The 59,894-nt window shown below is 44.8% G+C and overlaps 3 protein-coding genes and 1 pseudogene across 7 annotated transcripts in view; all 4 read right to left on the bottom strand.

Moving 5' to 3' along the window:
• Positions 1–1,992: 1,992 nt before the first annotated feature.
• Positions 1,993–35,868, bottom strand: LOC307201832 (serine protease 27-like). Of its 2 annotated transcripts, none has more exons than XM_079951304.1 (7): positions 35,748–35,868; positions 32,506–32,650; positions 7,292–7,312; positions 6,069–6,234; positions 5,382–5,656; positions 3,545–3,714; positions 1,993–2,345 (listed from the first exon to the last, which is right to left on the bottom strand). In XM_079951304.1, exons 2-7 carry the CDS (start codon positions 32,561–32,563, stop codon positions 2,100–2,102), a joined length of 936 nt encoding a protein of 311 aa, XP_079807430.1. In that variant the 5' UTR covers positions 32,564–32,650; positions 35,748–35,868; the 3' UTR covers positions 1,993–2,099. The 2 variants fall into 2 exon arrangements, with proteins under 2 accessions (XP_079807430.1, XP_079807429.1); XM_079951303.1 differs by lacking the exons at positions 32,506–32,650; positions 35,748–35,868 and adding exons at positions 8,375–8,516; positions 11,771–11,873.
• LOC307201839 (serine protease 27-like) lies at positions 23,828–29,612 on the bottom strand (annotated as a pseudogene). Its single transcript, XR_013843902.1, has 5 exons — positions 29,389–29,612; positions 28,678–28,952; positions 26,606–26,775; positions 24,100–24,253; positions 23,828–23,921 (listed from the first exon to the last, which is right to left on the bottom strand). The product of XR_013843902.1 is annotated as a serine protease 27-like (transcript).
• Positions 35,869–42,410: 6,542 nt separating the features above from the next.
• On the bottom strand, positions 42,411–50,476 carry LOC307201833 (serine protease 27-like). Its single transcript, XM_079951305.1, has 7 exons — positions 50,343–50,476; positions 48,521–48,674; positions 47,594–47,614; positions 46,255–46,420; positions 45,606–45,880; positions 44,601–44,770; positions 42,411–42,980 (listed from the first exon to the last, which is right to left on the bottom strand). The coding sequence occupies exons 2-7, from the start codon at positions 48,576–48,578 to the stop codon at positions 42,741–42,743; spliced, it is 930 nt and encodes a 309-aa protein (XP_079807431.1). The 5' UTR covers positions 48,579–48,674; positions 50,343–50,476; the 3' UTR covers positions 42,411–42,740.
• Positions 50,477–53,828: 3,352 nt separating this feature from the next.
• LOC307201830 (prostasin-like) overlaps positions 53,829–59,894 on the bottom strand; it is a 12,871-nt gene continuing 6,805 nt past the window's right edge. For all 3 annotated transcript variants that reach the window (XM_079951299.1, XM_079951298.1, XM_079951300.1), the window contains 3 exons: positions 58,728–59,002; positions 56,696–56,865; positions 53,829–55,615 (listed from right to left, as the gene is read on the bottom strand). In XM_079951299.1, the coding sequence (XP_079807425.1) occupies positions 55,337–55,615; positions 56,696–56,865; positions 58,728–59,002 (724 nt within the window). In that variant the 3' untranslated portion in view covers positions 53,829–55,336. The remainder of the gene's footprint in view (positions 55,616–56,695; positions 56,866–58,727; positions 59,003–59,894) is intronic.

The raw sequence follows: 59,894 nt of genomic DNA, 5'->3' as shown, positions 1-59,894 counted from the left end.
GCCAGCCGCACCGGGCGCAACATCTGGGGGGGGGGGCGCACTCGCCGCCTCCGGAGTTGCCGAAGAGCCTGCTCGGGCGCAGAGTTTAACTCTGAGCTGCCTGTGATGTGGAGGGCACGACTGTTCCGCGGGGGGCGCGGTGTGGATCTGTACCGTTTGCCGCTTTGATCTGGCGCCTTTTGCGGAGAGCACAAGACGGGCACGTCGCTTTGCGGGAGCCGGGGAGAGGAACCTGGTTCAGTCCCGCGGGGCGCGCTTCTCTTGCGAGCCCCCCCCCCCAGCCGCCTCCCGCTGCCCACGCTGCGCTTCTCCGCCCCCGCCCCTTCTCCTCGCTGTCAGCAGCCGTCTGGGTCTGATTTGAGAGGAGAAGGGAGGCGAGGCGAGGCGGCTGCAGCCAGCGACCCCCCTCCGCCTCCCACCCCGGGGCTACCAGAAGCCCCCCCCCGGCTTCAGCTGGGGACAGAGAGCGCGCCTGCTCGTCCCTGCGGGCCGCTGCCCCATTGGAAGGGCGGCGGAGGAGCTGCAAGCCGGGGTGCGCGCCCTGAGCCTCAGCCTTAGGGTTCAGGGGCCAGTGGTGGAAGTGCGGCGCTTTCCCCGGGTTGCTGGGCGCGGGGAGCCCTCGGGGCGCGGGAAGAGGCAGCGCTCCTGGCTGCAGGTCCGAGGCCCGGCTGCTGCCCGCAAGGAGCCAGCCACTCGCTGCCTGCGAGGCTCCTCTCTGGCCGGCCTGCCAGCTGGGCTCATCCTCCTTGCCAGCGCAGGCAGCGGGCTCTGCTCCCGGGGGAGCGCAGCAAAGGGGCACAAGCAAAGGGCACGTCCCGGCGCCGTGGTCGTGCCCTTTGCTCCGCTGCGAGCCACGCTGCCGCTCGCCTTCGCCTTTCACAACAGCCCCGCAGGGTAACCCAGGCTGCGAGGCCAACCCAGCGAGAACTCTCCGAGGCTTCTCTCGGGCCCCAGACCAGCCCTCCAGCGCCGCCACGGCCGGTCTCTTGAGTCCGTTGCCAGGCCACGGAGGGCCAGCAGCCAAGCCTGACAAGCGCAGAATATAGAGGCTTGGGGGGGGGGGGGCGCCACGGCGTGGGGCGCAAATTGCCTTGCCCCGGGTTAGGGGGCGCAAATTACTTCCCTTGCCCCGGGTTAGGGGGCGCAAATTACTTCCCTTGCCCCGGGTGCTGACAACCCACGCTACGCCGCTGGTTCCCGCCAAACCCCAGTTTAAACATATTAGCGGCTGCTTTGGAGATGGGGCCAGCCGAGTGGACCTTGAATGGGCAGGCTTCCCATTGGTCCGCTCAAGATGTATATATGGGAGGCGGAGCCAGCAGCAAGCATGCAGTTGGTTCTGGAGCTTCATTCACCCAACCCTCCCTTTGTATAATTCTTGATTGCAGGTTAACCATTTTCCTTCCTGTTCAGCGGGCATTGCTAGGGTCTTTTGATGGTTGCTGTTGAGGAGCCAGGAAGGAATTGCCTTCCCCGTAGCAATTGTCACAACTTTGGTGGCTTTTAAGCCTTGGGCAGAATCCTTTAGTCTATCTTCCCTAAATGGGGGGTGGGCGTGAAGTGGTGACTCACCCCCCTCCTGCTACGGAGATTCCAGGGTTCCCTCTTAAAGGGGTTTGTGAAAAGGGAGTAACTGGCCATACATTGAAAGATTGTCAGTGAACTCCCCTGCGTTGCACGGATATGGGGTAGGCTGCCTGTGTACACAAATGTCTTGCAGTGCACCCTCCCCTATCCCACTAACTCTGAGGAGCCCCAATTCCCCAGCTGGGCGGCTGGGAGGGATACATGCCCAATGCCTAAGCCAAGGTCTTCCTACATCTGAAAGGTTTAATAAACTTGTAGCCAATTTTAATTCCATAACATGTTGTCATGAGTTATTATTCCTTCTGATGGCCTCCCTCTTCTCCGCCTGGGCACACAATGATCAAATGGTTAGAAAGGAATTGAAATGTGACAAGGCTAATGCCTGTATTAATCAGAGAGAAGTAGGGGTGGGTTTCCCAGTAGACTGCATGTGGTGATTTAAACAGAGTCCTCCAGCAGCCTAAATATTCCAGGCAATTCTAGGTAAGATGGAAAGCTAATAGATTGGCTTTTCACAGAAGGACTAGCAGAAGAGATACCAAAGTGAATGTCACAACACGGGCGTTGTGTAGTTGGTCGCTTTTGCCGCCACTCCCATTTCTACCACTCATCTTGTCTTGGATCCAGTTGGCATAGGAAGGCACTAAGGTGTAGACACCAGGGTGGTCGCTTCCACCACAGCCAACTCCCCAACTTACAACCCCAGCCTGGGTCCAAACTCCTTCAAGTTGGCAAACTAAAGGTCCTCCAGAGTCACCCTGTGGAGAAAGAGATGGGAGGTAGCAGAGGATCTACGCTGAACATTCTGATATCAGACTCTGAATCCTGATTGGGTGAAGCAGCTGGAATCAGTGCGATAATCAGGAATGGGGGACCCTACCTCCCAAAAGTTCCAGCCCATGGAAAGGGGTGTCGGGAGTTGTAGCTGAGCAATATCTAGCCTCGTCCTCAAACTAGGCTTGTCCCACTGCTCTTGCCCAGGAAAATGTGCTGTTTACCACTGAATTGGAATGGATGTCAGTTTGTTTTTCTGCGGATTAATGTTAGCGGTAAACAGTAGGTTTTTCCGGGGAACATGGCAAGACAGAGAAAAAAACGCTTATGCCTCAAATCATGGGACAACACTTGTAATGTAACAAGAATTATGGTAAGAATGAGATTTCAAGGAAAAATAGAGAACATTACTATGACGCAGTTGAGAAAGATTAACAATGGAACCCATGGAGGGAAGTCCAAGGATTCAGGGACTACTATATGTTTATGATTACGATTTTGGTTTGAATGTAAATGTTAATTGTAAAATTGAATAAAAAATAATAATAAATCTTTAACACCTCAGGCATGAATGGATAAGATAGTTCAAGTGTTTTATGAAGATCACCCGCTCTGAGACCCCACAGCTAATTCTTCCCTGGCCTCCTCGCTGGCCCAAGTAGGACCAATTCAGCCAGCTAGCCCTGGGGATTATCTAATTGATTTTTGATTTTTATTGTTATTCGTGTTTTTATACTGTATTTTATGCTGCTTTTATAATTAAGTGTTTTAAAGTGTTTTAAATTTGTTGTTAGCCACCCTGAGCCCGGTTTTTGAACCGGGAAGGTCGGGGTATAAATAAAAAAATATTATTATTATTATTATTATTATTATTATTATTATTATTGATTCTGCCAGCCTCTGGCACCTGCAATATTTGGGGTATTGCCCAAAGAAGCAGCATCATAATATTTAAGATGAAACAAAAGCAATAACACTTTGAAAAATGGGGAATCTGAAAAATTGTCAAGAACCATCTCCCTAGCTAGAGCCAAATTAGTAAGCAATGCCCTAAGAACTATATTTACAAAATGTAAGTTCATAGATAATGACATAAGGGATTTTCAAATGCCATCATGCCAGAGCCTGCCTTTGTCTACCACCTGCAATGTCTGTATGAAAAACAGGTCATGGAACAACCCACCTGGCAGGAATCTTTCCCACCTTCTGGGTAACCAGCACAGATCATATCCTGCTTGATAGGATCCCAGCCCAGGCCTAGCACTGGGCGACTGTTATAGAGAATATTGCAGATTTCTCGAATTATGAGTGGCACCTTGACTTCCTGGAGGGTTCGTGGATCTGGCAAAGGCACTGGAAGAGAGAGAGAGAGAAATGGAAAGCAGTCATGGGAGGCAGAGGCAGAATAATTCAAGTGCATTCAGACACACACACTTTTAGCAGGGAGTGCATGGTGGGTGTGCGCTCACTACACCACAGAGCATGACATGTGCAGAAGGCGGCCATACTGGTGCTTTCTTTGACATGTGCAGTGGAACATCATATTTCACTCAGGGGTGGTATGTCCCAATTTGGCTCCGGGGAAAACTGGAATGTACCAATGCTGCTGCCATCCCCCGCCAAATCCTCTGTTACCTGGGTAACAGCAGTGATGGCAGGTTTGGGCGAGGTCTCATCAGATCTCATTGGAAGCCACTGCTTTTCTGCCAGTGGTGGAGTCTGTGGGACACTTGTAGGGGTGCTACCTCTTAGTGTTCTGCCGCCCGAGGAGGCTGCTGCAGCCTGCCTCACCGGTGAGCCGGCTGGGCTTCCACGACATCTAAGAGCAGCAGGCGAGCTTTGGAATGAAAGTCAGATAACATGGCTGTTTCACATCTCTCAGCGCTTGCCAGCTGAGGCACCTGCTTCACTCTGCCTAATGGTAGAGTTGGACCTTGGGAAATTAAAAAAATGCATTTTTTAAAAAAGAAATCCTCATGAAAATCCACTCGTACCCCAGTGCAATTTTCTCCTAATATATGCATGCATTTTCATTAACCCATGCATTTTTATACAGACTTTACCCCAGCATTTTTGTACACATTACTTGGCTGCCGAACTGCATAGCAAAATTCAGAGTGTGACAATATTTTCGTTTAAGTATGGTTTGGAGAAAGTGCAATTTAGGTAGGTTGGTCTTAAATGAAAACGGAATCAAATTTCTCTCCCATCTGTACTATTCCATGCCTCCTTCTTTCCCCATGGAAATGTTGGGATTGTCCTTGGGATAGGGAGCTGTCCCCCCCCCCCCCAATTCATACTGTAAAGCACTGTGGAAAATGATGGCATGAAAATTCTGTCACTGAATTTGCCTCCAGAGTGTCAGCATTTTGTGGGAGAGATTCAAGCACATACCAGAATGTTAGGTTTGGGGATTCCAAGTGCAGTATGATCGCATTTTGCACAGGCGTTCAGTTCCAGGTGTTCTGCGCATGCACAAAATTTGCTTATACCTAAACCCTTGGAGCTGCCCCATAACCAAATGAGACTGAATGCTCAAGAAGGACTAGAATTGGGGCCTTCTGGATATCATTTTTATTGTGCATTCCACTTTCAATACTGCTTGCATCTGCAAAAGTTTTGGGGTGGACATATTGCTTCATTTCCCATTGGTGCATGTTTTGTAACTTCCTGCTGAAATCCTTTAACTTCTGCTATCACAAATGTACGGGGGCTCTTTTTTTTTTTTTGGTCCTACTTCTGTTGCACTATAGTGTAAAAGCGCACTACCAGATAGTAAGAATGCTAGGACATTTGAGAAGCATTGCAGGAAAATGGCAAAAGGGGAATCATGTGTGGATGGCCCTGTATAAATCTACCACTAATACACTATTATAGCGCAGACAACTTGTTGCAGAACGCACCCTCAAAGAAACACCAGTCTGCAGGCGGCCGTAATATTAACCACTATTTAAGCCTTATGCAGGTGAATCTGGATGAGCCCCAGAGTCTGAATGAGCCTTTTGAAGAACACCCCTCACCTTCAGATTGAATATCTCCCCATCCGGTCACCCAGCAATATTCGTTCAAAGGGAACTGTGTAGAGGACTCTGGCAGGCAGATGGGGAGGATGTAGTTGGTGAACTTCACAGGGGACTTCAGCTTAATTAAAGCAATATCTCCACTGGATCCACTCAAGCCATTGTAGTCAGGGTGGAGGATAATCTGCTCCACGTCAGATTTCACTGCATTATCTGAGAGGTTTGAGAGCTGATAGGCACCTAGGAGGACATTGTATTGGATCAAGGGCGACATTCTGTGAATAGAAGGGCAAAACAAACAAAGAAACAAACAGATGGATCTGTCAATGCTGACTTTTGAGTTTCTGCCTCTCACCCTAACCCTGGACTCCCCAAAGAACTATAATTCCAAGAGCTCAGTTCCCTGGGAAGAGAAATGGATTTTGAAACCATTCTGAGAACTGTAGCTCTGTGTGGAGAACAGGAGTCTCTTAACAACTCTGAGCACCTGTAACATACTATGGTCCCCAGGGGTTTTTTGGGGGGGAGGCCACGACTGTTCAAAGTGACATGGTTCTGCTGTAAATGTATTGTACACCTGAGACACCAGGTAGCTGACAGACAGACAGAGGATATTAGCCTGGCCTTGAACCGTCTTTTGGGTGACACTTGATAACGGCTGCACAGCAATACCCATCAGATACTCACCTGTCGAAGAAGCAGTGAGCTGCTGAGAGCACCCATTGTTCGGCTATGAGGGAGCCTCCACAAATAGGATAAAAGTGCTGTAAAATGCTGACCTGCCAAGGCCACGACCCATTTGAGGCTGGTTGGCCACCAACAATTCGTGGAGAGTTTATTGGTTTTCCACACCCTGTGAAGGATGAGGAGGAAATGAGAGGACTTGCTGTTATGGTTTGCAGCACAGCCATGTTGGAGCTCTTTGAGCAGAACATGACGAGGACATGAGGAATCAAAATTTCTGAATTTCAATTGGTTTTCCAGTCAGTGTTCTCAATCTTCAAAACAAGATTTCCAGTTATCAGTTTTGATGGATTTAGTGAGCATTTCATCTGTTAAGTAAAACTAACTTACTGTTTCTTAACACAACATTTATTGACCAATAATTTCTCTTCAGACCATGTGACCCAATGCTGTGCATGTTTATCAAAAGTAAGTCTCATTTTCTTCAATGAGACCCAGCTACACGTGGTGTTAATTATGTGGTTTGCCATTGAGTGCAAAATCTTTCCATCCCCCCCCACGCCACAAAGGCTTTAATGAAAATTCAACTGCATTTTTGTACAATTTCCCCTAATGTAAACATTTTTGCAAAGCTATTTCCCCTACTATAATACATCTTTGTATGTCATTGCTAACATATGCATAACACTTCACACGCTAGCATATGCATTTTTCTGCATATTACCTGACTGGAGAACTGCACTGCGAATTCTGGAGAAGGGAGAATTTGGAAGGAGAGCTGTGTTTAAGTTCATGTATTGTTTCAGAAAATGTTAACCAGGTAGGTTCATCTTTAAATGTGAATTGAATCAAATTTCCTACCCAGCCACCCAAAAGTCCAGCAGTTTCTACATCCCCCCACCACATCTCTCTGTTGTCCATCAAGGCAAGGAAGAGGCACCAATACAGTTCAAGGATGCTTTCCAAGCAGACAGAACCACTCAAGGACAGCATGGAGCCTGGCTGGAGAGAGATGTGGGCTTTGGAGGGTACATGAAATGGGGAGAGCCTTGAGGACTGACTAGCTTCTCCATCCCTGTTTGTGGCTTGGCTGAATAATAATAATAATAATAATAATAATAATAATAATAATAATTTATTTATACCCTGCCCATCTGGCTGGGCCTTAAGGAAGTTGGGTGAAACTCCTGCACAGAAATGCTTACAATATATTGAATTGCTCTTACCTGCTGTTGAGTTGGCAGCACCTGAGGAAAATGAAAAAGCAGAGAAGGTACTTCAGGTAAGAAACAACAGCAACAACAGCAGCAGCAACAACAACAACATTTTGAGATCCATGTTTTCATGTGAATGTGTCTGCCCAAGATATATATCTTGTAAGGAAATGGGCTGGGGCAGAGGCACAAACATCTAAAGAGGATTGTGGGGACTTGACGTAACATTCTGGCGTCGCAAACACAATGTTGTATGGAACCAGAGAACAGAGCTGAACACCCTTTGAAAACTGAGGGGGCCCACCCCACTTAAAAATGCCCCCTGAAAGTGCCCTGGCTCTTTGGAGAAGGTGACTATGGGGTGGGGCTTGAAGGAGTTCTGGGGGGATGTGGGCAGGTCAGATCTGGTGGGTATTCAGTATTGGAAGCAGTGTGAACGGGGGTGAGTTCCCTAGGGCTACAATAGAGCAAAGGCTCTCAGAGCTTTTAGATGCTGCTACGTAGCAGCAGCAGCAGCAGTACAAGAGAAAGCTCCTAGCATAATTCTTCCCTCTAAGTTTAGTAGAGGGCAAGTTTGCCCCTCCACTCTTTTAGTTTAGAATGAGGGACACTTGATGAAGCCAGGTAGACTTGACTCTCAAAATCCTTTGCTCTTAGAAATAAGAATTCTGTGTTATGCTGAATTCTGTGTTATGCTATTCCTCCTCCCTCAGGCTGCCTCCTCAGCCACCGCTGCTGCCTATGGCTTCCCCTGGCAGCGTGGCGGAAGTCTTGCAAGAGAGGGGCTGCCTGCCTGCCCGCCGCCACCCGTCTCCTCACGACGTGCCCCTGAGGGGGAAAAGGGAGAGATGGAGATGCGGCAGCTTGTGCATGCGCTTTCTCTCGCGGCGGAGGACCCTGAGCCGCTGCTTCCCTCCCAAGCTGGGCAAGCATGAAACCCGGGAATTTTAAGGGGCATTATCAATAAGGGAAAGCAGCGGGACACAGCACTGTGATAAGGGAGTTTCCCGCCAAATAAGGGACGGTAGACAGCTATGCCCCTAAACGAAGGCTACATGGAGGGAATTTCTGCATTTCCCAAACCCTATAAGTCACCTTGTAGTATGGCCAGCTGCAGAAGCCACACAGCCAGCATGAAAGACACAGTTGCCATGGCTGTCCCTCTTCTGAAGTTTCCTCTGAGTGGTTGAGCACCAGTCAGTTCTGGATAATTGATGTTTTATTTCGGTCTGGGTGTCTTCTAGGATCAAATACAGTATCAAGGGTGAAAGGATAATGCTTCCTTCACTGAATCTGGAGATGCAGCACAGTCCCTCAATCCTCTGCATCCTAGCACCCCAAATCGCTGTTGACCTCTTGAGACCTTCTGTCTCCTTCACGCCTTGGGCTATGGTTGCCAAACTTTCTGGCAGTGCTTGAGTGATATTATGGATTTGGAATACTTAGATAAAAAGTAGTACGTAAGTGTTTTAAAATAAATCAATGAAAATAAGCAAATTACCAATTAATAACAGTGTAAAATAGTTATTGGGGTGTATGGGGTATCAGGGGAGGAGTAATACCCCTGGTGGGGGACAGACGGGTGACAACAACAACAAAATAGTTAGTGGTACTATTGGTGGTAGTTTATCTATAGCCCCATTTATATGCATGGCATTTATGAAGAACAAAAGTCCTTGCCCTGAGCTGTTTTCAGTCTAAAATTCAGCACATAGGAGATAAAAGAGGAAGGGGAGAAAAATGCAGGGCTCAATGGATGAATCATATTGATGCATGCTTCTTGCTTTCCAAGACTGTAAACGGCAGCACTCCTTTGAGTTTTTATTTCCTTTGCGGGAGAAAACTTTGGATTTTTTTTGTAATATTTAGCTTTTTTACAGATATACAAGCTGAGCATAGTACACTTCCCCCTTGCAGCAGGTCTTCCACCTCCCTTTAGGGAGATAATGGCCACACCAAGGTGCCTTCCCAGCTCTCCCTCTTGTTGCTTTTGCATCTCTCCAAAACTGCTTCTTCTCTTCATTTCTGCATGCACAAAACTGTTCCTTAGCTTGACGGAGGGAGCTGGGCATCCCACCTTCTCAGAACCTGGGCCAGGACCTTTGCTTCCTGACCAAAGCACTTCCTGCATGTGGGTGTGTATAAGTGCTTAGCTTCACACCCAAGCTGAGACACCCAGTTTCACACTGAAAAATCGTGTGCTTCTTTCAATATCAGGAACCCCCCCCCCATTCTGCCTGTGGTACAGTGTTATGACACCCCTGAACCAGTGGATGCTGGCTCTTGAGGGCCAATGGAACATTCTTCCACCAGCCTCAGCCAGCCCCCACCTGCTGCAATTCCTACTTAATAGCCAGTTCAGGGGCTGGAATTGCCTAGGTCTCAGCAGGGAGGGTGATGGGAACAAAACTAGAATTATTTGGCCCTGCCTGTCACAGGATCTTGCTCCATCTAGCGTTGGTCTTCACCCTGACTTCCACTCTACCATTACAATCAGCACCAGCTACCTCTGCTCAGAATACCCTAAGGCATGCTCTAAGGCAGGGGTAGGCAACCTAAGGCCCTGTGGCCGGATGCAGCCCAATCGCCTTCTCAATCCGGCCTGAGGACGGTCTGGGAATCAGTGTGTTTTTACATGAGTAGAATGTGTCCTTTTCTTTAAAAAGCATTTGTGGGACATAGGAATTCTTCATTCCCCCCCCCCCCCAATATAGTCCGGCCCACCACATGGCCTGAGGGACAGTGGACCGGCCTACGGCTGAAAAAGTTGCTGACCCCTGCTCTAAGGGAAGCACATAATGAAGAAACTTTGGAGAAGCTAAGCAGTTTTGGAGGGAGACCACCAGTAAACCCTGTTCATGCAGTCTCCACCTCCAAGGAAGATGGGAGGAGAAATGAACAAACAGATAACCTCAAAAACAGAGGGGCACTCCACCCCTTGCCTCTTTTAATCTACTAGAGAGAGAGAAAAATACTAGGTTAACGGAATAACACTGACTTTTGCATTTCCCAATTTTACACACAGAAGCACACCACCCAGTAGCTTTAGAAAGGACACAGTGGAACCCCGGTTTGCTGACTCAAAAGTTTTTTGTTTGAGCCATTTAATTTTATTTATGACTTCTTTGTTTAGTAAATTCTCAATTTGTGTTTGTTATATCCTAATTCCCACTTGGGCTTCCTTGTTCTTAGGATGTTTGCCAATTCTTTTTCATTCTGTCTTATTTCATTAAGAATTAGGTTGAAGTTTTGATCTCTGTTTTTCTTTTTCATAGCAGATTGTGGGATGCAGAACCCCCTCATATATGCCTTACTGGCATCCCAAATTGTCCATCCCTTGTTTGTTATTAATTTGAAAAAATTCTAATGTATCTTTGGTTTTTTAAACTATATCTTCATCATTCAGAATACTCTCATTTAGTCTCCACCTTTTCATGTACTCCTGTGTTACTTCCAGCATAGTCGGGTTACGATCTGACATTACTCTGGGCAAAATTTCTGCTTTACTTGGTCTTAATACTATTTTCTTGGAAACCTGAATATTATCTATTCTACCTCCCAATTTTTGGGATTCTGAGAAGTGTGTAATATCTTTCCCATTTGGGTGTTTAATCCTTCATATGTCGCAAAGATCAAGATTCTCTACAAATTGAAAGAAGGTAAGAGGTAACTTCCCAACGTTCATAACCCTGTCTCTTTCTTTTCTGTCCAAGTCTTCAGGTCACACCTTTAAGGTCTCCTATGAGAATTATATTTTCATTATTATGATCCCAGATTTTTCTTCTTCTAAATTCTTAGAAAATTCTGATTTCTTACTATTTGGGGCACAAATTCCTATAATAGTTAATTTCTCTTTCCCATATTTTCTTTCCACTCCAAATACTCTACCTTCCTCGTTTTTGAATAGTAACTTTGGTTCTAGGTCGGGGTTAACATACATCACAACCCCCTTTTCATCTCTGAACTTGCTGAAATAAATTCTGAACCCAGTCTTTTATTAATTAGAATTCTTTTGTTTCCTATTTTATATGGGTTTCTTGTAGGAACATAATATCCCCCTTTTTTAAAAAAAAGAAAGAAATTATGTTCTATTTTCTTTTTTTAGATTTACTATTCAGTCCATCAACATTCCATGATATACATTTGAGAAGGGATGCCTCTTTTTAAGCCCTTGTTACAAACAATTTTCCCTTACAGCCAATCTGTTTGTGGAGCATTCATCCTAATTTTTCGGCAGGCGAGATTCGCTGTCACTGTGCTGAGTGGATATTCTCTTGCATTTCCTAGTGCATTTCTCTTCACTCTCATCACAAAAATATCTAATTTTGCTAGGAAGTGGGCTTGTCACGCACAACCTGATTTTGCTGGTTATGCCATTGGATCCCCCTGCCCCGCAAAATAGTGACAGTCTAGAGCCGTCACTCTTTAAACCCGTCTCCTTTTTACACCCCTGAAAGGTGGGGAAAACTTGAGGGATTGATTCCCACTCACCAAACCATCACCTTTTAGCACAATTAGTTGCAGCAGCCGCAGTACCAGTAAGGAGGGCAAAACAATAATCTCCACTTGCTTCTGATTCTGCAGTCCTTCTCTGAAGTACTTTCCGGATGGTTTCTTTCCAGTCAACGCCAGGAAAAGCTGAACTTTGATCTTAATTAATTGTGCTATATAATGTTCCATATCAAGGGGAAAGGGTGGTGCTTCTGTGCATTTCCTCCTCTTTGGGTTCCTGAGAGTCTCTTTACGTCTGGAGTGGGGGTGCAACATATAGATCTCAGTTCTTTGAATACACACCCTCCAACATTTTTCTGATGAAAATAGGGACGTCCTTTTCCATAATAATAATTTTATTCATTATGCTCTGGGTGGCTTCTAACATATAGAAAAACAAAATGAAACCAGGGCTTTTTTCAGCTGGAACCAGGGCTTTTTTTTGGGGGGGGGGAAGCAGGGGTACCCATACCCCTAAACATTTTGTGAATCTACGTTTGGCCTCATTGAGGGGCAGTATTTCAATATGAGTAGGAAAATGTGCACAGGCCAGAACTCACCGGAACTTAGTTCTGGCATCTTTCAGGTGGGGCCCATTGTCAGAGAACAAGGGAGGTGTTCATGGTGAGTTTCAGCACTACTTTTTCTAGAAAAATAGCATTGAATAAAACAACAAACATTTAAAAAATACAGGGCTGCCTTCAGATGTCTTCTAAAGATTATATTGTTACTTATCTCCTTGACTCAGAGGTCACATGACTCCATACCCACCAACATTTATCCGATGAAAACAGAGACATCCTAAGGGAAAGTGGGACATTCTGGGATCAAATCAGAAACCAGGACAGCTTTTGTAAATCCAGGACTGTCCCTGGGAAATAGGGACACTTGGAAGGTCTGTTGAATTATCTAAGCCCCATTGCAAAACCTCAAATTCTAACTCTCTCCCAAAATCCCAGACCTCTCATCTCCCCATTCCTACTACTGGTATTGACATGTTTTCTGGCCAGGTTCCTGTGTCTTTAAGTCAGGCAGGGCCAACTCAAGGCATTTTTCCTGACTGAGGTGAACAATCAGATGCTTGAGGTGGAGGAACAGTGACAGACTGACTTTTGAATCTTATTTCAACACTGATAAAGCACAGTGCCCTCGATGGCACCTGAGTGCAGTAGGATTGTGTAAGGGGCAAAGGGCAAGCTATGTGGCATGTACAGAATCATAGAATTGTAGAGCTGGGCCTCCATGAGTCATCTAGTCCAACCCGTTGTAATGCAGTATAGTTCAGCCCTCCAACATTTCAACCCTCTTCCCTGTAGTATTTTCCACACAGGGGGAAGTGGCAGTTTCAAACAAGTTTGGAATCCAGAGCTCGGAAAGGCTTTGTTGTAGTAGCTTTTTGTGTTGTGCTCATTTCTGCTATTTGTACTTGTTAAAACTGGCTTAACAAAATAACAACCCCTCAGTGTTACTCCATCCCTGCTTTACTCAAACCTTTATTGTTGTATAAAACCACCATTTTCTTCTCAGTGTACTGCTACTTCTGCTTTACTCAAACATCTGCTGTTGTTTAAAATCACCATTTCTTGACCTAACTCTAATCTTGTTCTAGAAGGATCTTGCTGGTGCTAATCTTACATATTGCTATTTGAAAGTTTGGGAAACGTCACGTCTTAAAAAATCACCATATTAAGCGAAGGGTCTTGAGGGGTCAAATTAAAGAGATTTGTCTGTTTGGTACAATGTTATTATGTTTGTCAACAATGAGGAATATCATATTGTCTTACACTGAATCTAACCAAAAGACTTTATAATCTGAACAAAAAGAGAGAGACATTGCGGTGGCTATGTAACAAAGTGAAAAAATTTTGGGAACTAATATATAATGAACTTAAAAAAATTCTTAAATATACCTTTCCCAAAAAACCTGAAGCCTTTCTGCTAGGAATGCTGGGTAAAGAGATTAAAAAAGAAGATAAGAATATATTCCTCTACGCCACCACAGCCGCAAGAATCATGCTGGCACAAAACTGGAAAACGGAAATTATACCTAATATAAGTGACTGGCAAGTTAAAATGGTGGAATACGCCGAACTTGCTAGACTAACGGCTAGAATACGAGACCAAGATGAGCAAATATTTCATAAAAATTGGAGTAAATACTGGAAATATACTGAAAATAAATTGTAGATGACACTGGTGGGCTTCGATTAACTCTAACAGAGAATAACTAATATTTAAATTAAAGAGAAAATACGTGAATGTAGGATTATTTGATACTTACCAATAGGGTGGAGGGAAGTCCAGGACTAACTAAAGTCCAAAGGTTTTTTTTTTTCTTTTTTCTTTCTTTCTTTCTTTTTTGTATATCTACATGTATGCTTGTAAGTTGGGTGATATGATGATCTGTATAGCGTATATTTGTATAGACATGTGTACTTTCAAAACTTGAATAAAAAGTACTTAAAAAAAAAAGAGAGAGAGAGACATTGCATGTTATTTTGTATTTCATGAAAATCTTTAATAATAATTAATTTTGTTAAAACCACTGAAGAATACAATCAGTTGCTAACGAGGTCTTTTCAAAGATTTTGGTTAATATAATAATTCTTCCTATCTATGCCTCTCTCCACTGAAATGTATTCCTATGGTGAGATTAATATGAATATATTTGGATATTGAGTTCTCCCCTTTTTTCTGTAAGTACATTCATGCGGGACAGAATGGGCCCTTTGCCTGACCCAGCAGTTTCTTCTTACGTTCTTATGGAAACTTCAAGCCAAGAGGCAGTCTATCTAGATTCCTAGGTTCCTTGGGGTATTTGGTAGCCAGACTCGTCTGATGTTCTTATGAGGGCACCAGGTTGACGAAGGTTGAATTAGATACTGGAGGTGGTGAGATGCTATTCTTTGGCCCCTCTCCTAGTAGTACCTTTATCATTGCTAGTTTTGCGTGATGTGTGTGTGGGGGTGCTGCTGCGTTGTCTACTTTTAATTATTTGAAGACTCTTAGCAGACACATCCCCTCCTTTTGAGGTTATATATATATAAAAGCCTAGCAAGCAATGATTCCTTCCTCAGACATCCCCCTTGCCTTCTCCAACACCCACCTACACCCAATTCTCTTCCATGTTGTGTTACTGGGCATGCCCAATCCTGCAAAGGTGCTTCACCCAGAGCAGGGATTCCAATACAAGCGAGGAGAGCCCTGGGCTCAAGCCTGACTTCTTGGTCGATATGAGATTGGACAGCGCCCCCTAGGGAAATCCAGCATCGCTATCTGCTGTGATCAGCAAGTAGATTATTATTTTTACCACTCCTCTCAAATATCACCAGAGTGTTCCGAGTGCTTCATGCCCATAATCTCCCTCCTCACGCTAGAACTCTGTGAAGCTGAATGTTGGATGGCTCAGGACAGAGAAAAGAAAGGGGTCCTTCATAGTTAAACCATGAAACTTGCTCCTGCAGAAGACAGTGACGGCCACCAAATGGGATGGATATTGGGTGTGATCACTTTAGTCATGCTCAAAGTAGATCCCCTGCAATCAGAAAAAACAGCTAGCATGTTAATGTGCATTTTTGTAATTTTGTATGCAATTCTACTTAATATGCATGTTTGCAAGCCTCCCAGAGTGGCCGGAGAAACCCAGCAAGGTGGGCGGGGTATAAATAATAAAATTATTATTATTATTATTATTATTATTATTATTATTATTATGCATTGAAGTTCTCACCCTGGCCACCAGGGGGTATTGTGTATATAGTTTTCACTCAGGTCCATGTAAGTTAATTTAGGCGGGAAACCCTGGGCTGTTGTTGTTACAATGTTGACAGCTGGCTGCCTATAAAAGCAGGCCAGTTGAGCTGTTTGGTGTTCAATACAGTTTCAGCTTACTTATAAAGAACTACTTGGAGAAATCTTTGTGTCGTCTACTATGTCTACCCACTACTTAATACTGATGACGAGGATGGGATAGGATGGACATCAGAGCATAGCCAAATTCGGACACTCACTGAGTAGAATCACTGAGCTGAATCACTGAACAGAACGCAATTCAGAGCTGACCGTACTGGCTGGAGCACTGTGTTCCACCCATTGCCAACCACTTCGGCATTGGAAACATGGCTTCACTTGTGCCTTTACTCCCATTTGTCCCAGCCTCTGAATTATGGGACTCATACCTTGCTCAGTTCGCCTGCTACCTCCAAGCAAATGAGCTGAAGGAAGGGTCAGAGGAGCATAAGCAGGGCCTATTCCTCAGCCTCTGTGGGCCTGAGGTGTTCAAGACGGCCCGAGTTTTGGTCATGCCACTAGCAGTCCAGGCAGCGCCATGGGACGTGCTAAAAGAGAAGCTTAAAAATCACGACGCTCCAAAGCTGTCCAAAATTGCTGTCCGCCATGCGTCCTACCATCGGGACCAGGCAGAGGGGGAGTCAATCAACAGCTACATCGCTGCCCTCCGAAAGGCTGCACTGCAATGTGAGTTCCGAGACTTAGACCTGATGGATCGACTGGTCTGCGGGGTTCAGGACAACTGTCTGCAACGGCGTCTCCTCGCCAAGCCAGACCTCACACTGCAGAAGACCACTGAGGAGGCTGCAGCCTCAAAAGCTGCTGAGCTCTCCACCCAGGAGATTCGCAAGGACAGCAGCCCGCATCCTGCTAAGAAGCCAATCCCAGTGCACCACGAGGAGGCCAGCAGTAATGAGGCGTCCCCCAGCGAAGATGATGACATGCGCCAGATGAAGTGGGAGCGCGGGAAGTTCAAACAGAGGTCCAAGGACAGATCAGAATGTGCTGGGTGTGGAGGCAATCATTTCCGTAACAAATGTCAATTCAGAGACGCCATCTGTCAGCAATGCTCCAGGAGGGGCCACATAGCTAAGGTCTGTCAATCGGCAAGCCCCTTTCACTGTCTCGCAAGTCCAAGTCTTCCCCCCGGTCCGCCAACGGAAGCTGTTTTGCCCTCACCAACTGCCACTGCTCGTCTGGATTCATGATTGGACAAACCAACTCACCTACATGTCGCAAGCTACACATCACTGTGCTCATTGAAGGAGCTCTGTGTGATATGGAGATTGACATCAGGTCTGCCTTGTCCGTCGTATCCTGGAGCAAAGACTCGTGCCCAAGCTGTCCAAGAGGCAACTCAACCCACACCACATACATTTGAGAGACTACCACGGAAATGACATCCCATGGTAGGCGCTGGCTAGTTCCGGGTCGCTTTCAAGAATTTTTCAGGCCTGCTCCGACCGGTGGTGGTCGAAGGCCTACAGCCTAGCCTTCTAGGGCTAGACTGGTTTGATGCTCTCAGCCTGGAAGTCACCGGCATCAACTGCATCTCCTTTAGCCTTGATCTGCAGGTCGCCCCCATCCAGCTAAAGCCACGCTGGGTTCTCAAAGCTAAGGTAGATGAACAACTTGACAAGCTGATCGCACAAGGTGTTTTGGAGCTGATAGACCATGCCAAGTGGGAAACTCCAATCGTCATGCCTGTTAAGCCGGACGGGTCGGTGAGAATATGCACAGACTACAAGTGCACGATCAAGAAGGCGCTTCAGCAGCACGCTTATCCAGTTCCCGTCGTCCACCACCTGCTGCATTCCCTGGGTGATGGCAAGGTCTTCGTTAAACTGGACCTTGCCCAAGCCTATCAACAACTGCCTGTTGAAGACACCACCGCTGATGCTCAGACGATCGTCACCCACTGAGGGGTGTTCCGGTGCCGCTGGATGCAGTTCGGGGTAAGCGTGGCTCCTGGCATCTTTCAAAGCCTATGGAGCGTCTCCTGCAGGGGCTTCCAGGCGTGGTGCCGTATTTCAATGATGTGTTGGTATCCACAGCAGCTGTTCGAGCACATCCACACTGTGCTGACCAGGTTCTAGGAGGCTGGGCTCAAGGTGAAAAAAGAACAGTGCCAGATTGCTGTTCTGCAGGTGGAGTTTCTGGGCTACCTTATCAATGCCTCCGGTCTTCACCCGACTGCATCCAAGATCCGGGCCATTCAGCAGTAAAAGGTAAAGGTACCCCTGCCCGTACGGGCCAGTCTTGACAGACTCTGGGGTTGTGCGCCCATCTCACTTAAGAGGCCAGGGGCCAGCGCTGTCCGGAGACACTTCCGGGTCACGTGGCCCGCGTGACATCGCTGCTCTGGCGAGCCAGAGCCGCACACGGAAACGCCGTTTACCTTCCCGCTGGTAAGCGGTCCCTATTTATCTACTTGCACCTGGAGGTGCTTTCGAACTGCTAGGTTGGCAGGCGCTGGGACCGAGCAGCGGGAGCGCACCCTGCCGCAGGGATTCGAACCGCCGACCTTTTGATCGGCAAGTCCTAGGCGCTGAGGCTTTAACCCACAGCGCCACCTGCGTCCCAGCCCAGGTCCAAAAAGCAAGGTGGAGTTGCAGGTGTTCCTGGGGCTGCTGAACTTATACAACATGTTCCTGCCCCACAAAGCAACACTAGCCGAGCCTCTATACCACCTCCTCAGCATGAAGGTACCGTGGTCCTGGGGTCATTGGGAAACTACGGCCTTCAACACAGCCAAAGCCCTCCTCTCATTGGACAGTGCGCTGGTACAGTACAGTGAAGCCAGGCCGCTGGTCCTTGCCTGCGACGCCTCGCCCTTTGGCATCGGCGCCATCCTCAGTCACCGGTTTCCAGATGGTAGGGAAGCACCGCTTGCCTACTTCTCCTGGATGCTGTCTCTGGCCAAATGGAATTACAGCCAGCTTGACAAGGAGGCACTGGCACTTGTGGCTGGAGTAAAGAGGTTCCACAAATACCTCTACGGGAGAACATTTGACCTCATCACTGACCACAAGCCGCTCCTGGGCCTCCTCCCCGGTGATTGACCACTCCACTGGTCCTCTCGCCACGTATGCTGCGATGGACTGTCTTTCTGGCAGCTTACAGCTACCAGCTCGTCCATTGCCCTGGAAAATTGATGGGCCACACCAGTGCTCTCAGTCATTGCCCTCTCCCAGCATTTGTGGAAGACCCAGCTCCTGCTTCATCGCTCCTCCAAATTCCAGACCTCCCAACAGCACCAGTATCAGCAGCTGATGCAGTCTCCGCATCTGCCCAGGACTGCACCATCAACCATGTACTCAACTGGGTGTGGAGGGGGTGGCCGGAAACGTCTTTCGCACCAGAGTTCCAGCCATTTGCAACCAGACAGCACGAGCTCTCGGCTCACCGCGGCTGCCTACTGTGGGGAGACTGAGTCATGATTTCCCAAAGACTCCGTGAACGCGTCCTTGGGGCTCTGCACATCGACCACCCTTTGATCGTCAAAATGAAGGCATTGGCTTGGTGTTACATCTGGTGGCCTAACATGGAAGATGCCATCAGTTCTTGGGTTGACTCCTGTCAAGCATGCCAAGAGTTGAGACCTGCACCATTGGCAGCTAAGGGCAATACCTAGGAGATTCCCAAGGCACCCTGGTTGAGGTTGCACATCGATCTTGCTGGCCCCTTTCACAGCCAGACCTTTATGGTAGTGGTGGATGCCTATTCCAAATGGCTGGAGGTGGCCCTGATGCCCTCCACCACTACCGAAGCTGTCATCCAGGTGCTGTGGGGCCTGTTTGCAACTCATGGGTGTCCTGATGTTCTCATCTCGGACAACAGACTTCAGTTCATGTCAGGCACCTTTGAAAGGTACCTCTCGGGGCTAGGCATCCACCATGCCCTAACGGCACCATTTCACATGGCCAGCAACGGGCAGGCAGAGAGAATGGTGGGCTCAGCAAAAGAGGCACTGGTGTGCCTGGAACAGAGGGACTGGCATGAGCAGGTCCCTGAATACTTGCTTGTGCAGCATATCACCCCTCATGTAGACACAGGGTGGAGCCCGGCTGAACTGCTTATGGGCCACCGCCTCAGGTCTCTGCTTGACCGGCTGCACCTGGACTTTGGTATGGCCGAGCCCCCAGGCTGTACTAATGCACCACGGTCCTTTATTCTGGGGAATCAGGTTTTTGTCCAGAACTTTGTGGTGGACATTCCTTGGGTGCCGGCCACGGTAGTGGGAGTCATGGGGCCCCATTCGTACCAGGTGGCACCCGTGAACGGACGCTTGTGGCGCCGGCACATAGACCAGCTAAGGCGCAGGGTTGGGGAAATGGACACAACCGCTGTGCCCTCAACTGTGACCCCAGCTCCGGAGCGGATGCTAATGGAAGGCAAGGCTTCACCTTTATCTTCCTTACAACCTGCAGGCGTGGAGCCGAGCCAAGCCGTTTCAGTGGGTCTGCCTGGCTCTCCAGAAACTCGGACCACTGCCATACCTGACCGTCCACCGAGTCCGCTCGTGGTGGTTTCTTCGACAGCAGGGGAGCCAGGGAACTCGGGCTAAATGCCACATTTGGTCACACCACAGTCCCAGCCAGAATCGGGCGGCCACCCAGACTCTGGTACTGGCCCTCAGCAGTCTGGTAGGGTTTCCAAGCGCCCAGCTTATTTAAAAGACTATGTTCACCGGACAAACTGCACATGTAAAGCTGTATGGTGAATAGGGTCAATTAATATGTGGTGGTGAGTCTTACGGACAATATAGTTGATAGTGAAACAGTTATGCCTGCAAATTTGTAAAATTGGAATCGATATACGTATGTGCCTTACTGAATCAATAAGAGTATTGCTGTATGGAAGGGAACCACTATGATTGCAACTATGCCCTATCTCGGTGAGGAGGGGTGTTATGTATTGAAGATCTCACCCTGGCCACCAGGGGGTATTGTGTATATAGTTTTCACTCAGGTCCATGTAAGTTAATTTAGGTGGGAAACCCTGGGCTGTTGTTGTTACAATGTTGACAGCCGGCTGCCTGTAAAAGCAGGCAGGCTGAGCAGTTTGCTGTTCAGTTCAGTTCCAGCTTACTTATAAAGAACTACTTGGAGAATTCTCTGTGTCATCTACTATGTCCACCCACTACATAATAATAATAATAATAATAATAATAATAATAATAATAATTGTTATTATTATTATTCTTTCTTGTAATATAACATATTTTTGTATGCCATTTTCACTAATATATCCACTTTTAATCAAAACTTCCTCCTAATGTACTTGTTCTTTTGTGAATTATTTTTTTTTTGGATAACTGCAGCACAAAATTAAGAGGATTTTAAAGGATAGCTGTGTTTTCGTTTGCATGTAGTTTTGGAAGTGTGAATTACTTAGGTTTGCATTACAACATGGGGCGTTGGGTGGTCCACCATTTTGTCTACCGAACCTGTTTCTACTGTCTTGTATCCACTTGGCATAGAAAGGCACTGAAATGTAGATGCCTTCACAGCCTCTTCCCAAGCTCACAACCCCAGCCTGGGTCCAACTTGAAATGGCAAACTAAGGCTCTCCTGGAGTCACCCTGTGGAGAAAGATATGGGAGATAGATCCCACAATGACACCAGAACCAAACAAGGTAAAGGAGATGGAATAAGTGTATCAATCAGGGATGGGGAACCTGAAACCCTTCATATGTTGTTGGGCTTCACCTCCCAGCAGTTCCATCCAGCATGGTCCATGGTCAGGGATGGTAGGAGTTGCTGCCCAGCAACAATGGAGGGTCAGAGGTTACCAGTGTCTGGTTTAAATCTTTAGTATCTCCAGCATTTACTGGTGACGTAGTTCTAGTGATTCTGTTAGCCTCTGCCCCTTCCCACAACATCTGGGCCAATGGTCTAACTCAGTACAGTGGTACCTTGGTACTTGAATGGCTTGGCTCCTGAACAAATCGGCTCCTGAATGCTGCAAACTCGGAAGTGAGTGTTCCGGTTTGCGAACGTTTTTTGGAAGCCGAACGTCCAATGCGGCTTCCATAGCTTCTGATTGAGTGCAGGAAGCTCCTGCAGCCAGTTGGAAGCTGTGCTTTACTTTTTGAATGGTTTCGGGAGTCGAACGGACTCCCGGAACAGATTAAGTTCGAGAACCAAGAAACCACTATATATACATGCATGCAGGATGCAGAAAGAAGAGGAAAAAGCTGAGCAAAGCATAAAGAAATGGAGGTAGTTGAAGCAGACAGAGATCGTACATAAAAACATTCACTTTCTCTTTGTGTATACATACAAATATTAAAAGAGAAAAGAAGAATAAATAATAATCATACAAAGAATAAAGCAATAAAACTATTGCAAGTATTTTATAATAATTTATTGATAATTTTAAAACTCTGAAGCATCACAAATAAAAGATCAAGTGACTGAAGAAATTCAATTTAAAGTTTGTACGTAATTTATTATATCTTCTCCCAGGGGCTGAATTTATCTACCACTTGTTTCAACTTCATTTAAAAATGTCAATTAAAAACGTTAATTTTCTTTTAAGAATGGAACGACAGGCACCACTTAAAATAAATAAAAAGGAATTGTGGACATTAAATCATCACTTTCAGTATCACTGTAAAAGTCTGAAATGTCATAGCTTCCAACTGATGTCCATGGATGGAAAATTCTCAGCTTCTTCTCCAGGTGACAATCCTGGGGATCTTTGGGTGTAACAGTAAGGTGTCATGGTTAGAGTGCTGGACTAGGACTTAGGAGACCAGGGTTCATATTTCCAGTCAGCCTGTTGGTGACCTTGAGCCAGTCATACACTTTCAGCTGAACCTACCTCACAGGGTTGTTGTGAGGATGAAAATGGGGAGGAGGAGAGCCATGTACAGTATGACATCTCAGCTCCATGGAGGGAAGGTGGGATCAAAATTTAATAATAAATGCTTAAGCTATGATCAAATGGTTACAAAGGAATTGGAATGTGGTAAGGCTAATTGCAAACATGCGCTGGATTATGGAGAAAGCTAGAGAGTTCCAGAAAGACATCTACTTCTGCTTCATTGACTATGCAAAAGCCTTTGACTGTGTCGACCACAGCAAACTATGGCAAGTTCTTAAAGAAATGGGAGTGCCTGATCACCTCATCTGTCTCCTGAGAAATCTCTATGTGGGACAAGAAGCTACAGTTAGAACTGGATATGGAACAACTGATTGGTTCAAAATTGGGAAAGGAGTACGGCAAGGCTGTATATTGTCCCCCTGCTTATTTAACTTATATGCAGAATTCATCATGCGAAAGGCTGGGCTGGATGAATCCCAAGCCGGAATTAAGATCGCCGGAAGAAATATCAACAACCTCAGATATGCAGATGACACAACCTTGATGGCAGAAAGTGAGGAGGAATTAAAGAACCTTTTAATGAGGGTGAAAGAGGAGAGCGCAAAATATGGTCTGAAGCTCAACATCAAAAAAACGAAGATCATGGCCGCTGGTCCCATCACCTCCTGGCAAATAGAAGGGGAAGAAATGGAGGCAGTGAGAGATTTTACTTTCTTGGGCTCCATGATCACTGCAGATGGTGACGGCAGTCACAAAATTAAAAGACGCCTGCTCCTTGGGAGAAAGGCGATGGCAAACCTAGACAACATCTTAAAAAGCAGAGACATCACCTTACCAACAAAGGTCCATATAGTAAAAGCCATGGCTTTCCCAGTAGTGATGTACGTTTGGAAGTGAGAGCTGGACCATAAAGAAGGCTGATCGCCGAAGAATTGATGCTTTTGAGTTATGGTGCTGGAGGAGACTCTTGAGAGTCCCATGGACTGCAAGAAGATCAAACGTATCCATTCTTAAGGAAATCAGCCCTGAGTGCTCACTGAAAGGACAGATCGTGAAGATGAGGCTCCAATACTTTGGCCACCTCATGAGAAGAGAAGAGTCCCTGGAAAAGACCCTGATGTTGGGAAAGATGGAGGGCGGAAGGAGAAGGGGACGACAGAGGACAAGATGGTTGGATAGTGTTCTCGAAGCTACCAGCATGAGTCTGTCCAAACTGCGGGAGGCAGTGGAAGACAGGAGTGCCTGGTGTGCTCTGGTCCATGGGGTGACGAAATGACTAACAACAACAACAACAAAGGCTAATGCCTGTATTAATCAGAGAGAAGAAGGGGTAGGTTTCCCTGGATCTACTGCATGTGGTGATTTAAACAGAGTCCTCCAGCAGCCTAAATATTCCCGGCAATTATAGGTAAGATGGAAAGCCAATAGATTGGTTTTTCACAGAAGGGCTAGCAGAAGAGACACCAAAGTGAATGTCACAACAAGGGCGTTGTGTAGTTGGTCACTTTTGCCGCCACTCCCATTTCCGCCACTCCCATTTCCACCACTCTCATTTCCGCCACTCCCATTTCCACCACTCTCATTTCCGCCACTCCCATTTCCACCACTCTCATTTCCGCCACTCCCATTTCCACCACTCTCATTTCCGCCACTCCCATTTCCACCACTCTCATTTCCGCCACTCTCATTTCCGCCAGTCTCATTTCCACCATTCATCTTGTCTTGGATCCAGTTGGCATAGGAAGGCACTAGAATGTAGACGCCAGGGTAGTTGCTTTTAGCACAGCCAACTCCCCAACTTACAACCCCAGCCTGGGTCCAAACTCCTTCAAGCTGGCAAACCAAAGGTCCTCCAGAGTCACCCTGTGGAGAAAGAGATGGGAGGTAGCAGAGGATCTACACGGAACACTCTGATATCAGACTCTGAATCCTGATTGGGTGAAGCAGCTGGAATCAGTGAGATAATCAGGGATGGGGGACTCTACCTCCCAACATTTCCAGCCCATGGTAAGGGGTGTTGGGAGTTGTGGCTGAGCAATATCTAGGCTCGTCCTCAAACTAAGCTTGTCCTGCCGCTCTCGCCCAGGAAAACCTGCTGTTTACCACTGAAATGGTAAATGCTTTTAAAAACATTTTTATGCGCCCCCTCCCACATTGTCCAGAGCTTTGGGCTGGGTTTTCACCAATATGCTGATGACACCCAGCTCTATCTGCCACCCCAACTCGACCCCGAACACACTGACCAGATGCTTGGAAGCTGTGGCTGGATGGCTTCGTGGGAGCCGACTGAACTTAAATCCTTCAAAGACAGAGGTCCTCTGACTGAGTCGGGATGGCATGGGGTTGGGGGACAAACTCCCTTCTCTTGCAGGGGCTCAACTAGTGCCATTGCCTTCTGTTAAGGGTTTGGGTGTAATTCTTGACGCCTCCCTTTCCATGGAGGCGCAGGTTGCAGCAACAGCCAAGGCGACATTTTTCCATCTTCGCCGTATCAAGCAGTTGGTCCCTTACCTTTCTCGCCCCGACCTGGCCACAGTGATCCATGTGACGGTCACCTCCAGGCTTGACTACTGTAACTTGCTCTATGTGGGGCTACCCTTGAAACTGTCCCAGAAACTCCAGTGGGTGCAGATGCTGCAGTGAGGCTCCTCATAGGGTCCTTGCCATGGGAGCATATTCACCCAGTGCTCTATCAGCTGCACTGGCTCCCGGTGGAGTATAGGGTCAGGTTTAAGGTGCTGGTTTTGACCTTTAAAGCCCTATGCAGCCTAGGACTCTCGTACTTACGGGACTACCTATCCTGGTATATTCTGCAGAGGACCCTAAGCACCATGAATAATAATAGCTTAAAGGTCCAGGGCCCTAAGGAAGCCAGATTATCCTCCACCAGGGCCAGGACTTTTTCAGTGATGGTTCCGACCTGGTGGAATGCTCTGTCCTACAAGACTAGGCCCTGCAGGACTTGATCTCCTTCCACAGGGCCTGTAAGACAGAGCTATTCCACCTGGCCTTCAATCTGAGTTAGCCTGATCTTCTATTCCCTTTTCCCTTTCCTCTTTTATGAAGAAACCCTTTCTGGGACCCCACATTTAAATTCTTCCCTGGTCTCCTTGCTGGCCCTAGTAGGACCAACTTGGCCAGTTAGCCCTGGTGATCATTCAAAGTCTACTCACTGGGGTCCCCCCCAAATGACCCCTGAATTTTTGAATTTTATTGATATGCTGCATTTTATGTTGTATTTTATGCTGTTTTATGCTGTTTTTAAGTCACATTTTAATCAATGTTTTATATTTGCTGTTAGCCACCCTGAGCCTGGTTTTTAAACTGGAAAGGGCAAGGTATAAATAAAAAATTATTATTATTGGAATGGACATCCATTGGTTTTTTCTGCAGATTGATGTTAGCGGTAAACACTGGGTTTTCCCGGGGAACATGGCAGGACAGACAAAAAAACGCTCATGCCTAGAAATCATGGGACAAGCAGAAAACCTCTTGGACAAGCAGAAGTGTGAACAAGTTCCCAATGTCTGGTTTAAATCTTTATCTTTATTTGCCGAAATGGCAAAAATGACAGGGAAGAGCAGAAACCTAGAAGGCAATAAATCCAATAAAGAATGGGGGGAATTTATAAGTTACCTGGGAGAACACTGTAAAGGGAGGATTTTAACAACACTTGTAATGTAACAAGAATTATGGGAAGAATGAGATTTTAAGGAAAAATAGTGACCATTACTACGATGCAGTTGAAAAAGATTAACAATGGAACCCATGGAGGGAAGTCCAAGGATTCAGGGACTACTATATGTTTAGGATTACAATTTTGGTTTGAATGTAAATGTTACCGGTAATTGTAAAATTGAATAAAAAAACCTTTAAAATAATAATAAATCTTTACCACCTCATGCATGAATGGACAAGATAGTTCTAGTGATTCTGCCAGCCTCTGGCACCTGCATATTTGGGGTATTGCCCAAAGAAGCAGCATCACAATATTTAAGATGAAACAAAAGCAATAACACTTTGAAAAACGGGAGAATCTGAAAAATTGTCAAGAACCATCTCCCCAGCTAGAGCCAAATTAGTAAGCAATGCCTAAGTACTATATTCACACAATGTAAGTTCATAGATAATGACATAAGGGATTTTCAAATGCCATCATGCCAGAGCCTACCACCTGCAATGGCTGTATGAAGAACAGGTCATGGAACAACCTACCTGGCAGGAATCTTTCCCACCTTCTGGGTAACCAGCACAGATCATATCCTGCTTGATAGGATCCCAGCCCAGGCCTGGCACTGGGCGACTGTTATAGAGAATATTGCAGACTTTGCGGCTTATGAGTGGCACCTCGACTTCCTGGAGGGTTTGTGGGTATGGCAAAGACACTGGAAGAGAGAGAGAGAGAGAAATGGAAAACGGTCATGGAAGGCAGAGGTAGAATAATTCATTCCCCCCCCCCCCCAAATAATTTTTATTAACAGGCCAATCAAATCACATTAATTCCAAATTACACAGCCAAATTTTTAAATTTTTGTTGGGGGTTCCCATGCTTCGAGCTCAGAAAGGGATATAAACATCTCTCTTGCTGCTGCTTTAATGTACACAGTTCTGTCCAAATAGTATTCACAGTTCTGTTCAATCTTCTCTTTGTTATTTTCCTCATCTTCTTGTTGTTGTCGTCATATATTCCTTTCTTTGTGATCTCTGGTAGTCTCCACAAGTGGGTTGAAAACAAACGTTGTTATATCCTGTGTGGATTTTACACTCCTCCAAGAGCCATATCAAGATAGACAGATGCCATTTCCGCACCTCCGTACAAAACATTCCCAAAGTCTGTCCGTTAATTTCCACAGGCCTGCCAGTCTCTCCTCAATTTTCTCAGGGGGCCCTGCCAGGTCAAACTCACAGTCCGGTATAATAACATGCCATGGTCCTCCTCCCCCTCGATTATCCTGTGGCCAGGCCTGCCGTGACAAATCTCTTTTTATAACTGCTTCACAAAGAGCTTCCATTCCTTTCCCGATGTTCCCACAAACCATGTCTTTGATAAGTAATTTATTTCCACACAGTTCTTAATCATCCTGCTTGTAATCAGTGAGGCAGAATAATTCAAGTGCATTCACACACACACACTTTTAGCAGTTGAGTGCATGGTGGGTGTGCACTCACTACAGCTCAGAGCATGACATGTGCAGAAGGCGGCCATACTGGTGCTTTCTTTAACATGCGCAATGGGACATCATATTTCACTCCGGGGTGGCATGTCCCAATTTGGGTCCTGAGGGAAAACTGGAACGTGCCAATGCTGCTGCCACCCCCGCCAAATCCTCTGTTACCTGGGTAACAGCAGCGATAGCAGGTTTGGGTGAGGTCTCATCAGATCTCATTGAAAGCTGTCACTGCCACTGCCATTGCTTCTATGCCAGTAGTGGAGTCTGTGGGGCACTTGCAGGGGTGCTGCCTCACCGGTGAGCCGGCTGGGCTTCCACTACACCTAAGGGCAGCAAGCAAGCTTTGGAATGAAAGTCAGATAACATGGATGTTCCACATCTCTCAGCTCTTGCCAGCTGAGGCACCTGCTTCACTCTGCCTAATGGTAGAGTTCGACCTCGGGAAATTAAAAAAATTGCATTTTTAAAAAAGAAATCCTCATGAAAATCCAGTCGCACCCCAGTGCAATTTTCTCCTAATATATGCATAAATTTTCATTAACCCATGCATTTTTCTACAGACTTTACCCCAGCATATGTAAGCATTTTGTGCACATTACTTCGCTGCAGAACTGCATGGCAAAATTCAGAGAGTGACAATATTTTAATTTGAGTATGGTTTGGAGAAAGTGCAATTTAGGTAGGTTTGTCTTTAAATGAAAACAGAATCAAATTTCTCTCCCATTTGTACTGAATTTGCCTCTAGAGTGTCAGCATTTTGTGGAAGGGATTCAAGCACGTACCAGAATGTTTGGGGATTCCAAGTGCAGTATGATCACATCTTGCACAGGGGTTCAGTTCCAGGTGCACAAATTTTTTTGCATGCACAAAAATTGCTTATACCTAAACCCTTGGAGCTGCCACGTAACCAAATCAGATTGAATGCTCAAGAAGGACTATAACTGGGGCCTTCCAGATAGCATTTTTATTGTGCATTCCTGAGGATTTGTTCACATGAAGGTCTTGGGGCAGTTTCAATGGGTTCCACTTTCAATACTGCTCGTGTCTGCAAAAGTTTTGGAATGAATCAGGATGAGCCCCAGAGTGTGAATGAGCCTTTTGAAGAACACCCCTCACCTCCAGATTGAACATTTCCCCATCCGGTCACCCAGCAATATTCGTTCAAAGGGAACTGTGTAGAGGACTCTGGCAGGCAGATGGGGAGGATGTAGTTGGTGAAATTCACAGGGGACTTCAGCTTAATTAAAGCAATATCTCCACTGGATCCACTCAAGCCATTGTAGTCAGGGTGGAGGATAATCTGCTCCACGTCAGATATCACTGCATTATCTGAGAGGTTTGAGAGCTGATAGGCACCTAGGAGGACATTGTATTGGATCAAGGGCGACATTCTGTGAATAGAAGGGCAAACAAACAAACAAACAAACAAACAAACAAACAAACAAACAGATGAATCTGTCAATGCTGACTTTTGAGTTTCTGCTGCTCACCCTAACCTGGACTCCCCAAAGAACTATAATTCCAAGAGCTCAATTCCCTGGGAAGAGAGAGGGATTTTGAAACCATTCTGAGAACTGTAGCTCTGTGTGGGGAACAGGAGTCTCTTAACAACTCTGAGCACCTGTAACATACTATGGTCCCCAGGGGTTTGTTTTTTTGGGTGGGGAAGCCATGACTGTTTGAAGTGATATGGTTCTGCATTAAATGTATTGTACACCTGAGACACCAGGTAGCTGACAGGCAGGCAGAGGATATTAGCCTGGCCTTGAGCCGTCTTTTGGGTGATGCTTGATAATAGCTGCACAGTAATACCCATCAGATACTCACCTTTTGTAGAAGCAGTGAGCTGCTGAGAGCACCCATTGCTCGGCTATGAGGGAGCCTCCACAAATAGGATAAAGGTTCCGTGAAATGCTGACCTGCCAGGGCCACGACCCTTTTGAGGCTGGTTGGCCACCAACAATTCGTGGAGAGTTTATTGGTTGACCACACCCTGTGAAGGATGAGGAGGAAATGAGAGGACTTGCTATTATGGTTTGCAGCACAGCCATGTTGGAGCTCTTTGAGCAGAACATGACGAGGACATGAGGAATCAAAATTTCTGAATTTCAATTGGTTTTGCAGTCAGTGTTTTCAATCTTCAAAACAAGATTTCCAGTTATCAGTTTTGATGGATTTAGTGAGCATTTCATCTGTTAAGTAAAACTAACTTACTGTTTCTTAACACAACATTTATGGACCAATAATTTCTCCTCAGAACATGTGGCCCAATGCTGTGCATGTTTATCAAAAGTAAGTCTCCTTCAGTGAGACCAAGGACCCAGCTACACGTGGTGTTAATTATGTGGTTTGCCATTGAGTGCAAAATCTTTGCATCTCCCCCACCCCACAAAGGCTTTAATGAAAATTCACCAGCATTTTTGTACAATTTCCCCTAATGTAAACATTTTTGCAAAGCTATTTTCCCTACATCTTTGTATGTCATTGCTAACACATGTGTTTATTCCTATTTTACGCTAGCATATGCATTTTTCTGCATATTACCTGACTGGAAAACTGCACTGCGAATTCTGGAGAAGGGAGAATTTGGAAGGAGAGCTGTGTTTAAGTTCATGTATTGTTTCAGAAAATGCTAACCAGGTAGGTTCATCTTTAAATGTGAATTGAATCAAATTTCCCACCCAGCCACACAAAAGTCCAGTGGTTTCTACATCCCCCACCCCATCTTTTCTGGTAAGGAAGAGGCACCAATACCGTTCAAGGATGCTTTCCAAGCAGACCAAACCACTCAAGGACAGCATGGAGCCTGGCTGGAGAGAGATGTGGGCTTTGGAGGGTACATGAAATGGGGAGAGCCTTGAGGACTGACTAGCTTCTCCATCCCTGTTTGTGGCTTGGCTGGATGTCTTAAGGAAGTTGGGTGAAACTCCTGCACAGAAATGCTTCCAATATATCAAATTTATCTTACCTGCTGTTGAGTTGGCAGCACCTGAGGAAAATGAAAAAGCAGAGAAGGTACTTCAGGTAAGAAACAACAACAACAACAGCAACAACAACAACATTTTGAGATCCATGTTTTCATGTGAATGTGTCTGCCCAAGATATATATCTTGTAAGGAAATGGGCTGGGGCAGAGGCACAAACATCTAAAGAGGATTGTGGGGACTTGACGTAACATCCTGGTGTTGCAAACACAATGTTGTATGGAACCAGAGAACAGAGCTGAACACCCTTTGAACATTGAGGGGGCCCACCCCCCTTAAAAATGCCCCCTGAAAGTGCCCTGGCTCTTTGGAGAAGGTGACTATGGGGTGGGGCTTGAAGGAGTTCTGGGGGGATGTGGGCAGTTCAGGTGTGGTGGGTATTCAGTATTGGAAGCAGTGTGAACGGGGGTGAGTTCCCTAGGGCTACAATAGAACAATGGCTCTCAGAGCTTTTAGATGCTGCTACGTAGCAGCAGCAGGGGTACAAGAGAAAGCTCCTAGCATAATTCTTCCCTCTAAGTTTAGTAGGGGGCAAGTTTGCCCCTCCACTCTTTCAGTTTAGAATGAGGGACACATGATGAAGCCAGGTAGACTTGACTCTCAAAACCCTTTGCTCTTAGAAATAAGAATTTTGTGTTATGCTGAGCATGTGGTTTCCTTTCCTTATCAAAGCAACAACAATTTTTTGTGATTTTGTGTGAAGGAGAAATGCTGATTTGATAGCTTCCCACCTTTGTATTGCACGGCTTAAAGGTGCAAGATGCATCAACCTTGCTGAGGTTAAGATGTAGTTAATCCCCTACAGAAGCTGCTTTGAGCTACAAGGAAGAAATGCAGTGGCGAGCTTTTTATTTAAAATATTTTTATCGCTCCAGATTCCCTTCTTGTCCCCTTAACATAGCTGTCAACTTAACAGATTTGAAAATAAGGGACAAGCAGCCTCGAAAATAAGGGATCAGCAGCCAAAATAAGGGATTTTGCTTCGCTTATACATAAATCTGCCACTGATGGAGCCATGCTGCTTTTGCTGTGACTGACTGTGTTTTGCAGGGGGTCGGACTAGATGATCCTAAGGGTCTACAACTCCCACCAAAGAAGAGTGGCAGACAAAACTGATGAACGACGTCAAGATGGCAAAGCTTACAGGCAGAATTAGAAACCAGGAAGAGGACCTCTTTCATAAAGAATGGGAAAAGTTTATGATTTAGTTGAAAAGCTATTGTAAAGAGTTACATACATTGGTAGGGTTGACAGAAAACTTGTAGTAAAAATTTAAACTATGGATGGACAAATGATTTATAAAAATAGAGTTATGAAAGGGATGCAGAGGGGGAAATGACTACATTAAGATGCCGCACTGGTTGGAGGGTATGCTAAGCAGCACGTCGGGGCTGCTGTCGTCCTGGTGCGAGGAGTTCCATCGGCCCTTCCCCGCCCAAGAGAGGGAGGGGGGAGGGAGAGAGACTCTCACCCACGCCGCCCGCGAGCCTGGCATAAGGTGCTTACGGCGCTGCCGTGGCTGCTGAAGCGCCGCCCTTCTGCGTCCCTCCCCATCCCCTCCTATTCCTCCTCCCTCAGGCTGCCTCCTCAGCCACCGCTGCTGCCTTCGGCTTCCCCTGGCAGTGTGGCGGAAGTCTTGCAAGAGAGGGGCCGCCTGCCCGCCCGCCACCACCCGTCTGCTCACGACGTGCCCCAGAGGGGGAAAAGGGAGAGACGGAGACACGACAGCTCGTACGCGTGCTCTCTTTCGCGGCGGAGGACCCGAAGCCGCTGCTTCCCTCCCAAGTTGGGCGAGCATGAAACCCGGGAAATTTAAGGGACATCATCAATAAGGGACAGCAGTGGGATACGGTGCTGGGATAAGGGAGTTTCCCGCAAAATAAGGGATGGTTGACAGCTATGCCCCTAAACGAAGGCTACATGGAGGGAATTTCTGCATTTCCCAAACCCTATAAGTCACCTTGTAGTATGGTCAGCTGCAGAAGCCACACAGCCAGCATGAAAGACACAGTTGCCATGGCTGTCCCTCTTCTGAAGTGTCCTCTGAGTGGTTGAGCACCAGTCGGTTCTGGATAACTGACGTTTTATTTCGGTCTGGATGTCTTCTAGGATCAAATACAGTATCAAGGGTGAAAGGATAATGCTTCCTTCATTGAATTGCAGAAGCAACAAAGAACCCCCAAGTCTGTAATATTGTAATATTTAGCTTATTTACAGATATACAAGCTGAGCATAGTACACTTCCCCCTTGCAGCAGGTCTTCCACCTCCCTTTAGGGAGATAATGGCCCCACCAAGGTGCCTTCCCAGCTCTCCCTCTTGTTGCTTTTGCATCTCTCCAAAACTGCTTCTTCTCTTCATTTCTGCATGCACAAAACTGTTCCTTAGCTTGACAGAGGGAGCTGGGCATCCCACCTTCTCAGAACTTGGGCCAGGACCTTTGCTTCCTGACCAAAGCACTCCCTGCATGTGGGTGTGAATAAGTGCTTAGCTTCACACCCAAGCTGAGACACCCAGTTTCACACTGAAAAATCATGTGCTTCTTTCAATATCAGGAAAAACCCCCCATTCTGTCTGTGGTACAGTGTTATGACACCCCTGAACCAGTGGATGCTGGCTCTTGAGGGCAAATGGAACATTCTTCCACCAGCCTCAGCCAGCCCCCACCTGCTGCAATTCCTACTTAATAGCCAGTTCAGGGGCTGGAATTGCCTAGATCTCAGCAGGGAGGGTGATGGGAACAAAACTAGAATTATTTGGCCCTGCCTGTTACAGGATCTTGCTCCATCTAGCGTTGGTCTTCACCCTGACTTCCACTCTACCATTACAATCAGCACCAGCTACCTCTGCTCAGAATACCCTAAGGCATGTTCTAAAGGAAGTGCATAATGCAGAAACTTTGGAGAAGCTAAGCAGTTTTGGAGGGGGACCACCAGTAAACCCTGTTCATGCAGTCTCCACCTCCAAGGAAGATGGGAGGAGAAATGAACAAACAGATAACCTCAAAAACAGAGGGGAACTCCCCCCCCTTGCCTCTTTTAATCTCCTAGAGAGAGAGAAAAGTACTAGGTTAACAGAAAAACACTGACTTTTCCATTTCCCAGTTTCACACACAGAAGCACAGCACCCAGCTGCCAAGGTAACTTTAGAAAGGATACAGTGGAATCTCGGTTTTTGAACGTAATCTCTTCCGGAATTCCAAAACGTTCAAAAACTGAGGATCAATGTTCATCTTCCAAAACATTCAGCGGCCGAGACATCTGAAAACGTTTTTTACCAAGAGTTTTGTTTTTTCTTTATTAATTTTGAATCCTGATAGTTGTCCAAATTCCTTGGTTTTTTTCCAGTGCTGCTGCAATACTCTCTAGTGGGTTTTCTGTTGTGATTATTAGGTTGTCTGTGAAGGCTCTAACCTTCTAAGTCCTATGACCAAATTTTATTCCTTCTATCTTAGTCTTCTCTTATTGCTTTCAAATATACTTCCAAAACTATGATAAAGAGGAGAGGTGAAAGAGGACAGCCGTGTCTTGTTCCCTTAGAAATACTAAAGTGAAATAAAAGAAGGAATTGCAACTACTAAAAGTTGTCCAGATAGTATATCTATAATGTATTATAAAAAATTGGAAGAGACAATATAACCAGTGTTAGAAGAAATAAAAACAAAATTTTAGAATGAGGTCAAGTGCCAGAATAATGGCAAGAGGCCCTAATTACCTTAATACCAAAACAAGGATCCAATTTAGAGGAAATTAAAAATTATAGACCAATTTCCTTTCTAAACTCAGACTATAAATTATTTGCAAAAATTCTAGCTAACAGATTGAAAAAGATATTGGCAAGAATAATAAAGAAAGATCAGTCAGGCTTCCTACCGGGAAGACAAATTTATAATAACCTAAGATTGGTAACAGATACAATAGAATACTTAGAAATGAGACCGGACAAGAGGGCAGCACTGATCCTGGTGGACGCAGAGAAGTTTTGATCTCTGTTTTTCTTTTTCATAGCAGATTGTTGGATGCAGAACCCCTTCATATATGCCTTACTGGCACCCCAAATTATATCAATGTCCGTCCCTTGTTTGTTATTAATTTGAAAAAATTCTTCTAACATATCTTTGGCTTTTTAAACTACATCGTCGTCATTCAGGATACTCTCATTTAGTCTCCGCCTTTTCATGTACTCCTTCTTCTGTGTTACTTCCAGCATTGTTGGGTTATGGTCTGACATTACTCTGGGCAAAATTTCTGCTTTAATTGTTCTTAATATTATTTTCTTGGAAACCCAAATATTATCTATTCTACCTCCTGATTTTAGCGATTTTGAGAATTGAAAATTGGAAGAAGGTAAGAGGTAACTTCAAAAGGGACGCAGGTGGCGCTGTGGGTTAAAGCCTCAGCGCCTAGGGCTTGCCGATCGAAAGGTCGGCGGTTCGAATCCCTGCGGCGGGGTGCGCTCCCGCTGCTCGGTCCCAGCGCCTGCCAACCTAGCAGTTCGAAAGCACCTCCGGGTGCAAGTAGATAAATAGGGACCGCTTACCAGCGGGAAGGTAAACGGCGTTTCCGTGTGCGGCTGGCCACGTGACCCGGAAGTGTCTCCGGACAGCGCTGGCCCCTGGCCTCTTGAGTGAGATGGGCGCACAACCCCAGAGTCTGTCAAGACTGGCCCGTATGGGCAGGGGTACCTTTACCTTTACCTAAGAGGTAACTTCCCAACGTTCATAACCCTGTCTCTTTCTTTTCTGTCCAAGTCTTCAGGTCACACCATTAAGGTCTCCTATGAGAATTATATTTTCATTATTATGATCCCAGATTTTTTTTTTCTAAATTATTATAAAATTCTGATTTCTTACTATTTGGGGCATAATTTCCTCATTTTAAACACTTGCCACAAACAATTTTCCCTTACAGGCAACCTATTTATGGAGCATTCATCCTAATTTTTCAGCAGGGAGGTTTGCTGTTACTGTGCTGAGCAGATATTCTCCTGCAATTCCTAGTGCATTTCTCTTCACTCTTATGACAAAAATATCTAATTTTGCTAGGAAGTGGGCTTGTTACACACAACCTGATTTTGCTGGTTATATCATTGGATCCCCCTGCCCCACAAAATAGTGACAGTCTAGAGCCATCACTCTTTAAACCTGTCTCCTTTTTACACCCTTGAAAGGTGGGGAAAACTTGAGGGATTGATTCCCACTTACCAATCCATCACCTTTTAGCACAATTAGTTGCAGCAGCCGCAGTACCAGTAAGGAGGGCTAAACGACATGCTCCACTCACTTCTGATTCTGCAGTCCTTCTCTGAAGTATCTTCCTGATGGTTCTTTTGCAACGAATGCCAGTAAATGTTGAACTTTGATCTCAAATTTTACTGTGCTATATAATGTTCCAAATCAAGGGGAAAGGGTGGCGCTTCTGTGCATTTCCTCCTCTTTGGGTTCCTGAGAGTCTCTCTACGTCTGGAGTGGGGGTGCAACATATAAATCTCAGTTCTTTGAATACATATCCTCCAACATTTTTCTCATGAAAATAGGGACGTCTTTTTCCATAATAATAATTTTATTATTTATATTCTGTCCCTCTGACTGGGTTGCCTCAGCCACTCTGGGCAGCTTCCAACATATAGAAAAACATAATGAAACCAGGGCTTTTTTCAGCTGGAACCAGTGCTTTTCTTTCTGGGGTTACGCAGGGGTACCCATACCCCTAAACATTTTGTGAATCTAAGTTTGGCCTCATTGAGGGGCAGTATTTCAATATGAGTAGGAAAATGAGCACAGGCCAGAACTCACCGGAACTTAGTTCTGGCACCTTTCAGGTGGGGCCCATTGCCATTATAAGAGAACAAGGGAGATGTTCATGGTGAGTTCCAGCACTACTTTTTCTAAAAAAAGAATAAAACAATAAACATTAAAAAAATTACAGGGCTGCCTTCAGATGTCTTCTAAAGATTATATTGCTACTTATCTCCTTGACTCAGAGGTCGCATGACTCCATACCCACCAACATTTCCCGATGAAAATAGAGACATCCTAAGGGAAAGTGGGACATTCTGGGATGAAATCAGAAACCAATATAATAATTCTTCCTATCTATGCCTCTCTCCCCTGACATGTAAGGGGTATTCATATGGTGAGATTAATATGAATGTATTTGGATATTGAGTTCTCCCCTTTTTTCTGTAAGTACATTCATGCAGGACAGAATGGGCCCTTTGCCTGACCCAGCAGTTTCTTCTTACGTTCTTATGGAAACTTCAGGTCAAGAGGCAGTCTATCCAGATTCCTTGGTCCTTTGAGGTATTTGGCAGCCAGACTCGTCTGATGTTCTTATGAGGGTGCCAAGTTGACGAAGGTTGAATTAGATACTGGAGGTGGTGAGATGCTATTCTTTGGCCCCTCTCCTAGTAGTACCTTTATCATTGCTCGTTTTGCGTGATGTGTATGTAGGGGTGCTGCTGCGTTGTCTACTTTTAATTCTTTGAAGACTCTTAGCAGACACATCCCCTCCTTTTGAAGATATATATATATATATATATATATATATATATATATATGTATATGTATATGTATATGTATATATATAACTAGCAAGCCTAGCAAGCAATGATTCCTCCTTCAAACATCCCCCTCGCCTTCTCCAACACTCACCCACCTACAATTCTGTTCCATGTTGTGTTACTGGGTCTGCCCAATCCTGCAAGGGTGTTTCACCCTGAGCAGGGATTCCACCACAAGCTAGGAGAGCCCTGGGCTCAAGCTTGGCTGATATGAGATTGGACAGCGCCCCCTAGGGAAATCCAGCATCGCTATCTGCTGTGATCAAAGTAGATTATTATTTTTTATTACTCCCCTCAATTATCAGCAGAATGTTCCGAGTGCTTCATGCCCATAATCTCCCTCCTCACGCTAGAACTCTGTGAAGCTGAATGTTGGATGGTTCAGGACAGAGAAAGAGGGAGGAGAGGGCTATCAATGGTACTAGTCACATGCCCTCATGACTAATAATTTAATGGTTGTCAGGGACAAGATCTTTCAGCCATCCATGATGGGATCTTGCTATGCAACCTAAATGGTGCCTTTATGTTCGCCCTCTGCAGCTAATTGTAGCTGCAAGTGGATGGGGTTTGGATTTGGGAAATCAATGTAGGAAGAAATTCCACAGGGAGATACATAGATCAACTATGCAATATTCACTTTGGCCCCCTCAAACAACATTGCCTGTGCATTCCAAACATACAAACATCCTGTCCTAGTCTTGCCATTGCTACCTGGTTCCTTCATAGCCGGGTGGAAAAGACTCTGTATTCTAGGAATGGTGGCTAGTTTTAGAGGGAAGGAGAAATCACCCTTTATAAATATACCAGATGTGTTATTTTATCATGCAGCATTATGTAGTAGTCACTCCAAACAAACACATTAGTTTCCTGGTTTGAACAACAATAAACAAAATATTTTGATTTTTTAAAATAAAAAAACACTGTAAAGGGTGTAACTGCATGCAGCATGAGATGCAAAACAGACCATAGAGAAGGAAATGGTTAGAGCAATCCACAGAAGCCATAACTGGGCAGAATATTGGGTGTGATCACTTTAGTCATGCTCAAAGTAGATCCCCTGCAATCACAAAAAATAGTAAACATATTAATGTGCATTTTTGCAATTTTGTATGCAATTCTACTTAATATGCATGTTTGTAAGCCTCCCAGAGTGGCTGGGAAAACCCAGCAAGATGGGCGGGGTATAAATAAAATTATTATTATTATTATTATTATTATTAGTAGTAGTAGTAGTAGTAGTAATGTAACATATTTTTGCATGTCATTTTCACTAATATATCTGCTTTTAATCACACTTCCTCCTAATGTATGTGTTCTTGTGTGCATTATTTGTTTGGATAACTGCAGCACAAAATTAGGAGGATTTCAAAGGATAGTTGTGCTTTCGTTTGCACATAGTTTGGAAGCATGAATTACGTAGGTTTGCATTAAAATGCAAACTCAACCAAATTTATCCCCTAAACCTATTCTAAGGAGAGGGCACTTGTGAGGCAGTTGCATCAACTATCTGGGCTGTTTCCTCATTCCAAAGCTCTACATAGTTTTATAGAATCCAGCACCAGCTATAAAGATTTGCATGTCAGTATCGCTGCCACACCTACTGCAGTGAATACCGATAGGAGGAATTTATTTCATTTGCTTTTGTTCTTTTACTTCCATTTATTCCATTGTTATAGTATCATTCGACGGCAACTATAGACTTGCTTTTGTTGTATTCAAAGCATTACGTGTAGCCATCGATGGCCAAACAAATAAAGTTCCAGTGTGGTTGGTAACCGTACACACTCGGTCATCCATCATTGTAAGTCATGTCAGGCCTTCTATTTAACAGGTTTAAGGCTAATAATGCAATGGATGGACACAAACCACGCACACCCACTACCCACAGTGAGGTATCAGGCGCAAACATTCCCCTTCAACCAGGCCTTGGGATGATTAACATGCGATGTCCTTTTAATTATGGTTTTACTTTGGTTTTGTTCTTGTTTTTATTAAGCACTTTGTGTTTCTATTTTGTGTTTATATGCTGTGATGTGCCCTGGGATCTTTGGATGAAGGGTGGTATGCAAACTTAATAAATAATAAAATTAATAGAAGAAGAAGAAGAATCTGGTGCATTGGTTCTGCACATGCCAGTGCTGTACTGACAGCCTAAGGCAACATTACAGGAGGAGCTAACATGGTGCCTATTAGAAGCTTTCGGTCTTCAGCCCTGATGTGCCACAGCCAATAGCAAGAGAGGCTGTAGTTTAATAGCATATGGAGGGCATCTCGTTGAATCCCCCATATTACCTCCATATCGTGTATTTCCTGTTCGTCATACCCTCTTCCTTTGTGTTGAGCTTCTGGCAAGATGACAAGTCTATGGGCAGGGACTGTTTGTTTTTGGCTGTGGTACAGGACCGTACTTACCAGGCAAGCAGCATGCCACTTGCAGACTCGGATGAACGCATATGGTTCTTGAAATTGCACTTCTCAAATAGTCGCTGCTAACATAATTCAATATAGTTCAGCAGCTGAGGAAATTCTGAGACTTCCTGATCTCTGCTGGAAATTTGCAGCTCAAGGAATGGGATTCTAGTGTTTTGACAGCTGCTCTTTCAGGCAGCGGGTTCAGATAAAGATGGATTTTTGATTGATTTTCCAAAGCAGTCCCTTTTTTATACAGGGAGGAGATTGTGGTGTACAGACTGCCTGGTGGCCCATCACAATTTTGATGTTGCCCTATATGCAGTGGAGGACCTTGGGGGTCTCACATTTTAGTGGTGCCCTGTGCGATGCCAAAATGTGGCGGCCCCTGGCCTCTTGCCTTTCATTCTACATCATAGTTACAACATTCCCTGTAGCACCCCCAAGGCTCTGTGCCCAGTGTGACCTAAATTTGCCTCTGCTTTATGTAAAGGGCTCAGACTGTGGTTGAGTTCTTCCACCTTCTGTCTCTAGAAGGTTCCTGGCTGTCATCTGCAATAAAACAGGAGGGCTGATGTGACTGGACTGTAATTTCCATCCTGCCTGACTATTCATGTTGCTGCTGAAGCTGATGGAAGTTTTATTCCAACAATGTCTGGAAGGTACAGTGTTGGCTACCCTTGAAATCAGAAAATTTCTGAACGTTTTTCTTCTTCTTTTCAATATCATATTAAAACCGCCCCAGCATTTTCCAACTCAAAATGGACAGTCTTCATTTTTTAAAATCCTTATCTTTCTCAAAATTGTTTGGTGGTATTGCTGGTCTGTCATAATAAGCCATAATTATATATTTGTTACACAGATGTTTCATATATTTCTACTCTTTTATCCAGGAACTCAGTTCAATTTACAAAGGGCCTTGCTCCTTTCTCAGCGATAATACAGTGGCTTAGCTATGCCAGCACAAAAGCATTATAGTTCCAAATAGTTTCTGAAGATTGCTGTAAAGAATAATGGCTCCATCAACTATATTTTTTGTCAATGGTAAGAGATTTCATTCTATTACCATTCTGATCAAGGTTGAGGCGTTACTTTGGATCAGAGCAAGGAATAGGGAATCAAGCCTTTATCAGGAGAAACTGGCAACTCTCCCAGGCACCCGGCATGATTCCCTGTTGACCTCCCTGGCTGCATTCCCCAGCAAGATCCAGGCGAGGTCTCGATAGGCGATTCTTCTCAAACGTGAGAAGAACATACCCCCTCTTTCCTGCCCCCTGGCAGGGGAAAGAGATAGACAGAAACGTATTTACATGCCTTTATTTCTGTCTTTGAAGAATTACAAAAAACATGACTGCTCTCTTCAAACTCCAGCAGTGCAGTAACGGAAACTTCCTGCACTTCCTGGACAGGAACAAACGGAAGAGCTCATATTACACTCTGAGCTAATTCCGGTGCTTCGCACTGTGAATTGACTGTCCCTCTGTTTCCCACGGGCAGTCCCAACATTCCCATCATGCTTACTTTTCAAGCTAGCACTTTGGAGCTGCATTGCATCCATATTGTAACATAGGGAATAGGGAAGTAATCATACAAAGAATAGAAGCTGTAAAACGATTGCAAGCATTCTATAACAATTTATTGATAATTTTAAAATCATGAGTAAAATACAAAGCAATCTTATTGTATCCAGACTATTGCAAATAAAAGACTTGAGTGAGCTGAAAAAGTTCAATTCATAGTTCAGTATGTTCCAGGTGATTAATTTATTCACCACTTGTTTTCATGTCATTTAAAAATGTCAATTTAATAAAAAATAAAATAAATAAAAAGGAATTGTGAAAGCAGCGCATTCAGTATCACTGTAAAAGTCTGAAGTATCATAGCTTGCAAATGAAGAGCGTGGATGAAAAAAGTCTCTGCTTTTTCTCCAAGTGACAATTTCAGGGCACTTTGGGTGTAACAGTGAGGTGTTGTGGTTTGGGTGTTGGACTAGGACCTAGGAGACTAGAGTTCAAACTCCCACTCAGCCATGAAGCTCACTGGGTGACCTTGAGCCAGTCACACTCTCCCAGCCTAACTTGCCTCACAGAATTGTTATTGTGGGATAAACCAGTCTCATATAACCAACATGCTTAACTCTAATTCATGCATGAAGGGGTTAAGACCATAGAGTAAGCTGTCCAGCCAGATTTAGCTAGGTCACACCCCCTTACTCGGGGAGAAAGCATTAACAAAGCCTTTGCTCTCTCTCCCTCTCTTCTACCATGTAGCTGCTCAGTCCAGATGTCTGGGCTGGTTGCTGGTTGGTTAACCACTATCAGATGTTTACAAAACAGTTGAAATGTGATAAGGTAGACATGGTGAGATTAAATAGAGAGAAGTAAAGGTAAGCATCCCTGAATCCCTACTGCATGTGGTGATTTAAATGAGTCCAACCAGCAGTCTAACTCACAATATTCCATACAATGAATTGAAAAGGATGTTCAAAATAACTTTTATAAAAAAAACCCCAGAAGTTTTTTTGGGGGGAATTATAGGGACAGAACTACCTAAATTGTATAGAAACTTATTTATGTATGCTACTACAGCAGGAAGAATGCTACTTGCCCCAAAGTGTAAAGAAGCAGAAGTCCCAGCAAAGGAAGAATGGATACAAAAACTTTTGGAATTTGCAGAAATGGTGAAACTTACCAGAAGAATGAGAAATCAAGATAACAAACTTTTTATAAAAGAATGGAAATGGTTTATTGAATATTTACAGATAAATTGTAAACAGATAAAAACAATAGCAGGATTATTGTAATAACATGCAGTTATATAAGAGTACGGTATATATTTGCAGTTGATAATGAAATGAGCAAGTTAAATGAATTTGGATATGCAGAAGATATTAAAAAATAAATTTAAGGAACAGCGGAAGAAGGGGGAAGGAAGTCAAAGATTATCCTGCATACTGTTAATGATAAAACTCAAATGTATACTCTAATGTAATCATGTTTAGTTGTGAATATAGCAGCTGTGAACATATCCATTCATCTGCTCTTGATTTTGTTTGAAAATTATATATTTAGAGGAGAAAATGAGCTTAAATGGAGAATGCTAAATTGATTGTAAAACTAATAAAATGTATAAATTTGCAAAGTATAAATAAAAACTAAAACTAAAAAAAAGAGAAAAGATATTCCATACAATTGGTGGGCAGACTGGAAACCAGCAGACTGGTTTCTCACAAATGGGCCAGTACAAATGCCATCGAGGTGAATGTCACAATATTGGGTAGCCCACCAATTTCCCCACCACCACCATTTCTACCCTGTATTCTCTCTTGGATCCAGTTGGCATAGAAAGGTACTGAAATGTAGACCCCTGGGCGGGAGGGTTGGCCACAGCCCCTTCCCCAGCTCACAATCCCAGCCTGCATCCAACCTTCTTTGAGCTGGCACACTAAGGGTCCCCCGGAGTCACCCTGTGGAAAAAGAGATAGTGCAGGATCTGTGGTGAACATGGCAGTGAGCACTCTGATTAGGAATACCGATTAGATGAGGGAGCTGGAATGAGGATTATAACCAGGGATGGGGAACTGGTGGCCCTTCAGATGCCTCTGAGCTCCACCTGCCAACAGCTTCACCCAGCATGGCTCATGGTCAGGGATGGTGGGAGTTGTATTCCAGCAACATCTGGAGGACAACAAGTTCCCAGCAACCAATATAAATCTTCATTTACCTCCGGCAGGTACTGACAAGATAGTGACCCTGTCAGCCTCCGCCCTCTTCCACTGCACCTGCAACACCAGGGGTAGAAATATTGCTCTACTTTGTAGGGTTCGAAAGACTATTGAAAAAATTAATAAGGATTATTCAATTCAACAACACCAACAAAACTAATTCTAACAATGGTAGATGACTTGGGCCATCTTAAAAGAGGCATTCAGGTCTGTTTGTGAGAGAAGGGGGGGGAAGCATCATCTGTGATGATATGTGTGGTGTCCAACTTTCAAAAACAATATAAGTAGACTTTCTTCCTTTTAGAATTGATGGCTTTAATCTCAGATACAAATGTATGTGGATTTTACTGAGTTTCAACATTTGAGCCCCAAGCCATGCAGTTAAATGACCAAGGCTACAACCCTTTACCCATTGACCTGGAACTAAGTCTTGTTGAAGTGAACAGGACTCATTGGGGCAAACAAAGGTCCTTCAGAATCACCCTGTGGAGAAAGAGATGGGAGAAAACATGGAATCCATGGTGGAAAACTCTAGCAACAGATTCCAAATACTGATCAGCCGAGGGGGCTGAAATAAGGTTTATAATAAGAGATGGGGAACCTGATGTTGTTGGTCTCTACATCCTAACAATTACAGTTGGCATGACCCATGCTCAGGGACCTGAGACTAACCCCACCAAACAGAAGAGGACTTGTTTCTGAGTTGACATGTATGGGAAACTTTTTTTTTTTAAATAAAGAAAGGTGTGCTATACATATTTTAAACAGAGGAAGTATTTTTTTATTCTTTCGAATCTGTTTTATTCTTGGTTTTGGTTATATGAAGCTTTTATATTTTTAGGTTTTATTGCTAAAGCAAGCAACACAGGAATATTTTTAAACAAAACAACAAGAACTCCTGGGGAAATAGGTGAATCTGAAAAGCTGCAAGGTGCCATCTCCCAATGGTAGACCAAAATTAGGAAGAAATGGCTAAGGGCTATATTCACACAACGCAATCATTCAAAGAATCGTAGATTTATAGAATTGTGGAGTTGGAAGGGACCCCGAGGGACATCTAGTCCAACCCCCAACAATGCAGGAATCTCCGCTAAAGCATTCTTGGCAGATGGCCATCCAACCTCTGCTTAAAAACCTCTGAGGAAGGAGAGTCCATCACCTTCAAAGGGGGTCTGTTCCACTGTTGAACAGCTCTTACCATTAGGAAGTTTTTCCTGGTGTTCAGGCAGAATCTTTTTTCTTGTAAAATTCTCTTCATAAAGACATAAGGTATTTTTCTTTTTATAATGCAATCATGCCAGTACCTGCCTTTGTCTACCTTCTCTGATGGCTGTATGAAGAACAGGTCATGGAGCAACCTACCTGGCAGGAATCTTTCCCACCTTCTGGGTAACCAGCACAGATCATATCCTGCTTGACAGGATCCTTTCTTAAGCCCTTCTCTGAGACACTGTTTAAGAGAGCATTGCAGACTTCTCGGCTTATGAGTGGCACCTTCACTTGCTGGAGAGTTTGTGGGGCAGGTAAAGACACTAGAAGATTGAGAAAGGGAAAGTGTTCATGGAATGCAGAGGCATTCAGTAGGACAAAAATTTAGCACTGAGTACAGTGTAGATATGTAGTTGCCACACTTTGGGACAACTTCTCCTCCCATATTTATTTCTAGGAAAACCAAGTGCAGCCCAATACATTTTGCTGTCTGAGGCAACATACAAAATTCCCTCCCTCTCAGATTCCACGAACAATACTGGTGTTTTCTTTAACACAGGTAGTGGGACAGAATCCTCCACTGTACTTGAGGGCACCGGGCTAGTTTGAGAGCGCAGGCAGATCACATGACGCCTACAGTTCTGACTGCTCCACACCCTTCACCACCTGAGTCACCTGTACCACTCTGCCTAATGGTAGGATTGGCCTGGGGGGGGGGGAGAATGTTCATTTTGCAATTCTTTTTTTTAAAAATCCTCATGAAAATTCACCAGCATTTTAGTGCAAATGTCATTTCGATATGCATTTTTCTATGTTACTTTTGTGAGGGAAATGGATGGAGTATGCACGTGCATTCAACCACCTAACGGCATCCGCGTCGCCCAGGTGATCACAGCAACAGAGATAAGAAAAGAAGAGTTGTTCTGTTGTCTGGAGAGGTCACTTCCTGGTTTGCATGGAGAAACTGTTTTCAACAGAGCCCAGTGACGGAAGTGCACAGATATATTGAGGCAGCGTTGGATGTTGAAATGTTGTGTCCCTAACAATTTTGTGCCCAGGGCAACCACCCCTGTGGACCCCCCCCAATGCCACGCCCCGGAACTGTTCATTTGGATGAGTCACAGAGTCTGAAAAAGTGCTACGAAGAAAACCCCTCACCTCCAGTTTGAATATCTCCCCATCCAGTTACCCAGCAGTGTTCTTCTGAAGAGAAGCTTGTAGAGGACTCTGGCAGGCGGATGGGGAGGATGTAGTCAGTGAAGCTCACAGGCGACTTCAGCTTGATTAAAGCAATATCTGCTGTGTGGTCAACGCTGCCACTGTAGTCAGGATGGAGGATAATCTGTTCTGCAGCAGATGCTACAGCATTATCAGAGAGGTTTGAGAGCTGATGGGCACCTAGGAGGACATTGTATTGGAACCTGGGCCCTGTTCTGTGAATACAAGGGCAAAATATTTGGCTGACATTTGATTTCCTGTGGCTCACCCATACCGTATACTTCACAAAGAGCAACAATTCCAAGAGTTCAATTCCCTGGGAAGAAGGATGGATTTTGAAACCATTCTGAGAACTGTAGTTCTGTGTGAGGAGCAGGACTTTCTTAACAGCTCTCAGCAAACTACAGTCCCCAGGTTTCTGTGGGAGAAGCCATGGCTGTTTAAAGTGGTATGATAGTGTTTTAAGTGTATGGTGCAGCTGAGGCCTAAGACACCAGGAAGCTGACTGGTAGGCAGCTGAAATTAGTCTGGCCTTGTATAGTGAAGCTTTATAATGGCTGCAGAGCAATACATCCTGTATGATACTCACCCATAGAAGAAGCAGTGAGCTGCTGTCAGGACCCACTGCTCGGCAATGAGGGAGCCTCCATAAATAGGATAAGAAAACAGTGAAATGCTGACTTGCCAGGGCCATGACCCATCAGAGGCTGGTTGGCCCCCAACTATTTTTGGAGCATTTATCGGCTGCCCACTCTCTGCGGAAGAGGAAACAATAGGATTTGCCATTACGGTTTGCAGCACACACATAATGGAAGTAATGCAGCAGAAGAGGTGGAAAACACGAGGTAACAAAATTTCTAAATTTGAATTAGTTTACAAATAGTTTTTTTTGCAGATTTTATAATCATATTTCTTGTCATTGATTCTCCTGGGTTTAATGGGCATTTCATCTGGTAAGTGAAATTGACTTTTTTATTTCTTAGCACATTTACAGCAGTTTAATTTCTGCAGCGCAAAATTAGGAAAAGGGTGAAGTTTGACGTATGGTTGTATTTTGCTTCATATATACTGCTTACTGCTTGAGAAAGTGCAAACTAGGCCTTTAATTACCTTTAAATGTGAACCAAATTAAAATTCTCATCCATCCTTACTCATATATGTGGTAGTGGAATCCACGAGTCCTGGACTCTTAGCTCTCAGTTTTGGCATCCCTTTCTCCCACACGTCTTCCATCACCATAGCTAGAAGTAGAACCATGTAAAACCTTGGGGTTTTTGGTTTCCATGGGTCAGAGATTAAGATGGCAAGAGTCATTTTAAGATTCTTCATGTGAGATGCTTGATGGGTGGGCCTTTCTTCCACAGCTTAGTGGGCAAAGGAATTGAGACTGTTACCTTTGTAAAGTAGAGCACATTCCAGCCACGCAAAAGTCCAGAGGCTTCTGCATCTCCTCACTGACATCTCTCCATCCAGATAAGAAAAAGGTAGCAGCACAGTTGAAGGACACATTCCAAGCAGGCAGTATGAATGGCTGGCTGGTGAGGGTGGGTGACATGGGGAAAGCAGTGTGGCCTTTGGAGGGGGCATGAACTGAGGAGAATCTCGAGGACTGAATATTTCCTCCACCCTGGCATTACAGCGTGCAGCTTGGCACCATGGCTTAAGGAAGTTGGACACCTAAAACCAATTCTTACTGAAGACCATGCAATCACATCTAGAATGCGGCACCTTGTTTGCTTTACTTGTGGTGTGGCAACATCAGTTTGTGGGTTCATCTTTCTCATATCAATGTGACATATTAAGGAGTATCCTGTCTAAGGTGAGGATGTTTGATTACAAGACCTCTGGTTTTTAGGAGGCCTTTTCTTTAGTTTCCTCCACAGAGATTCCTGTGAAAAACTCCTTCCAATGTATTGAATGACTCTTACCTGCTTTTGAGCTTGTAGCACCTGAGGAAAATAAAGAAAGAAGATACCCCAGGTAAGAGTCATTGTAGAAGAAAGACACAGTGTAGGATTGTATGTATGAACAAGGGGGAAGGGAACTTGTTTACACTGGCCCAGTTCAAACATGTCTCGATTCAACAAGCCAAGGTATGCACAAATTCTTTGCTTGTGAACAGAGCCCCTCCACTCTTCTCTTTGGGCATGCCACACTCAAAGCAAGAAGCCTCTAGTTAACTCTATTATCCCATGTTCTGAGAACCAGGTTAGTATGGTTAATCACTTTTAAACAAACCGGGTTATAAAAAAGTGGGTTGATAGCGGTTTAATTGCCTGGCTAGTTCTGAATTTGGTAACCATAGTTCCCTGGTTTGGACAAAACATGAAACATGAAGATTCTTTAGAAGCTTCCTCCTTTAATCACAGCTTGTGGTGAGGGGAGGAGCAAATAGACTGTGTGGGGTGGGGGTGGGCAAAAGGCACCATGTGCATATGTCAGCTTAATAACCTGACAGATGATTGTCTGTGAATGCAGCCATTCTTTTTCCAATTGGTTGAAAAATTAACACCTTTGACAATTGTGCCACAAGTTCATTCTGAAACATGGTTCTTAGGGGATGTATTCAGAACCACATTTAAACCTGGGCTCATCAGGACTTTAGCTCTTTTAATATTATGGCTTTACCCTGGAACTATCTAAGTTGGGAAGAACAGATGTCCTAAGGAAAAGTGGGACATTCCAGGATCAAATCAGAAACCGGTATAGCTTCTGTAAATCTGGGACTGTCCCTGGAAAAATATGGGCACGGAGAAGGCATGATTTCCCAGGAGCCCTCACAACTTTAATTTTTTTAAAGAAATGAAACCTTGGAGTAACTGTTCTCCAAGCACTTCCCCAACTCCATCAATCACCTTGTAGCATGGTCAGCTGCAGAAGCCACACAGTCAGTGCGGAAGTAACAATTGGCATTGCTGTCCTTCTGAAGTATTCTCTGAGTGGTTCAGCTCCAGTCAGTTCCAGACAACAGATGTTTTATTTCAATCTGAATGTCCTCTAGGAGCCGTACTATTAAAACACAATATCAGCAATGAAAAGGTAGTGCTCCTGTCTTTGGCCTGTCTGTTGCTGAGTCTGGAGAAGCAGCACAGAAGCCCCAAGTCCCTGCAATCTCTGGATCCCAGAAGCAGCAGCATCCCAAATCTCTGCCAACATCTGAGAACGCCCACAGGTGTGCAGGTTGCGCATAGGTGGAGGCAAGGCATGTATACACTTTCCTCATTGATGTCCACATCTGAACCAGCTCCCCACTTTTTTGGAATAGGGAGAAGGGGGAGAATATGAGATTCTCCAGAAGCATCCACCCACCTTTTATCTTGCACATTAAGTCCCCAAACATGGAAATGAAGGTGGAGACCTCCTTCTTCAAACTTGCCACCAGCTATGGTCACTTACAGACCATAGGATAAATAGTCCTAATTCCTTTAGCTGGGAAGTTAGACGGCATTGTGAGAAGCAAATGTCATTCCATGCTTTCTAGTGCATTTCCTTTCATTCTCCTTATCACAAAAACATCCAACCTGGGGGGAAGTGGGTTTATTATGTACAACCTGAATTTGCTGCTTATGCAATTGAATTCAGCCTGCAAAATAACAACAGTGTAGCTGTTATCCATCTTGAGAGACAGCCCAGGACCCCTATCCACACTGCCAAGGCTTGCGCCCCAGGGAGGTCACTTTGGTGCTGCTATTGCAGTGGTTTGACTTCAGGCCTGGAGGTGCACTTCATTGTCTCTGGAGACAGACAGGTGCCAACAATCTGCTTATGTATTTATTACTGCTAGATTGTACTCTCTATAGAGATTTGAGGAGTGAGGTTATTACCCCTCTACTACTACCCAAACCAGGATGTTCAAGCACTGCTACTGTGTCTTTCTTCTGGTAGATCAAGATAACCAGGTGACAGCAAAAACTGCAAAATTTTTAGCAGGGGCAATTAGAAGAAAATATATTATTTGATTAACTTTCTAATATTCCCCAGCTTAGGGGGGGGGGAATCAAAAGAAAGCCTATTGGCTCACATGTTTTATCTGTGGGTAAAGGATCATGTATCATTTCTGTCATTTGTATTGATGTAGACCTCCAGAATGTATTTTGTATACCTAACTATTTCGTTCTATCCCCAGTATATTTTTTCTTATTGCTATGGCTAGTGGCTAATGCAAATAAAGTTTCTATCTATGCATGCTTTTATTACAGTTCTTTTTAAAGGGACCAGGGCAGCAAACACCCAAATGTAACAACAATGTTAATACAGTATAATGAAAATACAATATGATAAAAAAGTAAATATATATTAAAAAACGTTAAGAACAATGTAAAACATTTAAAAGGATCTAAAAACAATGAATAAAGGTCTAAAACATTTAAAAGACAAATGCATATCATCACAGCTCCTAATTTCATGACTGCCAGGAACAATATATTTCAGCCATCCAGTACCGGATCTTGCCATTTAACCCAAATTGTTCTCCTACGCTCACCCTCTGTAGGTAATTGCAGCTTCAAGGCACTGTGGATTTGGATTTGGGGAATCAGTTTGGGAGGAAATTATGCATGGAGAGACATGCATGGATTCATAGATCTCCTACGTAGCATCTAGTTTGGCCCTCTCACAGGACTCTGCCATTGCGTTTCAAATATACAAACATCCTTTCCTAGTATTTATCATTCTTACCTAGCTTTTTCAGAGATGGTCAGAAAAGTCTCTGTACTTCTAGCAGAAGCAGTTAGTTTTAGAGGGAAGGAGAGATCACCCTTTTTAAATGCATCAAGTGCATTCTTCATTTGAAGTAGCACTATGTTCCTTCATTCAAAACAAACATATTAGTTTCCTGGTTCCCCCTCTTTCTTTGTCACACACATGCCGTAAAGGGTGTGACTTTGTATGCAAAGTGAGAAGGTTGCAACAGTAGAGTTGATTCCAAGAGAGCAGAGACAGACCATAGAGAAGGAAATGTCTAAAGCAACCCATACAGGCCATAACTGGGCTGAATATCAGGTGAGATCGACTGTTAGTCATACTCAATGTGAATCCATTGAAATCACCAAAAGGTCTGAAAACAAGACCCTGCTTGTTCTCCTGGACTTCTTTGGTGGCTTTCAATACCATGACTGGCCCAGGACATATTGCAGCCTGAGGGAAAGGAGAAGATGGTACCTTATCCCATGGGCAGAAACCAACTGGACAGACACTTGGATCTTACTCAACAATGGCGATGGGGAAGTATACTTCACTTTTTACAAGGGCAGCAGGCTAGCTTAGGAGGTGTAGGCAGTGCTTTATTGATAAAAGTGCCATGGCTGTGTATGGGAAATGCACCTGGAAGACAAAATGTATCGAGGAGTTATTGGTCTGACATGGAGCTCTTTCTGCCTCTTTTCCACCCCCCCATGGAATGTCAATATGAATGTTTTGAGAACAATCTTAAATATTTTGGGAACACTGGGAGGAGGTGAAGCCCTCCCCAGCCCCCCACAGCTGCCTTATCAGTTGTGGAGGATAGTGCTATTGGAGGTTACCACCCACACACTTCCGCTGCACCTTCTGCTTGTGTGGTGGCACCTCAGCAAAACCTCGTCTTACTGTTTATAGCAGAGTATTTCCCTGGCGGCAGATGACAAGAACAGAAGTCAAAGTCCTCAGCCAAGAGCTTCTTTATTGCTTGACTGGTTGCACAAGCATTTCTATTACAAATATATACAAACTATTTAGTAAGGTAAAGGTACCCCTGACCATTAGGTCCATTCATGGCCGACTCTGGGGTTGCGGCGCTCATCTCGCTTTATTGGCCGAGGGAGCCGGCGTGCAGCTTCCGGGTCATGTGGTCGGCATGACTCAGCCACTTCTGGCGAACCAGAGCAGCGCATGGAAATGCCGTTTACCTTCCCACCGGAGTGGTACCTATTTATCTACTTGCACTGCATCCTTTCAAACTGCTAGGTTGGCAGGAACAAACTATTTACATGCCTTCTATATCTCTCCAGCACAGTATAAACTCAGTGTGTGTGTGTGTGCTTTCTTCGTGCCTCAAATGGCAAACTCATAGCTCCTCCTTTTAACTGCATCTTAAGCTGGCACTCCCACACATTGAAGAAACTTCTGGAACGCTTTTTAAAGTTTAAAGGAACCTTAGCTGTTTTGTTAAAGAATGTATTTCTAACAAGTGCTGGGTACCTTCTTCCATGTTTGACATGTTTTGAAAAAGTGAGGCATTGGGAGGGGGCGGCTAATGGATGGTTTGCACATCACTAGTCTTGGAAGCCACACAGGCTATCTATAAAATCAGACAGCTTGGGCAGAGTTTCTTTGAAGCTCGTGCACAGACTGCAGGGCCGTGCAAGCTGAGGCTACCTGAAAGGAGTCGCTTTGACACTGCTTGAGGGCTTCCAAGTGGCAGATTGAAGTGCTTGCTTGGTATGTATACATTGCTTGCTGTTTTAGAATAAAATCTTTAATCTTCTCACTCACTTGTGTATTTTGTATTGCTTCTGAATCTCATTTTAAAAGAACCACCTTGCATTTGGCAAGACAGGCTGCCAGCACAAAATGGCTGCCATGGGCAGCAAGGAAAGGGGATAATAATAATAATAATAATAATAATAATAATAATAATAATAATAATTGGCTGGGATGGTTCACTATACTAGTGAATAGTGTCACAAAAAAGCACTTGGTGTAGGACCAGGGCTTTTTTTGCAGCTGAAACTCACAAGAACTCAGTTCCGGCACCTCTCAGGTGTGCACCATTGCCAATAAAAGAGAGGGTAGGACAGAAAATAAAGTATGCACAGCAGTGGGGGCTGGAGACTAGTGGGATAGGAGCAGGGAGCCTGAGTTAATGACTAACAGAGCCAACTAATTCTAAAATGGTCCCCTGCTCCCTGCTGAGTTCTAGAAGAGCAAGAGGAAGCTGACAGCCAGTGGCACCCCATGGACTGGTGGGAAGTAAGATGATAGGCATATGTGGGCTTGCTGAGGGCAGATTGAGGTTTTGGGGGCAGTGGCCCATTTGGCCTAATGGACCAGCATCCACTGAGCTCTAGTCACTCCACACCCCTTGGCATCTGCCACCTGAACTGGCCATCTTACTCTGCCATGACTTATTCCCAGGTAAGTCAAAGTAGGATTGCAGTGTTATTCAACTAAGAGAAAGAATACACATGCACACAGCTTACACTCTGCAGAACTCTGCAGAACTGCAATAGCCTTTCTTTGGTGCTGACTATTAGCTGTATTTTGCATAGGTTTTTTGAGTGAGTAAATATGCATAAATAAATAATCAGCTTCAGCAACACTGGACAAAAGCTTAATTGAAACTTTTGTACTGTATACTCAGTATGGCAAACAGGAAGAAAAATAAATCTAGTCTCTGTTTGGTAGGGCAAAGAAACTGAAAGGAGGAAAATTCTGCACTCAAGGTTCACTTCAGTGCATGACTGAACCCTGCTTTTCTACGGGAGTATCCAAATCAGTAACTTGTTTAAAGGGCAGCATCAAAATTTAATAAATCAATAATTAGAGGATTCCTCAAGGGTGCAGAAATATATTGATTGATCGGACCCTTCATGGAAAGGTCCCACAATGGCTTACAACAATACAGAGATACAATATTAAAGTCAGTAAAAGCAATTAACAATCAGAAGAACAAGGTGGGTCCTGAAAATATATTTAGGTGTCAGAGGCCAGGGCAAAGAGATACATCTTTAGCGTATGAATTGTATGTGCAAATTGTGAACTTGGTGGCATCAAGCCTACCAGTGAAATAGACTAACCACAGACAAAGTAGAGATTTTCACATACTTCCGAGATTCCCCCATTAAGCAGATAATTGTAAGCATATGAAAATAAAAAGGTAGTATACCCCACCCCAAAGCAAAACAGCCACTTACTTACTTTCCCATTCTCCTTTCCTTCTCTTGGTATTTTTCTCTCAACAACTGATACTCAGCTTTATTGCAAGGGCTGGTAATATGCCCACTTGCCAGCCCAACATAAAAGAGTACGCCACAAACAACTGAGATCAATCACACAGGAATGGATTCGATGTGTAATATACAATGTATAGGAAATAGTAAAATACGAATATGCTTCATTTTTCTTTTTATTTACATCAGTGTGTAAGTTTTACAATAAAACCCCAACAAGGAGGAGCTAGGCTTACAGCAACACTGAGAAGAAATCCCAAGGATATCCTTATTTTGAAACAATTACACCCACTCTATACATTTAAAGCGCTCTTCCGCCATTTTAACAGTAATGGAGAATCCTGGGAATCATAGCTTGGTAAGGGAGTTGGGTATTGTAGTTGTGTGGTGTCAGCACCCTTAATAAACTACAGTTCTCTGCGTTCTTGAGGAATAACCCATATCTGTTAAAGTGGTATAAGAGTGTCTCAAACAGGTAGTGTTGATGCGCCCAGAAAACTACTCAACGTTCTTTCTAGAGAAGCATCTTGAAAGTGTCAGTTTACTCCTTCAGGTGATGTTCCACATTCTCCTAAACTATGAATTCCCAAACTGTGGCCTGTGGACCACCAGTGGGCTATGAGATATTTTGAATGCTCTCTAGAATATGATGTAGAAAGTGCCAAAAGAAGGTACTTCCTCAAAAGTATGTGTGCACCCCCCCCCTTAGAAAGTTGGTCCAATTGCTCATTTTAATAATCCTGGGTATTTCTGGGTACTTCTTTCAACATGTTCAGGAGAGCAAAATATACAGCAACTTTATATAAAGAGTAATAGCAAGAAAATATTCACAAATATTTATAAATACCATATAACAATTCTTTGATCAAGTACAAACAAGCAGAAGTATAAAATTATCTGAATTAACATTATAACATTGAATTGAAGATAAATTACAACCCCACTATTCTGGGCACCATATTTCTTTGCAGCTTCTTACCACATCGTTTAATTCTTTCATCAGATTAAAAGAATATTGAGCTTTGCATCCAGAAGGTCTTAAGTTCAATCAGGGGTGGAAGAAGGGATGTGTGGTGGGGGTGCGCCACCCCGGGTGTCACCACTGGATTGTGTGTGTGACAAAATGCCAGGTGGCACTCACTGTGGGGCCTGCAGCATGCCCAAGCCACGTGTCTCTCCTGGGAGTGATGCAGTGACTTGGGCCCCTGCAGACTCCATGCTGCCCCAAACGGTCCACCCGCCGCCTCCCCCTCAGCTATAGGGTGGCTGAGTGGGAGAAGGCAGGTAGTTTCCTCAGAGGTCCCACGGAGCATCCTGTTCTGGCTGGCCCTGCCCCGTAGGCAGCTGACCTCACCCCCACGGGCGGCTGGCCCTGCCTCTGAGCGCAGAGCATGCATGCCACCCCAGTCACCTGACTGGCTTGCTCTACTGCTGGGTTCAATTCCCAGCATCTCCCAGTAGGGCTGGGAAAGGCTCCTGTCAGAACCTTGGAGAGCTACTGCCAGGCAGGATATAAAATCCTAAACTAGATGAACTGACAGCCTGTCTTGCTATAAGGCAGTGAGTGGCCTGTGTTCCTCTTGCGTCCCCAAACCAGACCCCTCGGTTGAATAAATTGTCAGAGAATATAGGGCTTAAATCAATACTGATCAGTACAGCAATTTAAATGCACCTGTGATCAAATTCTGAACAAATTCCACATAACCCATTAGTAGATGGGCTGAAGGCAAAGAGAGGAGCCTCTCATAGAAGGGTCAATGCAAAAAACACTAGGAGGAGTGTCACAACTGGGGAATTCTGTTCTCTGCCATTCACCTCACTTTTCCCACTTGTAGTCCCACCCTTTCCACACACCACAAAGGTCATATTGGGTATATGCTGGGAGATCCAAGTGGCATAAAAAGGGGTTGAAGAATAGACACCAGGGAGCCCAGGGCGGCCACAGCCTATCCCCCAGCTCACAACCCCAGCCAAGACCCAATGTCCATCACATGGGCAAGCCAAGGGTCCCCCGGAGTCACCCTGTGGAGAGAGAGATAGGAGTCAGTCCACAGTTACAGGAAGCCTCCTGAGAGCGGGTTTTGGAGACTGGTTTCAAAACAGATTATGCTTATTTCCTTTACAGATCTGGTCCTGTCCTCATGTATAGTTCAGGAACCATCTCCCAGCTAGACTACGGTAATGGAGAAATGGCTAAGGTATGGAGGAGAAACTATGCATAAGGCTGAAATGACCAAATTTGAATTTCCCAAAACAATATGGGAACTGAAACATCTATCTATTGAAATTTGCACATATCTGAATTTTGTGATTCAGTTCTACAACTAAGCAATGTTAACAAAGATGCATATATTATTAAAATATTGCTTGCACAGACATGTATATTAGCCAAAACGGCAAATGAAATTGTGTTTATTGGGAGAAATTCACACTAAAATGCTGAGAGCTGAAATTGACAGATCCTTCTATCCCTGGTCCAGACTTTCAGTTTCAGTTTAATGAATATATAATGCAGCTTTGTAAAGAAGTCTTCAAATGTTACTGGCCTGCAAAAATGTATGTTGGCTTGCTGTGGGCCTGCAAAAATGTATGCTTGCTGTGGGCCAGGAGAGGAGAGACAAACAGCTCAGTCCTTATGGCAGCAGCCCACTGTATTTTAATGCAGGGCCTGGACCTTTTGGCTTCTACGGTGGACACACATTAGAGATGGAGCACTCTTCTGCCAGCCTGCTCACTAGCTTGCATGTAATGCCTTGCCATCTATGTCTACTACCCCACTGCTAAAATACAAGGCTGACATACTGCATTTTCATGTCAGGTCTATTTAAGTAGGCCTGTACTCATCTTCTGAGAAGGCTACGTTTCTGAACTGCTGGCCCTGTGAATAAAACCAAACAAAGGATGGAAAAATCTATGGCCTCCCAGCTGTTGTTGGACTCTAACTCCCATCAGCCCCAGCCAGCAGAGCCAATGATCTGGGGGATGACAATGTCTGGAGGGCCACAGGTTCTCCATACCTGAGCTAGACCTTTGGAGCCTGTCCCCTCCTTTTCTGGGGTGCTCCTGCCAACCACAGCCAACCACACTTACGGAGCATCCTACCTGGCAGGAATCTTTGCCCCCTTCTTGGTAGCCAGCACAGATCATACCAGGGCCGACCGGATTATGGAGTTGTGGTTCATGTTGGGTAGCGTTGAAGAGAGAATTGCATTTTTCTCGGTCTATGAGTGGCACTTTCACTTCCTGGAGGGTTAGTGGGGGTGGCAATTCCACTGTAAGAGGAAGCAAATGTATCATTAGGGATGTGATCAGGTGGATAGCCACCCATCCCAATTATATCTCTTACCCCAATGTATACTCCAATAGCTGCCTATTTTACATTGTCCATTCTGCATTTAATATAGATGGAGGAAGGCAAAAGCAAATAGTGTCTACGTCCATCTCCCCTGACCACTGGTTTCTGAGATATTGCAAAGCACTGCCCAGACATGTGCGAAACTTTACAGCATACAGAGAAAGAAATCTGCATTTTAACATCAATTCCTGATAAAAAACAACAATAGGGACAATAATAAGGTATGATTAAGTGGCCAGCTGATTGCCTTTTCCTTCCGCTCTGCTTATAGAATTGTATAAGAGGGTTCACTTTCTCCATCTACTGGTGAGAAAAGTGGTAGCACTGTTAGCTTCCAGACTGTTGTGAAACTCTAACTTGGAGAATAAGGAACCTGCGACCCTCTGGAAGTTGTTTGACTACAACTTCTCCATCCCCTACCCTTGGCTCCATCCATTTTCCAAGGGTGTGCTGGAAAGTTGCATGCTTGGATTTCAAACCTTGCCTCCTCATATGCCCTATTCATTTGTAGTTACTTTGTGGTTAATAAAAGCAGCAGTGAGTCTTGAAGCACCTTAATGACTAACACATTTATTATGGCATAAGCTTCTGTGGACAATTCCATAAAAGCTTATGCCATAAATATATTTGCTAGTTTTCAAAGTGCTGCACTTGGCTCCCCCCCCTCTCTTTCTCTCTGTGTGTGTGTTTGCTGCAACAAAGTAACATGATTACACTATCAAAAGGCACTCTGTCTCACAGACATTCTGTCTCACAGACATTCTTTCTAATGCATGGCTCTGAAGGCCATTTTTCTACCATTACAAGGCAGCCCGGAAGTTGAGCTCTGGCTTGGCCTGGCTCAAATTCAGGCCTGTAGATACCATCTCATTGCTTTAATGACATACCCTCCAACATGCTGAGTCCTAAAACCGGGATACGTGTCTTCCTAGCTGCGCTCCTGTGCGAGTCATGTGACCTGCGTGAGATCACGGAGCCCAAAATACATGCTTTTTTCAGGGCTGTGCTGTCACACAATAGCCTGACACCCCAAAATGCATGTTTTGGGGCACTGCATGATATTACTGACCTGAAAAAGCACTTCTTTCCAGGAGAGATCATGGCACGAAATCGTGCAAGATTACGGAACCCAAAATGTGCTCTCACAGGACAAAATAGGAAGTACTGGTTTTTCCCAGGACACTTGTCGGGTATGTAATGGCTGCACCAGATAACATAGTGGTGGTCGGTGTGAGTTGCATTCTCGGATTAGTTCCCTTTACTGCCTTCCTGTTCACTCTCAGGTCCAGCAAAAACTCTTTGTCTTTAAAGTAATCCATGGTCTTGTTGTCCTGCTTTTGATGTTTCTCTCCTCATACCCAGCCTGAGGCCCTATTCATGGTTTGCAGGTATTTATAACCCTTAGGGGTAGGATCTTTTTACAGTGGCTCCTTGTCTCTGCAATACTTTACCATTTAAGATTCATTAGGCCTCAGCACTGGGCTGATTGGAGGTTGTGATGCTTTCCAGATGTTGTGGAATATAACTCCCATCAGCCCAATACATTATTGTCCATGGTCAGGGATGATGGGAATTACAGTGGACAACTTCTGGAAGGCACCTCCTTGGCTACTCCTGGCTGCAAATCATACCCGCCTCTATCCTGCAGCATTTCAACTGCATCATCCAGCATCTTCCACCTGAGCCAGCTTGCCCTATAAAAGTGCAGTGTACATTGCTGGCATGAAAGTAAACAGAGCTTGAAGGAGAACCTCAAAAAGCACTTCTCCATCTCCTCACCTCCAGGTTGAATATCTCCCCATCCAGTCACATAGCAGCTTTCTTCCATTGAGAACTTTGCAGAGGTCTCTGGCAAGCAGATGGGAAGAATGTACTTGGTGAAACTCACAGGGGACTTCAGCTCTACTAAAGCAATATCCCCTCTGGAGCTATCACTGTCATAGGTGGGATGGAGGATAATCTGTTGGATATCAGATGTTACTGTGTTACTTGAAGTGTTCAGGAGCTGATAGGCACCCAGCACCACATCAGAATGGGTAGTTTGGCTCTTGACGCTGTAAGTGAAAAAAACAAGAGCAAAATGCATCAAGATCTTTGCCAAACTGGTCTCCAAGAGGTGAGTGCCCTTAGACCTTGTAATTCAGTCTCATGTCAACATGTCTAGTTTAAAGGGGAGACTAGGGCCATAGCAACCCAGTGGAGAAAAAGTCCTAGCTCTTTCCAAGCAGAAGACCCCAGGTTGACCCCTCCATGTCGCCGGACAATTCATTAGCACCCATTCATTTTTGCCTTCCCTCTGGGGTTTTTTAAATTGTGCATAAGCACAAGTCCTTGCCATTTCTTGCAACCAGCCTATAGGGCAGGGATGGGGAACCTTTGGTCCTGCAGACGCTGGACTTAAACTCACAACATCTCTGGCCACTGACCACATGGGATGGGGCTGATGGGAGTAGGAGCCCAGCTCCCATTGGTTGGGCTCCTACAGGGCCATTGGTTTACATCCCTGACCTTGTTCTCTTTACCTCCAAGAGGAAGCTACTGGCATAATTTCTGACGTGTCCCCTCACAAATCAGGTGGTCAGCAGAAATCAGATGACACAATAGTACAAAAGTGGAGATGAGCACCACACCCCATAGTCAAATTTGACTGGATTTAACCGTCCAGGGTTCCTTTACCTTAATGGCATTCAACTTGAGCCTATAAAGTTTGTGATTTGAGTTTGGCTCTGGAGTTTGAACAATTTACTGCTCAGGCATAGACAGAACTATGCTTGTCAGTGCATGTTTGTCTCCATTTGCATGTTTTAAAATATGCAATATGCATTCAGAGCTGCATGGCTTGAATGTAGCCTACTGTACAAAGGTGAAAGCTGCTGCTGTTGCTCCACTGACATTCATCTCTGGCCCCAACCACCTCCAGGCTGAAAAAGATCCCCCAGCCCCACT

The sequence above is a fragment of the Podarcis cretensis genome (assembly GCF_951804945.1).
Source record: "Podarcis cretensis genome assembly, chromosome: 13".
NCBI classification, from domain to species: domain Eukaryota; kingdom Metazoa; phylum Chordata; class Lepidosauria; order Squamata; family Lacertidae; genus Podarcis; species Podarcis cretensis.
The sequence above is the reverse complement of the archived record's forward strand: the minus strand, read 5'-3'. Positions and strand labels throughout refer to the sequence as shown.

Bases quoted from the DNA above. Each gene is read 5' to 3' on its own strand.
- LOC307201832 (XM_079951304.1), bottom strand. From the start codon at position 32,563: ATGGCAACTGTGTCTTTCATGCTGGCTGTGTGGCTTCTGCAGCTGACC. The intron at 7,313-32,505 runs GTGACTTATAGG...CATTTTCCTCAG, and splicing joins GCAGCTGACCATACTACAAG to GTGCTGCCAACTCAACAGCA. The intron at 2,346-3,544 runs GTGGGTTGTTCC...CTTTCTCCACAG, and splicing joins GTGGGAAAGATTCCTGCCAG to GGTGACTCTGGAGGACCTTT.
- LOC307201833 (XM_079951305.1), bottom strand. From the start codon at position 48,578: ATGCCAATTGTTACTTCCGCACTGACTGTGTGGCTTCTGCAGCTGACC. The intron at 47,615-48,520 runs GTGATTGATGGA...TATTTTCCTCAG, and splicing joins GCAGCTGACCATGCTACAAG to GTGCTACAAGCTCAAAAGCA. The intron at 46,421-47,593 runs GTAAGAGTCATT...CCTCTTCCGCAG, and splicing joins TGCTACAAGCTCAAAAGCAG to AGAGTGGGCAGCCGATAAAT.